This window comes from Alosa pseudoharengus, unplaced genomic scaffold, assembly GCF_046254945.1.
Source record: "Alosa pseudoharengus isolate Yale_2024_CS ecotype anadromous, Long Island Sound unplaced genomic scaffold, YU_APseudo_1.1 YU_APseudo_1.1_scf_25, whole genome shotgun sequence".
Lineage (NCBI taxonomy): Eukaryota > Metazoa > Chordata > Actinopteri > Clupeiformes > Clupeidae > Alosa > Alosa pseudoharengus.
Window position 1 is genome coordinate 282,461 of NW_027468696.1, and position 72,089 is coordinate 354,549.

General features: G+C 40.2%; 1 long non-coding RNA gene across 1 annotated transcript; it reads left to right on the forward strand.

Annotated features, from left to right (window-relative positions):
• The first annotated feature begins 19,108 nt into the window (after window positions 1-19,108).
• Window positions 19,109-56,143, forward strand: LOC143099155 (uncharacterized). Its single transcript, XR_012981411.1, has 6 exons — window positions 19,109-19,193; window positions 22,068-22,159; window positions 28,281-28,372; window positions 54,888-54,992; window positions 55,511-55,556; window positions 56,067-56,143. It is a non-coding gene; the product is annotated as an uncharacterized LOC143099155 (long non-coding RNA).
• Window positions 56,144-72,089: the final 15,946 nt, after the last annotated feature.

Sequence of the window (72,089 nt, forward strand, 5' to 3'; positions counted from 1 at the left end):
TATTATAGTGGTTGCTATGCTATAAAAGTGGTTGCTAGGTGGTTGCTAGGTTGTTGCTAGGGTACTTAAGGCGGTTGCTAGGTTGTTGCTAGGGTACTTAAGTGGTTGCTATGCTGTTGCTAGGGAAATTATAGTGTTTGCTATGCTATAAAAGTGGTTGCTAGGTTGTTGCTAGGGTATTTAAGGTGGTTGCTAGGCTGTTGCTAGGGTAATTATAGTGGTTGCTATTCTATAAATGTGGTTGCTAGGTTGTTGCTAGGGTACTTAAGGTGGTTGCTTGGTTGTTGCTAGGGTACTTAAGTGGTTGCTATGCTGTTGCTAGGATAATGATAATGGTTGCTATGCTATAAAAGTGGTTGCTAGGCTGTTGCTAGGGTAATTATAGTGGTTGCATTGCTATAAAAGTGGTTGTTAGGTTGTTGCTAGGGTATTTAAGGTGGTTGCTAGGCTGTTGCTAGGGTAATTATAGTGGTTGCTATGCTATAAAAGTGGTTGCTAAGCTGTTGCTAGGGTATTTAAGGTGGTTGCTAGGCTGTTGCTAGGATAATGATAGTGGTTGCTATGCTATAAAAGTGGTTGCTAAGCTGTTGCTAGGGTCATTATAGTGGTTACCATGCTATAAAATGTGTAAATAGTAAAAAAAAGTAAGAATAGTTAAAAGTTATTGAAATTGGGAGAAATAGATAGATATATGTAGATAGTTTAAAAGTTGTTGACAGACTGATAGTTTAATGCGTGTTGATAGACAAATAGTTTAAGGGCTCTATATAGGTAGATAGTTGACGATAACTGACATTTGGAATGGCTCTAATGTTTGCTAGCAGTTATGCTAACAAAGCTAATTATTTTGACCAAGTTACTTAGTTAACTTAGCTCATGTTTTCTAGCAGTTTTGGAAAAAATGCTAACAATGTTAACATGTTAACTATGCTAACCATGTGACTTAGCTAACTTAGCTAATCATTTTAGCAGTTATGAGGTAGATGAGGTTTTAAAAGGTTAAATTATTTGATAGATAGATGAGGTTTAATATAGTTGGAATGACTAAACAGTTAAATAGGTGGATGGTTTAAAAGGTTAAATTATTTACTAGGTAGATGAGGTTTAATGTAGTTGGAATGACTCAACTAGGTAGATGAGGTTTAATATAGTTGGAATGACTGAAAAGTTAAATAGGTGGATAGTTTAAAAGGTTAAATTATTTGCTAGGTAGATGAGGTTTAATATAGTTGGAATGACTGAACTAGGTAGACGAGGTTTAATATAGTTGGAATGACTGAACAGTTAAATAGGTGGATGGTTTAAAAGGTTAAATTATTTGCTAGGTAGATGATGTTTAATATTGTTGGAATGATTGAACGGTTAAATAGGTGGATAATTTAAATGGTTAAATTATTTAGGTAGATAATTGACGATAACTGACAGTTGGAATGGCTCTAATGTTTGCTAGCAGTTATGCTAACTATGTTATCAAAGATAATAATGTTAACCAAATTACTTAACTTAGCTAATGTTTAAATTTTTAGTAGATATGCTAACTATGCTAACTAACATGTTAACTATGCTAACCATGTGACTTAGCTAATCATTTTTAGCAGTTTTGTTAAAAATGCTAACTAGCATGTTAGCATGCTAACTATGCTAACCATGTTACTTAGCTAACTTAGCTAATCATTTTTAGAAGTTTTGCTAAAAATGCTAACTAGCATGCTAACATGCTAGCATGCTAACTATGCTAACCATGTGACTTAGCTAACTTAGCTAATCATTTTTAGCAGTTTTGCTAAAAATGCTAACTAGCATGTTAGCATGCTAACTATGCTAACCATGTGACTTAGCTAACTTAGCTAATCATTTTTAGCAGTTTTGCTAAAAATGCTAACTAGCATGCTAACTAGCATGCTAACATGCTAGCATGCTAACTATGCTAAACAAGTTACTTAGCTAACTTAGCTAACTAGCTACAGTGAGTAGGAGTCATAGTTGATGACAAGTAACAGTTACAATGGCTGAACAGTTAAAAAGTTCAGTAGTTTAAAGGGTTAAATTGTTTAACAGTGAAATATTGTAGTGAGGACTTTTATTTTGAAACAGTTTTTGGCAGAGGAAGCAGTTGAACAGGATGTGTAGTCTTAATAGGGCCAGTTTGTATGCTTAAAGCCTGAGAATGGCAGTTGGGCCAGCTGGCCTGAACACCTGCCATAAGATTCTAATTGCTGTGATGTCATAAAGGGCAATGTTAAGTCAATGGGAAAATTTTGATAGTTTTTAATTAATAGTTTAAAAAGTATAAAAGTTACAAAGTTGAAAAATACAAAGCTCACATGTCCTAATTAAGACCTACGCGTCAATGTTTGAATGAAGTTTCTACGTTAAACGGTTGAAGCTGCATTAACTGCGTTAGAAGACATGGAATAATAAGAACTAGAAAAGCATTTCCTGAAGGAAATACAGTGCATGAAAATGCAAAAATATGATGAGTTCATATGGTTAAATTATTTGCTTGGTAGATAAGGTTTAATATAGTTGGAATGACTGAACAGTTAAATAGGTTAATAATTGAAATGGTTAAATTATTTAGGCAGATAGTTGACGATAACTAACAGTTGGAATGGCTCCAATGTTTGCTAGTAGTTATGCTAACTATGTTAACAAAGATAATAATGTTAACCAAGTTACTATGCTAACTAGCATGCTAACAATGTTAAAATGTTAACTATGCTAACCATATGACTTAGCTAACCTAGCTAATCATTTGTATTAGTTATGATAACTATGCTAATGAGCATGCTAACATGCTAACTATGCTAACCATGTGACTTAGCTAACTTAGTTAATCATTTTTAGCAGTTTTACAAAAAATGCTAACTAGCATGCTAACATGTTAGCATGCTAACTATGCTAACCATGAGACTTAGCTAACTTAGCTAATCATTTTTAGCAGTTTTGCAAAAAATGCTAACTAGCATGCTAACATGTTAGCATGCTAACTATGCTAACCATGAGACTCAGCTAACTTAGCTAATCATTTTTAGCAATTTTGCTAAAAATGCTAACTAACATGCTAACATGCTAGTATGCTAACATGCTAGCATGCTAACCATGCTAACTAGCTACAGTGGGTAGGAGTCATAGTTGATGACAAGTAACAGTTACACTGGCTGAACAGTTAAAAAGTTCAGTAGTTTAAAGGGTTCAATTGTTTAACAGTGAAATATTGTAGTGAGGACTTTTATTTTGAAACAGTTTTTGGCAGAGGAAGCAGTTGAACAGGATGTATAGTCTTAATAGGGCCAGTTTGTATGCTTAAAGCCTGAGACTGGCAGTTGATGCAGCTGGCCCGAACACCTGCCATAGGATTCTAATTGCTTAACGGCAGTCTTAATAGAGCCATATTGTATGCTTAAAGCCTGAGACAGAGTATATAGTTTAAAAGTTAAATGTAGATAGTGTAATGGATGTTGATAGACAGAAAGTTGAATGGATGTTGATAGGCAGATTGTTTAATGGATGTTGATGGATAGTTTAATGGGTGGATGAGTGAATGGTTTGAAGAGGATGAATGGATAGAAAGTTGGATGAAATGTGTCTTATATCCTTGTAGAATGGAGAGACACAGAAAGAGTTGGTCTAGTTCAGTAGAAAGCAGTTGATACAGGTGCAATCAGTTGAACTGATTCTTTGATGGGGCCTAGATGAGCAGCTGGAAGATGATACCAGGTGCAAATCAAGTTAATTAGTCCATTGTGATGTCATCAGCCCATGTTAAGTCTATGGGGAAATTTTGAGCAGTTTTTAATTAATAGTTTAAAAAGTATAAAAGTTACAAAGATGAAAAATACAAAGCCCACATGTCATAAGTAAGACCTACGCAACGCAGTTTGAATGAAGTTTCTACATTAAACGGTTGAAGCTGCATTAACTGCGTTAGAAGAAGAAGAAGAACTAGAAAAGCATTTCCTGAAGGAAATACAGTGCATGAAAATGCAAAAATATGATGAGGTCATATGGTTAAATTATTTGCTTGGTAGATAAGGTTTACTATAGTTGGAATGACTGAACAGTTAAATAGGTTGATAATTGAAATGGTTAAATTATTTAGGCAGATAGTTGACGATAACTAACAATTGGAATGGCTCCAATGTTTGCTAGTAGTTATGCTAACTATGTTAAAGATAATAATGCTAACCAAGTAACTACGCTAACTAGCATGCTAACAATATTAAAATGTTAACTATGCTAACCATATGACTTAGCTAACCTAGCTAATAATTTGTATTAGTTATGATAACTATGCTAATTAGCATGCTAACATGCTAATTATGTTAACCATGTGACTTAGCTAACTTCGCTAATCATTTTTAATAGTAATGCTAACTAGCATGCTAGCATGATAACTATGCTAACCATATTACTTAGCTAACTTAGTAAGTAAGACCTACGTAACATAGTTTAAATGAAGTTTCTACGTTAAACGGTTGAAGCTGCATTAGCTGCGTTAGAAGAAGAATAATAACTAGAAAAGCATTTCCTGAAGGAAATACAGTGCATGAAAATGCAAAAATATTATGTAAAATATCATACAGAGTAAAAACAAACTATATTGGTTGCTAGGTAGATGAGGTTTAATATACTTGGAATGACTGAACAGTTAAATAGGTGGAAAGTTTAAATGGTTAAATTATTTGCAAGGTAGATGAGGTTTAATGTAGTTGGAATGACTGAACTAGGTAGATGAGGTTTAATATAGTTGGAATGACTGAACAGTTAAATAGGTGGATAGTTTAAAAGGTTAGATTATTTGCTAGGTAGATGAGGTTTAATATAGTTGGAATGACTGAACTAGGTGGATGAGGTTTAATATAGTTGGAATGACTGAACAGTTAAATAGGTGGATAATTTAAAAGGTTAAGTTGTTTGCTAGGTAGATAAGGTTTAGTATAGTTGGAATGACTGAACAGTTAAATAAGTGGATAGTTTAAAAGGTTAAATTATTTGCTAGGTAGATGAGGTTTAATATAGTTGGAATGAATGAACAGTTAAATAGGTTGATAGTTTAAATGGTTAAATTATTTAATAGGGAATTATTGTAGTGAGGACTTTTATTTTGAAACAGTTGTGGACAGAGGAAACAGTTTAACATGATGTGTAGTCTTATAGAATGAGACTGTATGCTTAAAGCCTGAGAAACTGACAGTTGGCCACCTGGCCTGGCCACCTGGCAGAAGATTCTAATTGCTATGATGTCATAAAGGGCAATGTTAAGTCAATGGGGATTTTTTAAAAGTTAATAATTAATAGTTTAAAAAGTATAAAAGTTAGAAAGATGAAAAATACAAAGCCCGGATGTCCTAAGTAAGGCCTACGTAATAACGTTTGAATGAAGTTTCTACATTAAATGAAAAGGCATGTTTCTTAATTACAGCGCCCCCTAGAGGTCAAAGGTCACCAGATTTCTTGAGCTTCCCCCTGATGGGGTCCTGAGTCCATATACTAAGTTTGGTTATGATAGATTAATGGGTTGCTGAAATATGAGCTCACTTCCTGTTTGGCGGCTTCGCCGCACACTTCGATTGGCTGTTACGCGCGAACGGTTTTAGTTCCGAAGACAAAAAGCAATGCATTAATGAGGCATGGTCTGTAAATGATATCTGTGAAGTTTGGTGTCGATCGGTCAAAATATGTGACCTGAGAGGACTTTTTAGTGTTTTTGATGAAATCCAATATGGCGGAAAATCCATCATGGCGGAAATTGACGTCATAGGGTGCGTTGAACTCGACGTTTTCCAAGGATTCCAACGATACCTCATTTTTGACAATCGGCCATACGGGTCAAAAGTTACGTGCGTGAACGCACATCCAACTTTGGCCTGTTGGTGGTGCTAGAGTGCTTGAGGTGCCATCATGAAACTTGGTGACATTAACCACGGGACAGTCCCTAATCAGTGTACCAAATTTCACAACTTTTCACCAGACGGTTCTATGGGCTGCCATTGACTTCAATGGCGGAATAATAATAATAACTAGAAAAGCATTTCCTGAAGGAAATACAGTGCATGAAAATGCAAAAAATATGATGTAAAATATCATACAGAGTAAAAACAAACTATATTGGTTGCTAGGTAGATGAGGTTTAATATAGTTGGAGTGACTGAACAGTTAAATAGGTGGATAGTTTATATGGTTAAATGATTTGCTTGGTAGATAAGGTTTAATATAGTTGGAATGATTGAACGGTTAAATAGGTGGATAATACTTAACTTAGTTAACTTAGCTAATGTTTTCATTTTTAGTAGTTATGCTAACTAGCATGTTAGCAATGCTAACATGCTAACTATGTTAACCATGTGACTTAGCTAACCTAGCTAATCATTTTTAGCAGTTTTGCTAAAAATGCTAACTAGCATGCTAACATGTTAGCATGCTAACTATGCCAACCATGTGACTTAGCTAACTTAGCTAATCATTTTTAGCAGTTTTGCTAAAAATGCTAATTAGCATGCTAACTAGCATGCTAACATGCTAGCATGCTAACTATGCTAACCATGTGACTTAGCTAACTTAGCTAATCATTTTTAGCAGTTTTGCTAAAAATGCTAACTAGCATGCTAACTATGCTAACCAAGTTACTTAGCTAACTTAGCTAACTAGCTACAGTGGGTAGGAGTCATAGTTGATGACAAGTAACAGTTACAATGGCTGAACAGTTAAAAAGTTCAGTAGTTTAAAGGGTTAAATTGTTTAACAGTGAACTATTATAGTGAGGACTTTTATTTTGAAACAGTTTTTGGCAGAGGAAGCAGTTGAACAGGATGTGTAGTCTTAATAGGGCCAGTTTGTATGCTTAAAGCCTGAGACTGGCAGTTGATGCAGCTGGCCCGAACACCTGCCATAGGATTCTAATTGCTTAACGGCTCTATTGTGATGTCATCAGCCCATGTTAAGTCTATGGGGAAATTTTTAACAGTTTTTAATTAATAGTTTAAAAAGTATAAAAGTTACAAAGCTGAAAAATACAAAGCACCCATGTCCTAAGTAAGACCTACGTAACATAGTTTGAATGAAGTTTCTACGTTAAACGGTTGAAGCTGCATTAAGTGCGTTAGAAGAAGAATAAGAACTAGAAAAGCATTTCCTGAAGGAAATACAGTGCATGAAAATGCAAAAATATGATGAGTTCATATGGTTAAATTATTTGCTTGGTAGATAAGGTTTACTATAGTTGGAATGACTGAACAGTTAAATAGGTTGATAATTGAAATGGTTAAATTATTTAGGCAGATAGTTGACGATAACTAACAGTTGGAATGGCTCCAATGTTTGCTAGTAGTTATGCTAACTATGTTAAAGATAATAATGCTAACCAAGTAACTATGCTAACTAGCATGCTAACAATGTTAAAATGTTAACTATGCTAACCATATGACTTAGCTAACCTAGCTAATCATTTTTATTAGTTATGATAACTATGCTAATTAGCATGCTAACATGCTAATTATGTTAACCATGTGACTTAGCTAACTTAGCTAATCATTTTTAGCAGTTTTGCAAAAAATGCTAACTAGCATGCTAACATGTTAGCATGCTAACTATGCTAACAATGTGACTTAGCTAACTTAGCTAATCATTTTTAGCAGTTTTGCAAAAAATGCTAACTAGCATGTTAACATGCTAGCATGCTAACTATGCTAACCATGTGACTTAGCTAACTTAGCTAATCATTTTTAGCAGTTTTGCAAAAAATGCTAACTAGCATGTTAACATGCTAGCATGCTAACTATGCTAACCATGTGACTTAGCTAACTTAGCTAATCATTTTTAGCAGTTTTGCAAAAAATGCTAACTAGCATGCTAACATGTTAGCATGCTAACCATGCTAACCATGTGACTTAGCTAACTTAGCTAATAATTTTTAGCAGTTTTGCAAAAAATGCTAACTAACATGCTAACATGCTAGCATGCTAACTATGCTAACCAAGTTACTTAGCTAACTTAGCTAACTAGCTACAGTGGGTAGGAGTCATAGTTGATGACAAGTAACAGTTACAATGGCTGAACAGTTAAAAAGTTCAGTAGTTTAAAGGGTTAAATTGTTTAACAGTGAAATATTGTAGTGAGGACTTTTATTTTGAAACAGTTTTTGGCAGAGGAAGCAGTTGAACAGGATGTGTAGTCTTAATAGGGCCAGTTTGTATGCTTAAAGCCTGAGACTGGCAGTTGATCCAGGTGGCCTGAACACCTGCAGTAGGATTCTAATTGCTTAACGGCCGTATTGTGATGTCATAATCTAATGTTAAGTCAATGGGGAAATTTTGATTCGTTTTTAATTAATAGTTTAAAAAGTATAAAAGTTACAAAGTTGAAAAATACAAAGCTCACATGTCCTAAGTAAGACCTACGTAACATAGTTTGAATGAAGTTTCTACGTTAAACGGTTGAAGCTCCATTAGCTGCGTTAGAAGAATAATAATAATAATAATAACTAGAAAAGCATTTCCTGAAGGAAATACAGTGCATGAAAATGCAAAAATATGATGAGTTCATATGGTTAAATTATTTGCTTGGTAGATAAGGTTTAATATAGTTGGAATGACTAAACAGTTAAATAGGTTGATAATTGAAATGGTTAAATTATTTAGGCAGATAGTTGATGATAACTAACAGTTGGATAGGCTCCAATTTTTTCTAGTAGTTATGCTAACTATGTTAACAAAGATAATAATGCTAACCAAGTTACTATGCTAACTAGCATACTACCAATGTTAAAATGTTAACTATGCTAATCATATGACTTAGCTAACCTAGCTAATCATTTTTATTAGTTATGATAACTATGCTAATTAGCATGCTAACATGTTAGCATGCTAACTATGCTAACCATGTGACTTAGCTAACTTAGCTAATCATTTTTAACAGTTTTGCAAAAAATGCTAACTAGCATGCTAACATGTTAGCATGCTAACTATGCTAACCATGTGACTTAGCTAACTTAGCTAATCATTTTTAGCAGTTTTGTAAAAAATGCTAACTAGCATGCTAACATGCTAGCATGCTAACTATGCTAACCATGTGACTTAGCTAACTTAGCTAATCATTTTTAGCAGTTTTGCTAAAAATGCTAACTAGCATGCTAACATGCTAGCATGCTAACATGCTAGTATGCTAACTATGCTAACCATGCTAACTAGCTACAGTGGGTAGGAGTCATAGTTGATGACAAGTAACAGTTACAATGGCTGAACAGTTAAAAAGTTCAGTAGTTTAAAGGGTTAAATTGTTTAACAGTGAAATATTGTAGTGATGACTTTTATTTTGAAACAGTTTTTGGCAGAGGAAGCAGTCACTACAGTCATAACAACAAACAGACACATGAAAAAAGGGGATAAACTAAACACAGTAACAGACACAAATACATGCAAATAATGTTATTTGCTATTCTATGTGTGTGTGTGTGTCTGTCTGTCTCTACCTGGTGAGTGAACTCTCTTGCGGGATTCAAACTTCTTTTGTATGGAAGTGGCACACATTTGGAATATTCCAGAATGCACTCAGTGTTCTCAGGGAAGCAGTCCTCACAACTCACTGCCTGCAAACAGGGAACAGAGGGAAATTAAGATTAATAAATTGCAAAATACACATAACATGAAAAGACCATCACTGAAGCACTACTGCCCTCACATGCATCTTAAATGAACACATGCCTTGGCACAAGTCAGGTACAACCAAATAAGGGCTATGGAATGAAGAACATTTTGCCTAATGCTACCCATACATCAGAATACTTTGACAAGATTTGGGAAAGATTGGCGTTTTTTAACTAATGCCCCCCATTCAAGCTTTACTCAAAAGACTACAATCTTTCAATAATCTTACCCAAATCTGGTCAAGTCTTCTGGTGTAAGGATGGCTAAATATAACACTATAGGTTACCCTTCACAAACTAAAGATCCCTTGACTTGTCGGCATCATATTGAGGTAGGTCAACAACCTGTTCACGTTAGCCTACGTTAACTTAGTGGCTGCTAATGACCATGCAGGCTAAGTTATAGCTAGGTTAGCTAACGTACTCGTGCCTGATAGCCTTGGCCATTTCATTCAAACTAAAACTTTACATCCATAACGAAATCTCAGACAGACTTATTGTTGGATATGATATTACTACCATTCCAGATATTTCACACAATGGTAAAGCTAGTTATTGGAAAAGTTAACGTTAGCGATGTTAGCTCGCTAGCTAGCAAACGTTAGCTAATTCTAACATGACGGTTAACAAACGGTTTTGGTTAACATTAATGCTACAATATAAAAACAGTATTTTCCTAATTAATTCCAGTTTTCAATTGGCATACAAAAGTACTGTAGTTCTTACCTTGGATATGATGACGGCAGAGTTTGTACAGCTTGCAGTCAGATGCATGACAGAAAAGTGACGGTTGAAGTCACCACCACAGGCTCTGGTTCACCCTCACGAAAAATTACTTCGAGGTGCGGTTAGGTGTCTGCGCATGCGCCATTTACGTGACGCAGCGTGAAACGGAGGTGAACTATGATAACAAGTGGATATGACAAGAAAAAATAAGTTGTACCAATTGTGTCATTGGTTTTCACCACTAAAACCCAAATATATAAGTTATCTGAACAACAGAGTTAAATGTAAGTCTACTTGGCTAAATATTACAAGTTAACATGACTAAAAGGGAAAATATTTTTTTACAGTGTACACAGAGCACCGACCTTGTGAGTCATACATTAAAAAAAAAGTATAAAAGAAAAATAAAGTAAATGCGAGGCTATTATAAGAATTCCCAAAAGATGATTTGTGAATACTGTATTTCAACAAAATTTGCAGGTGTATATTTGTATATTTGTGTATTTGGATTTCAACTTTTCTAATTGTGATACCGCCGGTGTCAGGGATAGATTACTGAATGGGTCAACCGGGTCGAAGAGCTCAGGGGGCCCTGAAACTTAAGGCTCTGCCTTAAGTTGCTAATGTGTTCTCCAGTAGAGCCCCATATCATGGGCTATGCTATTCATCCCTGCTATCTGGGGCCCCTTTAGTCAAATAACACAGGTTATGCCATGTGTGATAACCATGCTTTGTAATTGCCATCTTTTTACACAGCAAGTTGCCTGGAATCAGTTAATGATTATGTAGGCCTAATAGTTTCAATCACAATCTCAATCAAGTCACAATGTGTCAATTTTTTTCCATAAAACTCCATAAAATACCCCCGGACGCCCCCTAGCTCAACTGAGTTTCCATGGGTGCATTCCGATCGCCTCATAGTGGACTGCGAAGTAAACTGTGCAGGGTGCGAAGTAAACTGTGCAGCCATGTTAAGTGATATTTCGTTCCATAGGGAGCGACAGTGTTCAGTTCAAAGTGAACTGCACATTGTGAAGGGAGCTAGTGAACATAGCTACATCACTTCACCGGAAATTAGATGGCACCTGGAGTTCAGTAAATGGTCGGAAGCGGTCGTATTTGTGATATATTTGCTAAATATCGAGAAAGACCTGTACATTCTAAAAAAGCCATTATTGTAATCCCAAAATATGTCTGAAATGTTGTGAGCCAACTACAGTATCTAAAGAAAGCAAGCAAGAAAAGCTACCTGTCCACTGTTCTGAAAGGATAATGCGTTGGACGTGCCTCGTGAATCCAAACATCTCTTTGCCAACTATGGACTAGCAGGGAATTCCAAATAAAATGGTTTTAGCGATTGAGTTCCCTGTGAATTTTACACCCTGTGCCGTGGGTAGGGAGTAGGGAATTCAGCGTTGGGACCCTTTTGATCAGAACGCAGCTCAACTCTCTGAGGCAGGCAGATGGCCCTTTTCACATCTGTGCCCAGGGACCCAGTGGCTCATAATTCGTCCATGGTTGGTATAGTTGCATGATTATGGATTTGTGCATGTGGTAGGCTAGAGTATGTTAGCCTGTGTCTGCAAAGCCCATTCTCTGTTCTCTCCACTCAGAGAAAAGTGACGTGCTAAAGTAATGTCTGTGGTTTTCCTGTGGACCTGAAAGCTGTAAGCTACGTGACAATTGAGATGTAGCCTATGTGACAAATGAGAAATTAGATATAGCCTATGTGACCAGTGTTTCCCCTAGAATGTTTCCAGACTTGCTTATTTTTTATCTATGGATGGAAATATTTCTGCTATAGCCTAAACTATTTTGCTTAAGAATTGTAACCATAGTGTAGTTATAATGGGGTCATCCTTATGTTCCCCGGGTCCTATTTTCCCCTTTTCTGAAAAAGGGTTCTATGTTCCCCGCAATTCCTTAACGGGCCCTAACATTGTTATAGTGCTGACGAAAAATGGGATGAAGAGGCTGAGGTATCTTTAGAAAATTGGGACAGTTTTTAATCTCTCTACCGGCACTGTACAAACTAGTGCAGGCAGTAGGAGGTGTGATAGTTTAACAAAGAGAAAGACACCCCCCCCCTAATGTATGTTGTTCATACATTGTTCACATTACATAGCCATTTTTATTCTGCTCTTATAAGGTAACTGCTAATAATTTATATTACTCTAAACCTCTCTATCTTATATAAATCAACTGTATACTACTGTCTACACTGCACTATATTTATTCACCTGTCTATGCACCACCTGTCTATACTTTGTATATCACATTGCACTTTTCTCCTTTTTTGCACTTCTGGGTAGACGCAAACCACATTTCGCTGTCTTCGTACTTGTACTTGTACTCTGCAATGACAATAAAGTTGAATCTAATCTAATCTAATCTATTGTGGTGAGTGCCGAACATTACTTTAACGGAGTGTCTATTCGTACCCCTGGTACGAAGAATAGCCTTGGCCACACAACTGGGCTATTCACACCCTGTTACATAACAACAAAAACTAGGGCTGTCAAAATAACTGATTAATTTCGATTAATTAATTTGAGAAAAAATAACTGATTAAAAAAAATAACGCAGATTAATCGATTCTGTATGACCTTTGACCCCGAGCCGTTCTAGTTAGTAACCATTACTGTAAAATGAAGGAGAGAGAAGAAAATGTGCTGCCTAGATCATTGATTGGAACATTTACTTTTAAAAAAACGGCCTGATGGTGTTGATTAAAATAAAGTCCTCTGCAATGTCTGCAGCAAGGAATTTGCATATCACCGGAGTTTGTCAACTCTAAAGTCGCACATCAATGGAAAGAAATAGTGTTGACATTGAGGGGAGTGTTCATTTATTTTCATTGTGTCCCCTAGGTTATATCTGTGGACTGAAATGCCTTGTATGTGAAAAAAACTTCTTCCCGAAGCACTTTTGAATTTATTTCCTCAGCATATTAGGTCATATCATAGATTATTGTGGCCATTATTTGAACAGTGAAAATAATAATAAAAGAGTTTTTGAACTTTAATGTCACTAATGCTGATTATTCAATCATTCATTTGAATTTAAATATTTAAAATACTTTCTCAGCAAAAATTATATATGCGATTAATTTAGATTAATTAATCACAGAGTATGTAATTAATTAGATTAATTTTTTTAATCGATTGACAGCCCTAACAAAAACATGTTGCTCGCGTGCCAAAAAAACATGGCCGACATTCGTTTTTTCGTCAGCAGAAAGTGAAGAATTCTGAACGGTTTCAGCACTAATATCTGTTCAAATTAAAGTTTAGATGGAAAAGTTGTGTTTTATTTTCATAATCTTTGTTCAGTGAACACATACAACCGTCAGTTTGTTAGCTAACAGAAATTTCGTGAATATGACGTTCAGGCCTATAAACTATAAGTTTACCTGCAAACTTCAACTTCTTGTCGAAGCAGATAGTGCAGTGGTCACAGGCAAGGGCTGGCATGCGGGAGACCGGGGTTCGATTCCTAGGAAGCCTAGGAAGAACAGTACAGTGCATTTTCATGCACTGTAATAATAAATCATAGAAACACAATGGGTGCCTTTGCAGCTTCGCTGCTTGGCCCCCCAAAAAAATCTGATATAAAGAATATGCACAGTTTCTACTTTTTTGGCCACCCAATTTCTAGTCTTTTTTTACTGAACTGAAGCATCATGCATAAAAAATACAGTTTAATAACCATGTCATTTTCTTGGTTGTAATAAATAAATAACTAAATAAATACACAAATAATAAATAAATTAATACACAAATAAAATGTGCCTGGTGTTTGGTGTGAGGTTGTTGACTGAGCTCCATACTGTCAATGTCTGGACCTGTTTTGGCCCACTCCTCCCAAAGTGAGCCAGACTACAGCGGTGTCATCAGCGAATTGACATCCTGACCACAGTAGCAGCATAACGCTTACTTCGATATCGAAAGTGAAAGGTTGTAAAGTTATCGCCATTTCAGAGATCATGTATGACGGATGTAACAGACATCCTTTGTTGTAGACGGCTTGGAACATTGAAAGTTTAGAAGGACCTATTTTGTGGTGAGTAGCCTACATTGGTGTTTATTTTGTTTCGTAAAATTGTTAAGAGGGAGAGATTACTTGTACTACACTTTTTTTTTCGGTTACAGAGATGAAAGAAAAGGTGCACGGAATGAAAGGGAATTATATCATTAGCCTAATTTGTTTTTACTATTTTTAGCTATATCGTGTAGCCTTTTGACATTTTTCATAGTTGTTAAAAAACAACTTTACATGGTTCAGGGTGAGTAGGCTAATGGGTCACTTTTTTAGAGACCGTAGATTGTGTCCGTAAAAGTTCATATGGATTGTACAGTGAAGTGTGAAATGGCTACACGTGGTATTCTTGTGTGGCCGCTCCATTATGCCTACACAAAGTAAAGGAACAACATAGGTAGCTTATTGTAGCATGGGTTTTCTTTGAATTGCCAAATGATAACCCAATAAGGGTTGGACATTGGCTAAACATGCACGTACAGAGAGCACAGACCTTGTGAGTCATACATGAAAGAAGTAAAGCTAGGTAGAAGTGGATTGTACAGTGAAGTGTGAAATGGCATTGACAATGTACACATTGCATGCTTGTGTGGCCGCTTAATTACACTACGAAACAATGTTTACCTTAAATTACCCCTGAAAACATACAAAACCCCTTAATTTTGCCTTAAATGTCATTTTAAGGTGTGACCCCTTAATCTCAATTTAAGGTGTCAAGTCAGGGGTTCGCTTTATTTGTTGTGATTAAGGGGGTAATTAAGGATAATTTAAGTAGGCCTATATCTTAGTTTTATTTTAAGGTGTTAATTCAGGGATTCCTTGATTAAGGGGGGAAATCAACCCTTAATCTATGCACATTTCTACTTAAAAACAACTTAATTATAGAAGGGTTTTAAGGTCAAAAGTAAGGCATTCATAAGTGCTGAAATTAAGGGGTTTTGTTTCGTAGAGTTAGGACTACACAAAGTAAAGAAACAACGGGTGGCTTAATGTAGCATGGGCTTATTGCTCCTTCCCAAAAGATAACCCATGTAATAACGTTGGACATTGGCAGATAGGTGGCTATACACACAAATGTACACAGAGCACCGACCTTGTGAGTCATACATTAAAAAAAAAAGTATAAAAGAAAAATAAAGTAAATGCGAGGCTATTATAAGAATTCCCAAAAGATGATTTGTGAATACTGTATTTCAACAAAATTTGCAGGTGTATATTTGTATATTTGTGTATTTGGATTTCAACTTTTCTAATTGTGATACCGCCGGTGTCAGGGATAGATTACTGAATGGGTCAACCGGGTCGAAGAGCTCAGGGGGCCCTGAAACTTAAGGCTCTGCCTTAAGTTGCTAATGTGTTCTCCAGTAGAGCCCCATATCATGGGCTATGCTATTCATCCCTGCTATCTGGGGCCCCTTTAGTCAAATAACACAGGTTATGCCATGTGTGATAACCATGCTTTGTAATTGCCATCTTTTTACACAGCAAGTTGCCTGGAATCAGTTAATGATTATGTAGGCCTAATAGTTTCAATCACAATCTCAATCAAGTCACAATGTGTCAATTTTTTTCCATAAAACTCCATAAAATACCCCCGGACGCCCCCTAGCTCAACTGAGTTTCCATGGGTGCATTCCGATCGCCTCATAGTGGACTGCGAAGTAAACTGTGCAGGGTGCGAAGTAAACTGTGCAGCCATGTTAAGTGATATTTCGTTCCATAGGGAGCGACAGTGTTCAGTTCAAAGTGAACTGCACATTGTGAAGGGAGCTAGTGAACATAGCTACATCACTTCACCGGAAATTAGATGGCACCTGGAGTTCAGTAAATGGTCGGAAGCGGTCGTATTTGTGATATATTTGCTGAATATCGAGAAAGACCTGTACATTCTAAAAAAGCCATTATTGTAATCCCAAAACATGTCTGAAATGTTGTGAGCCAACTACAGTATCTAAAGAAAGCAAGCAAGAAAAGCTACCTGTCCACTGTTCTAAAAAGGATAATGCGTTGGACGTGCCTCGTGAATCCAAACATCTCTTTGCCAACTATGGACTAGCAGGGAATTCCAAATAAAATGGTTTTAGCGATTGAGTTCCCTGTGAATTTTACACCCTGTGCCGTGGGTAGGGAGTAGGGAATTCAGCGTTGGGACCCTTTTGATCAGAACGCAGCTCAACTCTCTGAGGCAGGCAGATGGCCCTTTTCACATCTGTGCCCAGGGACCCAGTGGCTCATAATTCGTCCATGGTTGGTATAGTTGCATGATTATGGATTTGTGCATGTGGTAGGCTAGAGTATGTTAGCCTGTGTCTGCAAAGCCCATTCTCTGTTCTCTCCACTCAGAGAAAAGTGACGTGCTAAAGTAATGTCTGTGGTTTTCCTGTGGACCTGAAAGCTGTAAGCTACGTGACAATTGAGATGTAGCCTATGTGACAAATGAGAAATGAGATATAGCCTATGTGACCAGTGTTTCCCCTAGAATGTTTCCAGACTTGCTTATTTTTTATCTATGGATGGAAATATTTCTGCTATAGCCTAAACTATTTTGCTTAAGAATTGTAACCATAGTGTAGTTATAATGGGGTCATCCTTATGTTCCCCGGGTCCTATTTTCCCCTTTTCTGAAAAAGGGTTCTATGTTCCCCGCAATTCCTTAACGGGCCCTAACATTGTTATAGTGCCGACGAAAAATGGGATGAAGAGGCTGAGGTATCTTTAGAAAATTGGGACAGTTTTTAATCTCTCTACCGGCACTGTACAAACTAGTGCAGGCAGTAGGAGGTGTGATAGTTTAACAAAGAGAAAGACACCCCCCCCCCAATGTATGTTGTTCATACATTGTTCACATTACATAGCCATTTTTATTCTGCTCTTATAAGGTAACTGCTAATAATTTATATTACTCTAAACCTCTCTACCTTATATAAATCAACTGTATACTACTGTCTACACTGCACTATATTTATTCACCTGTCTATGCACCACCTGTCTATACTTTGTATATCACATTGCACTTTTCTCCTTTTTTGCACTTCTGGGTAGACGCAAACCACATTTCGCTGTCTTCGTACTTGTACTCTGCAATGACAATAAAGTTGAATCTAATCTAATCTAATCTATTGTGGTGAGTGCCGAACATTACTTTAACGGAGTGTCTATTCGTACCCCTGGTACGAAGAATAGCCTTGGCCACACAACTGGGCTATTCACACCCTGTTACATAACAACAAAAACTAGGGCTGTCAAAATAACTGATTAATTTCGATTAATTAATTTGAGAAAAAATAACTGATTAAAAAAAATAACGCAGATTAATCGATTCTGTATGACCTTTGACCCCGAGCCGTTCTAGTTAGTAACCATTACTGTAAAATGAAGGAGAGAGAAGAAAATGTGCTGCCTAGATCATTGATTGGAACATTTACTTTTAAAAAAACGGCCTGATGGTGTTGATTAAAATAAAGTCCTCTGCAATGTCTGCAGCAAGGAATTTGCATATCACCGGAGTTTGTCAACTCTAAAGTCGCACATCAATGGAAAGAAATAGTGTTGACATTGAGGGGAGTGTTCATTTATTTTCATTGTGTCCCCTAGGTTATATCTGTGGACTGAAATGCCTTGTATGTGAAAAAAACTTCTTCCCGAAGCACTTTTGAATTTATTTCCTCAGCATATTAGGTCATATCATAGATTATTGTGGCCATTATTTGAACAGTGAAAATAATAATAAAAGAGTTTTTGAACTTTAATGTCACTAATGCTGATTATTCAATCATTCATTTGAATTTAAATATTTAAAATACTTTCTCAGCAAAAATTATATATGCGATTAATTTAGATTAATTAATCACAGAGTATGTAATTAATTAGATTAATTTTTTTAATCGATTGACAGCCCTAACAAAAACATGTTGCTCGCGTGCCAAAAAAACATGGCCGACATTCGTTTTTTCGTCAGCAGAAAGTGAAGAATTCTGAACGGTTTCAGCACTAATATCTGTTCAAATTAAAGTTTAGATGGAAAAGTTGTGTTTTATTTTCATAATCTTTGTTCAGTGAACACATACAACCGTCGGTTTGTTAGCTAACAGAAATTTCGTGAATATGACGTTCAGGCCTATAAACTATAAGTTTACCTGCAAACTTCAACTTCTTGTCGAAGCAGATAGTGCAGTGGTCACAGGCAAGGGCTGGCATGCGGGAGACCGGGGTTCGATTCCTAGGAAGCCTAGGAAGAACAGTACAGTGCATTTTCATGCACTGTAATAATAAATCATAGAAACACAATGGGTGCCTTTGCAGCTTCGCTGCTTGGCCCCCCAAAAAAATCTGATATAAAGAATATGCACAGTTTCTACTTTTTTGGCCACCCAATTTCTAGTCTTTTTTTACTGAACTGAAGCATCATGCATAAAAAATACAGTTTAATAACCATGTCATTTTCTTGGTTGTAATAAATAAATAACTAAATAAATACACAAATAATAAATAAATAAATACACAAATAAAATGTGCCTGGTGTTTGGTGTGAGGTTGTTGACTGAGCTCCATACTGTCAATGTCTGGACCTGTTTTGGCCCACTCCTCCCAAAGTGAGCCAGACTACAGCGGTGTCATCAGCGAATTGACATCCTGACCACAGTAGCAGCATAACGCTTACTTCGATATCGAAAGTGAAAGGTTGTAAAGTTATCGCCATTTCAGAGATCATGTATGACGGATGTAACAGACATCCTTTGTTGTAGACGGCTTGGAACATTGAAAGTTTAGAAGGACCTATTTTGTGGTGAGTAGCCTACATTGGTGTTTATTTTGTTTCGTAAAATTGTTAAGAGGGAGAGATTACTTGTACTACACTTTTTTTTTCGGTTACAGAGATGAAAGAAAAGGTGCACGGAATGAAAGGGAATTATATCATTAGCCTAATTTGTTTTTACTATTTTTAGCTATATCGTGTAGCCTTTTGACATTTTTCATAGTTGTTAAAAAACAACTTTACATGGTTCAGGGTGAGTAGGCTAATGGGTCACTTTTTTAGAGACCGTAGATTGTGTCCGTAAAAGTTCATATGGATTGTACAGTGAAGTGTGAAATGGCTACACGTGGTATTCTTGTGTGGCCGCTCCATTATGCCTACACAAAGTAAAGGAACAACATAGGTAGCTTATTGTAGCATGGGTTTTCTTTGAATTGCCAAATGATAACCCAATAAGGGTTGGACATTGGCTAAACATGCACGTACAGAGAGCACAGACCTTGTGAGTCATACATGAAAGAAGTAAAGCTAGGTAGAAGTGGATTGTACAGTGAAGTGTGAAATGGCATTGACAATGTACACATTGCATGCTTGTGTGGCCGCTTAATTACACTACGAAACAATGTTTACCTTAAATTACCCCTGAAAACATACAAAACCCCTTAATTTTGCCTTAAATGTCATTTTAAGGTGTGACCCCTTAATCTCAATTTAAGGTGTCAAGTCAGGGGTTCGCTTTATTTGTTGTGATTAAGGGGGTAATTAAGGATAATTTAAGTAGGCCTATATCTTAGTTTTATTTTAAGGTGTTAATTCAGGGATTCCTTGATTAAGGGGGGAAATCAACCCTTAATCTATGCACATTTCTACTTAAAAACAACTTAATTATAGAAGGGTTTTAAGGTCAAAAGTAAGGCATTCATAAGTGCTGAAATTAAGGGGTTTTGTTTCGTAGTGTTAGGACTACACAAAGTAAAGAAACAACGGGTGGCTTAATGTAGCATGGGCTTATTGCTCCTTCCCAAATGATAACCCATGTAATAAGGTTGGACATTGGCAGATAGGTGGCTATACACACAAATGTACACAGAGCACCGACCTTGTGAGTAGTCATACATTAAAAAAAAAGTATAAAAGAAAAATAAAGTAAATGCGAGGCTATTATAAGAATTCCCAAAAGATGATTTGTGAATACTGTATTTCAACAAAATTTGCAGGTGTATATTTGTATATTTGTGTATTTGGATTTCAACTTTTCTAATTGTGATACCGCCGGTGTCAGGGATAGATTACTGAATGGGTCAACCGGGTCGAAGAGCTCAGGGGGCCCTGAAACTTAAGGCTCTGCCTTAAGTTGCTAATGTGTTCTCCAGTAGAGCCCCATATCATGGGCTATGCTATTCATCCCTGCTATCTGGGGCCCCTTTAGTCAAATAACACAGGTTATGCCATGTGTGATAACCATGCTTTGTAATTGCCATCTTTTTACACAGCAAGTTGCCTGGAATCAGTTAATGATTATGTAGGCCTAATAGTTTCAATCACAATCTCAATCAAGTCACAATGTGTCAATTTTTTTCCATAAAACTCCATAAAATACCCCCGGACGCCCCCTAGCTCAACTGAGTTTCCATGGGTGCATTCCGATCGCCTCATAGTGGACTGCGAAGTAAACTGTGCAGGGTGCGAAGTAAACTGTGCAGCCATGTTAAGTGATATTTCGTTCCATAGGGAGCGACAGTGTTCAGTTCAAAGTGAACTGCACATTGTGAAGGGAGCTAGTGAACATAGCTACATCACTTCACCGGAAATTAGATGGCACCTGGAGTTCAGTAAATGGTCGGAAGCGGTCGTATTTGTGATATATTTGCTAAATATCGAGAAAGACCTGTACATTCTAAAAAAGCCATTATTGTAATCCCAAAACATGTCTGAAATGTTGTGAGCCAACTACAGTATCTAAAGAAAGCAAGCAAGAAAAGCTACCTGTCCACTGTTCTGAAAGGATAATGCGTTGGACGTGCCTCGTGAATCCAAACATCTCTTTGCCAACTATGGACTAGCAGGGAATTCCAAATAAAATGGTTTTAGCGATTGAGTTCCCTGTGAATTTTACACCCTGTGCCGTGGGTAGGGAGTAGGGAATTCAGCGTTGGGACCCTTTTGATCAGAACGCAGCTCAACTCTCTGAGGCAGGCAGATGGCCCTTTTCACATCTGTGCCCAGGGACCCAGTGGCTCATAATTCGTCCATGGTTGGTATAGTTGCATGATTATGGATTTGTGCATGTGGTAGGCTAGAGTATGTTAGCCTGTGTCTGCAAAGCCCATTCTCTGTTCTCTCCACTCAGAGAAAAGTGACGTGCTAAAGTAATGTCTGTGGTTTTCCTGTGGACCTGAAAGCTGTAAGCTACGTGACAATTGAGATGTAGCCTATGTGACAAATGAGAAATGAGATATAGCCTATGTGACCAGTGTTTCCCCTAGAATGTTTCCAGACTTGCTTATTTTTTATCTATGGATGGAAATATTTCTGCTATAGCCTAAACTATTTTGCTTAAGAATTGTAACCATGGTGTAGTTATAATGGGGTCATCCTTATGTTCCCCGGGTCCTATTTTCAAGGTAGTTTTGCAAACTATAGGGTCTGAAGAAGTGAAAAAACATAATTTGCAAAAATCTATATGAAATGCTCCAAACACCTTTTTTTGCTACATATCGCCCTGCACTACTACATTAGTGTCTGCAGCCATAACCATAATAGGCACAGACAGTACATTTTTAACATAGGTCCCAAATCAATGCATGATGTCACCAAACAGAAAAGACCCATTTACATTTTTGCTCATATCTCCAGAACCCTATGGAATTTGTGACAAATTATTCTTTCCATTTGTTCCTTCAGATCTCCTGCATCCAACAAACTCATCTATCTCCTCCTTGACCGTTGATCCCTACGAAAGTCGGTACACATCATCTTCAGACCAAGCTGAATAGGTTGGTATTTTTTGATTTTTGATTCGTCTCTCCGTCTCTCCGTCGTTGAAGTTACACATCAATCCAGTTTTGGGACATGGCCTATAATGATTCTATTACCTATATCGTATCTTGTAAAAGTCCAATCCTTTTCAAACGTGGTACACATAATAAATACTACATCCTCTGGATGCACACCAAATTTCAAACAATTCGGTTAATAGGGGCACTACAGCCCACACCTTCATTCTACTAAACCACACTTCTTGCCACTGCTTGGACCCTGACAATCACCGCTTGCGGTTATGTTTTGTTATTATTTCACTTAGATAAATGCCATAATTGCAGTTTGTAGCAGCCCTAGAACCGCATAGTAAACAGACTTCAAATGTAGTATAGGGACAGGGATTAGGCATTGATTAGGCATCCATTGTGTTTTTGCCTTACATAGTTCAACACCTTTAGTGTGGCCCAGCAGATTACTGCACAGGATATCATTGTCTTTCTACCTTTACAGTGGGCATTACTTTGAAATGGCCCCTTCAGTCGCGCATTACGTGACGTGAAGCTGCGTGAAACTTTAGTACCACTTTCAGCCACTGTACGTCGCTCGGTCAGTAGCCTGCCTGACGCCCCTTCTGAAAAAGCAGGAGGCTACCTTTAAACATAATTGTTGCCGAGAGGAATCCCAGCCTACGAATTCAATAACAAAATAAATCATGCATAATTAAAAATTACCTCGATTTAGGCTACCACACAGTGGTTAACGAAAATCGAAAATCGAAATCTGCTTTTGATAGCCTACCGGTACCGCTCCACAAAACGAAAAAATATCTTAATTTGCTGTCTACGTTATTGTCAGTGTTGGGGGTAACACGTTACAAAGTACAATTCAAATTTCAGTAATTTGTTACAGTTACTGAATAGCTGTAACGTCCATTCCTGCGTTACTCTTGATATCTCTAATATATTGACTTATTGTTTCCATAGGCATGCAGTGATTGCTTATTGAAAGTATAGATTAGCCTAGACACAAATTATTTCATTGTAGAGATATGCGCAGAATAGAGCACGCATTCTCTCCTTGCACCGCTCTCCCTCAAACAGGTTGGCTTCAGCCCGCACCTCCCCTACGCAAATCAAAAGAGTGTCTTCAAGAACTGTTCATGCAGACTACAACTGGCGCGGTGTAGCCTACACAACTTTGTTCAAAATTGATGCATTCAAGTTAACTTTGCAAAGTTAGAGTTATAGCCTACTTATCACAACGTTGTCAATCGCAAACGCTAATTTATTCTAACGTCTGTCTACGGAACTACCTGCTTAATTTGCGGAGGAAGAAGAGAAAGCACCTTTTTGATAATTGAGCCAGTAGAGAAATAACTGTTCAGAACTAATCTGTAGTCTAGGGTAGGCTTCTGCAGAAAACAATGTTGTTGGCGATTTAATACTATCTAGCGACGTTTTTAACAGGCTACGCAATAGAGGCTTAGACAACGTTTTGGTTTTGTAAATTAATTTGCCCTACTTCTTGACTGCAATGTAGTCAATTGACTGCTTGACAGGTTATTTTTATTTTTCTGTACAATAAACAAATACATCTGCTTTATGCCGCAGAATTACGCACTTGGCCAGCCTATAGAACAGGCACATTTTGGAGAGAATAGAGAATGTACGCACGCAAGAATCTGTAGGCTATTTGTGGCGGGTTACCAGCAAACAATGTTTAATGCATTAACTCAAGACCTCAAACGTTTTCTAAACAATAAAAACAGAAAGGATGCAGCAGGCAGCAAATGTATAAGAGTAATTTACAGTGGAAGAACAAAATGCTGAATGAAGCCCAAAGCTATGAAGGCATATCTGGCAAGTTATTATTTTATGAAGACTTAAATGGTTGCGCTATAGGCCTAGTCAAGTTTGCAAGAAGGAGACATAACTCGTGAGCATGCCACACTATCCAGGGACGCGCTCACACAGCTGTGGTAGCGGGGGCAGGAGGATTACTGTTAGCGTAGGCTTTATATAAAATTCTCCAACAGAAGCCTTATTAAATAAAGGCCTGCCTTGAATGCAGGCTTGCCCAAAATAAAGGCCTGTGGTTTTTTTCGCAGCCTACAGTAAGTAGGCTAAATAACAGACCCGCCACAATATGCGGTATGATGATTTTTTACGAGCAAGATGTTTTTGGTGCCCTACGCGCACTGCATGTTCTTAAATAAAAATGAAATATCATCAGTAATATTCAACCATTATTTTGTGTAAATGGGCTATGCATTGGGTTAGACACCAGGGGCCATATTCACAAAGCCTTTTATCTTACCACTAGGAGTACTCCTAAATAGCAATAAAAGATTTTAGCTAGGAGTTTCTCTTATTAAGTTATTCACAAAGCCTTATACTATACTTACTTTTCAGACCTACTAGAAAAACAAATGTACCTCCGCGCTACTGCGGGTCACATCTAGCGCATCGACGGGAGAGGACCGAATCCAGTGTGTGAGAGAGAGAGTTCACCGGAGCGACAAAGATGTTGAATTTTAGTAGTTTTTATTATTCAGGTGCCAACATAAGGACTAACGTTTCGACGTGTGCCATGTCTTCGTCAGAGTCAAGTATGGAAGGCATAGGTGGTGGTACCATATTAAGGTGATCAGGATCACCTGACAGGTGTATAGAGGGCGGTACCCCAACCTTACTATGGCTGCCATAGAAGTAGGCTACACTCAAAAACCAGCCCTGAAGGTATATACAAAACAAATGATCATACTAACAGTATTTATAAATACACAGACTATATATATAAATACACAATATTTATAAAAACACAGAGTAAGTAGACATGGGAAATCAGGTACATAGTAACATCACAATTTCAAACTGTATAGTATTAAGCAGTGTTGGGAAAGTTACTGAAAATTAGTAATTAGTTACAGTTACTAGTTACTTCTTTCAAAAGTAATTGAATTACCTTACCAATTACTGTATATCAAAAGTAATTAGTTACTAGAGAAAGTAACTTTTGAGTTACTTTTAAGTCTGCTTTTAAAATGTCAATATGAACAGTACTGAAGTCACACACACAATAAACCTAATTTTTAGACCTATTTATTGAAGTTTCAACGGGCCTTCAAATCAATAGCCTTGTGCATGAGTTCTCAAACTTTTTCCGACCACAAACATTATACAATGCATGAAGGCTTCCCTGACCTTGTTTTGTGCCACCCCCACCATCTAGGTGGTTTGATAGATATGTACAGCACACTGCCTACTGCTTGCCTTCTACTACTACTAGTATGCATGGTGGTGCACTGACACTGAATTCTGAAATCCTTCTGTAGGCTACATGGAATGAGTTCAATGGGATGTAATGTGAAACAATGTTAAATGGTTTATTTTCAAAGCAGTTATTGTCTGCTCACACACACATACAACCTTAGGTTATCCTCATCCTGCTTTGAACACAGTTGTATTATATAGCATTTTAAGCACCACCAGTTTGGGAAAAGCCTGCGCTTCACAAGTGCTGACCTACCGAAATAAGTTCTAATGCGCATCCGAGGGTTTGGGGTTGTCGCGCACTATGCAGAAGGTTACTCTTCGGCTGATAAGGTGTTCCAGAGAGAAGTTGCATGTTCTGTCGCAGACAAATGAATCCATAACACCACGGCAATTCCGATGTGAATGTAACAGGACAAGGTCCACGCCCCTTGTCTGACCCGGTGGTGCCATTGCGAGTGGCTCTTTGCTTTCGGAGGCGAGCCAATTAGCGTAGAGAAGTGGCTACATAAATTGTTTTAGTTTGAAACCTAAAATAGCCTAAACTATTTTGCTTAAGAATTGTAACCATGGTGTAGTTATAATGGGGTCATCCTTATGTTCCCCGGGTCCTATTTTCCCCTTTTCTGAAAAAGGGTTCTATGTTCCCCGCAATTCCTTAACGGGCCCTAATATTGTTATAGTGCCGACGAAAAATGGGATGAAGAGGCTGAGGTATCTTTAGAAAATTGGGACAGTTTTTAATCTCTCTACCGGCACTGTACAAACTAGTGCAGGCAGTAGGAGGTGTGATAGTTTAACAAAGAGGAAGACACCCCCCCCCCCCCCTAATGTATGTTGTTCATACATTGTTCACATTACATAGCCATTTTTATTCTGCTCTTATAAGGTAACTGCTAATAATTTATATTACTCTAAACCTCTCTACCTTATATAAATCAACTGTATACTACTGTCTACACTGCACTATATTTATTCACCTGTCTATGCACCACCTGTCTATACTTTGTATATCACATTGCACTTTTCTCCTTTTTTGCACTTCTGGGTAAACGCAAACCACATTTCGCTGTCTTCGTACTTGTACTCTGCAATGACAATAAAGTTGAATCTAATCTAATCTAATCTATTGTGGTGAGTGCCGAACATTACTTTAACGGAGTGTCTATTCGTACCCCTGGTACGAATAGCCTTAGCCACACAACTGGGCCATTCACACCCTGTTACATAACAACAAAAACATGTTGCTCGCGTGCCAAAAAAACATGGCCGACATTCGTTTTTTCGTCAGCAGAAAGTGAAGAATTCTGAACGGTTTCAGCACTAATATCTGTTCAAATTAAAGTTTAGATGGAAAAGTTGTGTTTTATTTCCATAATCTTTGTTCAGTGAACACATACAACCGTCAGTTTGTTAGCTAACAGAAATTACGTGAATATGACGTTCAGGCCTATAAACTATAAGTTTACCTGCAAACTTCAACTTCTTGTCGAAGCAGATAGTGCAGTGGTCAAAGGCAAGGGCTGGTAAGCGGGAGACCGGGGTTCGATTCCCGTGTGATGCGTTTTGGCGGAGTGAGTGTGTATGTGTACCAACGTCTCTGGAGAGAAGGCGCGCAATTTGAACAAGAAATCGGTTCCCAAACGGAAGTTTTGATTGCAACAATTAGCTAGTTCATGCACCAGGGTGTAAATAGCATGCAGTACTATAAACACCTGGGTACGAATAGCATCCACTTCTAACTGTACATTGATGCAAACAGCATACCTTATTCAGAGTGCCTATTACACAGCTGAGCTATTCACACTCTTATATGTAACAACAAAAAAAACATGTTGCTTGTTTATTAAAAAAAAATATTATTACATTGTGTGATCAATATGCCAGATTAAATGCACAGGGGTGCAAATAGCATACACTGCTATTTGTACCAGACAAGGTACTAATAGAACACTTTGCTGTGTGCACCGGGGTACGAATAGCATACACTGATATTTGTACCAGACGAGGTACTAATAGAACACATTGCTGTGTGCACCGGGGTACGAATAGCATACATTGATATTTGTACCAGACGGGGTACTAATAGGACACATTGCTGTGTGCACCCGGGTACGAATAGCATACATTGATATTTGTACCAGACAGGGTACTAATAGGACACATTGCTGTGTGCACCGGGGTACGAATAGAATTCACTTCTTATTGCACCAGGGTACGAATAGCATACACTGCTAATTGTACCAGGGGTGCAAATAGCCTTACCCTTACTTTAATTCAAATGATTATTAGGTTATGTGAAGGAAACTTTTAATCAGTCAATGTGTTTTTCCGGGTATGCCAATAAATAGCATAATGGTGGTTACACCCATCACTGGTTGATAATTATGACATCTCATGTCACCCATGGTCATATTTTTTACCTAAGTCATTCAATTTTATTAGAAAATGTATTTATATAATGATAATACCTAACATATATCCATTTAAAATGTTTAAAAAGGCAATTATTTGCTATTTTTGGTGATATAACCGCCATCTTGGATTTTGGACCTGTGCAGTCCGGGAAAAAATTGGAAACAGGTAGTTTTGCAAACTATAGGGTCTGAAGAAGTGAAAAAACATAATTTGCAAAAATCTATATGAAATGCTCCAAACACCTTTTTTTGCTACATATCGCCCTGCACTACTACATTAGTGTCTGCAGCCATAACCATAATAGGCACAGACAGTACATTTTTAACATAGGTCCCAAATCAATGCATGATGTCACCAAACAGAAAAGACCCATTTACATTTTTGCTCATATCTCCAGAACCCTATGGAATTTGTGACAAATTATTCTTTCCATTTGTTCCTTCAGATCTCCTGCATCCAACAAACTCATCTATCTCCTCCTTGACCGTTGATCCCTACGAAAGTCGGTACACATCATCTTCAGACCAAGCTGAATAGGTTGGTATTTTTTGATTTTTGATTCGTCTCTCCGTCTCTCCGTCGTTGAAGTTACACATCAATCCAGTTTTGGGACATGGCCTATAATGATTCTATTACCTATATCGTATCTTGTAAAAGTCCAATCCTTTTCAAACGTGGTACACATAATAAATACTACATCCTCTGGATGCACACCAAATTTCAAACAATTCGGTTAATAGGGGCACTACAGCCCACACCTTCATTCTACTAAACCACACTTCTTGCCACTGCTTGGACCCTGACAATCACCGCTTGCGGTTATGTTTTGTTATTATTTCACTTAGATAAATGCCATAATTGCAGTTTGTAGCAGCCCTAGAACCGCATAGTAAACAGACTTCAAATGTAGTATAGGGACAGGGATTAGGCATTGATTAGGCATCCATTGTGTTTTTGCCTTACATAGTTCAACACCTTTAGTGTGGCCCAGCAGATTACTGCACAGGATATCATTGTCTTTCTACCTTTACAGTGGGCATTACTTTGAAATGGCCCCTTCAGTCGCGCATTACGTGACGTGAAGCTGCGTGAAACTTTAGTACCACTTTCAGCCACTGTACGTCGCTCGGTCAGTAGCCTGCCTGACGCCCCTTCTGAAAAAGCAGGAGGCTACCTTTAAACATAATTGTTGCCGAGAGGAATCCCAGCCTACGAATTCAATAACAAAATAAATCATGCATAATTAAAAATTACCTCGATTTAGGCTACCACACAGTGGTTAACGAAAATCGAAAATCGAAATCTGCTTTTGATAGCCTACCGGTACCGCTCCACAAAACGAAAAAATATCTTAATTTGCTGTCTACGTTATTGTCAGTGTTGGGGAAGTACAATTCAAATTTCAGTAATTTGTTACAGTTACTGAATAGCTGTAACGTCCATTCCTGCGTTACTCTTGATATCTCTAATATATTGACTTATTGTTTCCATAGGCATGCAGTGATTGCTTATTGAAAGTATAGATTAGCCTAGACACAAATTATTTCATTGTAGAGATATGCGCAGAATAGAGCACGCATTCTCTCCTTGCACCGCTCTCCCTCAAACAGGTTGGCTTCAGCCCGCACCTCCCCTACGCAAATCAAAAGAGTGTCTTCAAGAACTGTTCATGCAGACTACAACTGGCGCGGTGTAGCCTACACAACTTTGTTCAAAATTGATGCATTCAAGTTAACTTTGCAAAGTTAGAGTTATAGCCTACTTATCACAACGTTGTCAATCGCAAACGCTAATTTATTCTAACGTCTGTCTACGGAACTACCTGCTTAATTTGCGGAGGAAGAAGAGAAAGCACCTTTTTGATAATTGAGCCAGTAGAGAAATAACTGTTCAGAACTAATCTGTAGTCTAGGGTAGGCTTCTGCAGAAAACAATGTTGTTGGCGATTTAATACTATCTAGCGACGTTTTTAACAGGCTACGCAATAGAGGCTTAGACAACGTTTTGGTTTTGTAAATTAATTTGCCCTACTTCTTGACTGCAATGTAGTCAATTGACTGCTTGACAGGTTATTTTTATTTTTCTGTACAATAAACAAATACATCTGCTTTATGCCGCAGAATTACGCACTTGGCCAGCCTATAGAACAGGCACATTTTGGAGAGAATAGAGAATGTACGCACGCAAGAATCTGTAGGCTATTTGTGGCGGGTTACCAGCAAACAATGTTTAATGCATTAACTCAAGACCTCAAACGTTTTCTAAACAATAAAAACAGAAAGGATGCAGCAGGCAGCAAATGTATAAGAGTAATTTACAGTGGAAGAACAAAATGCTGAATGAAGCCCAAAGCTATGAAGGCATATCTGGCAAGTTATTATTTTATGAAGACTTAAATGGTTGCGCTATAGGCCTAGTCAAGTTTGCAAGAAGGAGACATAACGCGTGAGCATGCCACACTATCCAGGGACGCGCTCACACAGCTGTGGTAGCGGGGGCAGGAGGATTACTGTTAGCGTAGGCTTTATATAAAATTCTCCAACAGAAGCCTTATTAAATAAAGGCCTGCCTCGAATGCAGGCTTGCCCAAAATAAAGGCCTGTGGTTTTTTTCGCAGCCTACAGTAAGTAGGCTAAATAACAGACCCGCCACAATATGCGGTATGATGATTTTTTACGAGCAAGATGTTTTTGGTGCCCTACGCGCACTGCATGTTCTTAAATAAAAATGAAATATCATCAGTAATATTCAACCATTATTTTGTGTAAATGGGCTATGCATTGGGTTAGACACCAGGGGCCATATTCACAAAGCCTTTTATCTTACCACTAGGAGTACTCCTAAATAGCAATAAAAGATTTTAGCTAGGAGTTTCTCTTATTAAGTTATTCACAAAGCCTTATACTATACTTACTTTTCAGACCTACTAGAAAAACAAATGTACCTCCGCGCTACTGCGGGTCACATCTAGCGCATCGACGGGAGAGGACCGAATCCAGTGTGTGAGAGAGAGAGTTCACCGGAGCGACAAAGATGTTGAATTTTAGTAGTTTTTATTATTCAGGTGCCAACATAAGGACTAACGTTTCGACGTGTGCCATGTCTTCGTCAGAGTCAAGTATGGAAGGCATAGGTGGTGGTACCATATTAAGGTGATCAGGATCACCTGACAGGTGTATAGAGGGCGGTACCCCAACCTTACTATGGCTGCCATAGAAGTAGGCTACACTCAAAAACCAGCCCTGAAGGTATATACAAAACAAATGATCATACTAACAGTATTTATAAATACACAGACTATATATATAAATACACAATATTTATAAAAACACAGAGTAAGTAGACATGGGAAATCAGGTACATAGTAACATCACAATTTCAAACTGTATAGTATTAAGCAGTGTTGGGAAAGTTACTGAAAATTAGTAATTAGTTACAGTTACTAGTTACTTCTTTCAAAAGTAATTGAATTACCTTACCAATTACTGTATATCAAAAGTAATTAGTTACTAGAGAAAGTAACTTTTGAGTTACTTTTAAGTCTGCTTTTAAAATGTCAATATGAACAGTACTGAAGTCACACACACAATAAACCTAATTTTTAGACCTATTTATTGAAGTTTCAACGGGCCTTCAAATCAATAGCCTTGTGCATGAGTTCTCAAACTTTTTCCGACCACAAACATTATACAATGCATGAAGGCTTCCCTGACCTTGTTTTGTGCCACCCCCACCATCTAGGTGGTTTGATAGATATGTACAGCACACTGCCTACTGCTTGCCTTCTACTACTACTAGTATGCATGGTGGTGCACTGACACTGAATTCTGAAATCCTTCTGTAGGCTACATGGAATGAGTTCAATGGGATGTAATGTGAAACAATGTTAAATGGTTTATTTTCAAAGCAGTTATTGTCTGCTCACACACACATACAACCTTAGGTTATCCTCATCCTGCTTTGAACACAGTTGTATTATATAGCATTTTAAGCACCACCAGTTTGGGAAAAGCCTGCGCTTCACAAGTGCTGACCTACCGAAATAAGTTCTAATGCGCATCCGAGGGTTTGGGGTTGTCGCGCACTATGCAGAAGGTTACTCTTCGGCTGATAAGGTGTTCCAGAGAGAAGTTGCATGTTCTGTCGCAGACAAATGAATCCATAACACCACGGCAATTCCGATGTGAATGTAACAGGACAAGGTCCACGCCCCTTGTCTGACCCGGTGGTGCCATTGCGAGTGGCTCTTTGCTTTCGGAGGCGAGCCAATTAGCGTAGAGAAGTGGCTACATAAATTGTTTTAGTTTGAAGGCCGACGTTATGGCTGCATGCTGTTGGTTGTCCACCTGACTCCTGCCTTCACCGCGGGATCCCTTGTGCTCTTTTGGCCTCCCGCTCACTGCATGCATCCAGTGACATTCCGGTAGGTTATCGTGGCATTGCGTGAGTAGTAACGTTTCCTATATGATGTAGGCTAGTATAGCTAACACAAACTTTGGGGGTTTTAGGATTGCTGTCGGCTGCTGAACATGGGCCTCATAGCCGACCTCAGCTGATTGGTATGTCATTTTAACTGTCTTCAAAATAATATGTAGCTTGCGTGGGTTTTTAATTGTATCTTTTTCGTGTAGCAGAGCTTGCGGTAACACAAGGAGCGGCAACATCAAGGCATCTTGTTTCGAGTTCCGAACGCTGCTGTTTTGTTTTGTTTCACCTAAGTTGTGATGGTCGATTTTACATGTTTTGTTTATTGTATGTTTGTATACATTTTAACTTACACACGGGAGAATAACTGTATACCGGACGCTCTCGTCCAGCATTAGGCCATATTGTATAAAATACGATGTTCACGACACCTTTGTGAGTGCATATACTGTGCAGTGTTTGTATTGGGAGTATTGGCTTTTCCTTTGATTTTCCTCTTTTGCTGGACCGGAGCTGCAGGCCAACTGGGGTGGCTGGTTATTTCGAGGGGGTGGCGTCCCTTCACCGTTATTGCTGTGGTGCGTTTGAGAATTTTACTATTGACATGTTCACGTGTGGTGTGTCTGTAGACCCTCCCTCTGATATACTCTCCAGCCCTGGGTAAGCTCCAGCCCTGTTCCTGGCTCCTCCCATCCCTCCTCAGCCAGTACTCTAATGATCACACTCTGGTGTGTGTGTGTGTGTGTCCAGGCCTTGTAGGCCACTTGTGTCAGCGCCTTAGTGGCAAAAAGTCTGACTGTCTGGAGAGAACTCCCTCCCTGTATGTTTTTAATATTTGTTAATAAAGACAGTTTATTTTTGGAACCACGCCTCTGGTTTTCTGTGACCACGAACCTGTGTTGCCTGGTTGGGCTTCATGTACCAAGTTATAGTCCATTTGATTTGAATATTCTGAGGGGCAGGGCCTCAGATGGCGTAGTCGACATTACTATTAGAGAGCTAACCTACCACTTGCCACATTAACATACTGTGCAAATAACTCAAGTCGCTGTAGCATGTACGGTAGGCTGGTAAGTGAAATCTGCATTTTCCTCTCGAGTTAAACGTGTGCTTGTGTGTGCCAAGGCTATATATAGGCTACTGTATGTAGGCCTATTGGTGTTGTGGCGTGGCTATGTTGTAAGAATGAGAAATTGATATAACGAAGCTTTTGCGCAATAGGTGAAAAAGAGCAGAGATAAAATAAACAACAATGCGCTTTTACTGTAGTGGAGCTTACGAGATGGAAACGAAAGGGAAAAGGCTTTTAAGATCCCCATTTAAATTGTAGCCTAATGCACTCGTGTGTGTTTTAGCATAAATACGAAATAAGGAGGAATGCGAGGAGGCTCCTATTAACTGTAAAGAATGCATCTGCAATCTAAAAATGAAACACAATCGCTGGAAACAGCTAATGTCGGGAGACGTTAGATCAGAAGCAGCAAATGTGCATCTGTCATCTTGTCTGCAGTTGTTCATTCAAGATCAACAGAGTAACGCAAATAACTAACTCTTTGAAATTTCAGTAATTGTAATTGCGTTACTTGATTTACAAAAATACTTCGTTACATGCTCGTTACCACTAAAAGTAGTGGAATTACAGTAACACATTACTCCCAACACTGGTATTAAGTCATTAAGAACAAGTGCAAAATGTTCATAAGTTATCAAACTAAGCACATAGACCTACAGAAAGCACAACAAATTTAGTTCCTCATTTAAGCCATGAGGTTCAAGTGTGTTAAGGGTAAATATCCAAAACGCCTCCCTACATAAGAGTTTTTTGATCATGTCTCCGCCTCTGGAGGGTGTATTGATTTTTTCTATCCCCCAAAATTTCAATGAAGCTGGAGATCCATGATTTGCCTGCATATACTGTCTTGCCATGGCATAAGTGGTATTTTTAGTGCACATTGCTGTTTTGTGCTCTGATATTCTAATTTTTAATTGACGTTTTGTCTGTCCAATGTATACCAGACCACATGGGCATTTTAATAAGTAAATTACATGTGTGATATTACAATTAATAAAAGAATCAATAGAATAAGATTTACCCGTCCGGGGATGTGAAAAATCTTTATAATTGGTAGAGTTAGAACACTGGGCACAATTACCGTATTTGTAGAATCCCAGCGGTGGATTGGAAAGCCAGGTCGTGGGAGGCGAAAATTTCATATCGGAATGGACCAACCGGTCTCGAATAGGGCGCCGTTTGAAGACAAATCTAGGTGGCTCCGCACAGATGTATTTTAAGGCCGGGTCACTCTGGAGGATATGCCAATGCTTTTTTACAATGTGTTTTATTCTCCCCGTCATTGGCGAATAGCGGGTAGAGAAGCAGATTTTAGGATTTGATTTACCGTAAAACTCCAAATAATAGCCCGGGCTTTTATTTTCCCAAATCGCCAAACTGCACCTGCTAGTATTAGAGACAGGCGTCTATATGAGACAGGCCTTTAATTCCCTTTACACAAAACTTTTTCTCTGCAAAGATGGAAAATATTATCGAATTAATTATTTCAAACACACTGAATGTCTACCTATATGACTAGGCTATCTGATGACAATTACGGATCATCATTCATTTAGTGTTGAGATGTTGTTCATTGAGTGAGATACAGTAAGATCCAAATAGCGGGGATAGCCAGAACAGATGAAACACATTTTAATTAAACGTAATCTACATAGAGATCGTATCACACTGAAAGCTCATATTTTGTCACTAGCAAATAGCCTATATCGGTCCTTTGTCAAATACAGTTGCATTATCAGCCCTGACCAAAACTGTTTAGGAATTATTTATGCAAAAGTGGAACATGCTTAATGTTTCATTCTCCCTCCTTTTCGGCACGAATGAAACAGCATGAGAGAGCATGAACCATATGCTATATAACCGTATTTGCCAAATTTGACAACAGTCTACATTCAAATCATAGCCTACTTCCAGGCGCGCGGAACATATTTTTGACCCCAGCATGATTCGAATTTAGACAGCTAAATACGCCATTTCACCGCCGTGTATGAGTAGGTCTAAGAGTGAGAAGTTTTAAAATGCCCTGGGCAGCCACATTCCACTGCAACTATGCGCAGCACTTGCCACTCCGACTCATCAATAAAAACTGTGCGCGCATAGAAGCGCACTTGACTTTACATCATTAACCTATTTCAGTAGGTTATATAGCCAGAGAATGTCCGTAGACGGGCTCTGATATAGCCTAGTCTAGGTAAATTCCTTTTCTGACTTCTTTCTCTTTATCGCCATGGCATTTAGAATAAAGAATAGGCTAACGTTCGCGAACCGTTCTGGTTTTGTTGCCAGCATAAAAACAAGCTTACCATCACAAGGCTGAAGTTAGCACCACTTTCATTTCCGCGGGGGAAGACCACTTTCAGATCGCGGGGGAGTTAAAGGAACACGCCACCCAATGTCAGTAGTAATATATGTTCTTACCTTAACTTTCACGAGTTGAGTCATACCTCTCCCGTGTTCGTACGTGCACTCAAACGCTCTGGTGCGCGGCTGGACTGTGTTAGCATGTTGCTATGCTAGCGGGCTTTGACGGCAACTAAGCGTAGAAGTAATCAAAAACATCCACGTTTTACCGACTTAAATACAGTTGCACGAGTAGTTGATAGAAATGCTACGGCCATGCAACATGAAACGTGGCGATTTTCTAAGCGAATAAACCGGAGAACTACAATGTGTGGCGCAATAGCACTTGGGAGTACTTCGACCTAGCGTAGTAGTATTGTTAACACCTAATTGTAGATCCTATCCACCACAGAGTTTAGAATCCATGCTGGATCGACCCTCAGCCTCTCCCTCCCCTCTGAGCGAGAGAGAGGCACACACACTAGAAATGCGCTGATGGGCTATTATTTCAACCATAACTGCATAGCAAAACTTATCATCCGTCAGCCATCTATCAGCACCAAAGTTTTTTGACCAATTTTCGAAACCACACCCGCCCACCATCCGCTGGTTGTTTTAATGTAGGCTATGGGTGATGCAGCGCTGCTGACGTGAGGCTAGAAAGCCCTTGCCTGTTCTAGAAAGACTGATCTAATGCAGCAAATATATGAAAAGGCTAAAGTCGTACATTGGCTATGTTGTAGCCTATCCCCAGAATATCAGCAGCAAACTCAGTCTCTGTCTCGCAAAACAGTCTCCAAATAAAACGCACATCGGCCTGTTGCCTATTCTGCCAGCTTGTGACAATATATCATCCAACATGCTTGATTGCATTGCATTCTCCACATTTTTAGCTAAATTTTCATGTACCACATCAGCATTTTTGTTCAGTGAATCTTTTGTAAATTGCTTTACAATTAGGCTACCGTCGGGCCTATAGGCGTATTGCCTGGCTTGCCTCAGCTTCAGTCACGTCCTTTTACAATTTTATCATTGTAATAAAAAACGCAATTTGCCACATAATTTCAACATGCTCCTGGCCTACTAATTAATGCCTATTGTACTTTATTTTTTGCAAAAAAAAAGAAATCCTTGATAAAATAACAAGTCATTATAGGCTACTTTACACACTGTTATGTCAGGGTGACTGACAAGCCTGTTCTGAAGACTCCCATTCATTTTGACTGCACGAGCGCGTCTTTTTCAGACAGACAGCATTTTATAGCAGGCCATCGGACAAATATGACGCCTCGATATTAAAGAAACTCCGACTCCATTCATTCTGAAAGTCCACCGCACAACGTGCATGTTCACATTTTTAGTAAAAACCGCAAAACTTGCTTGCTTGCCTACACATCTAAGTTTTCCGACTATTTTTCGTACCTTCTTTTTCCGCTGGATGTTATTGAGTTTGTAGAAGTTGTAGCTCTTACGTTCTGAACATCTCGCACTGCCATCGCCCGATGTCATTTCTGAGTCATATCAGCTGCTCTCTGTCTCTCTTTTAAATGCCTATTCCCTGAATGGTAGGCTACAATTATGTGTTTTATATATAGGCTAATATCGAAACAAAATAACCCAGGCAGTCTCATCTAGGATATAACACAGGTTGAAGTCAACGTCAAGTTGGTTCTATTTAGGGAGGTGAATGTGTGTAAACATCTGTAGATGACTCAGAAATGACATCGGAAGACAAGGAGTATAGTGGCAAGAGGCAAGCCGAAGGCTGCTGACAAGGGCCCGACGCTATTGTAAAGCAATTTACAAAAGATTCACTGAACAAAAATGCTGATGTGGTACATGAAAATTTAGCTAAAAATGTGGAGAATGCAATGCAAGCAAGCATTTTGGACGATATATTGTCACAAGCTGGCAGAATAGGCAACAGGCCGATGTGCGTTTTATTTGGAGACTGTTTTGCGAGACAGAGACTGAGTTTGCTGCTGATATTCTGGGGATAGGCTACAACATAGCCAATGTACGACTTTAGCCTTTTAATATATTTGCTGCATTAGATCAGTTTCTAGAACAGGCAAGTGCTTTCTAGCCTCACGTCAGCAGCGCTGCATCACCCATAGCCTACATTAAAACAACCAGCGGATGGTGGGCGGGTGTGGTTTCGAAAATTGGTCAAAAAACTTTGGTGCTGATAGATGGCTGACGGATGATAAGTTTTGCTATGCAGTTATGGTTGAAATAATAGCCCATCAGCGCATTTCTAGTGTGTGTGCCTCTCTCTCGCTCAGAGGGGAGGGAGAGGCTGAGGGTCGATCCAGCATGGATTCTAAACTCTGTGGTGGATAGGATCTACAATTAGGTGTTAACAATACTACTACGCTAGGTCGAAGTACTCCCAAGTGCTATTGCGCCACACATTGTAGTTCTCCGGTTTATTCGCTTGGAAAATCGCCACGTTTCATGTTGCATGGCCGTAGCATTTCTATCAACTACTCGTGCAACTGTATTTAAGTCGGTAAAACGTGGATGTTTTTTATTACTTCTACGCTTAGTTGCCGTCAAAGCCCGCTAGCATAGCAACATGCTAACACAGTCCAGCCGCGCACCAGAGCGTTTGAGTGCACATACGGACACGGGAGAGGTATGACTCAACTCGTGAAAGTTAAGGTAAGAACATATATTACTACTGACATTGGGTGGCGTGTTCCTTTAAGTTTCCGTTCCACCTTAAATAATGCAATTTTCTACCTCGTCCACAAGGGGCCAGCGTTGACCGCAAATCCGCGATAACACAGGCATGTGCCTGTTGCAGATGAACAGGCATTGTTCACAGACGTTCAAATGCCTGTATATCTTTTTTCTGTTGACTCCACTGCCGAATGTTTTGAGAAATGTTGCCTTTTGTGTTCTATTAAATAATTTGGTAATTTAGAGAGGGGGGGGGGGTTATGTAGAGGGTGGCAGATTATGTAGTTTTTTCTTTATTTTCTGTGCTGGATCTTTTGATACATGTTGTGTTATGTTTTTTTTCTATTAAACAAATTTGTTCATTGTACACTGGGGGGCGGGGGGGGGGGGGGTGGTGGTATGTAGTTGGTAGCAGATTTTGAAGTTTTTCTACAGTAAATGTATTCCCTACGGCCTACATGTCATTTTGCATCGGACTTTTCAACACATTCTGAAACTACACTCTCTCCTCTTTCCAATGACACCCCACTTGTGAAATTCTATGGTTGAAAATGCCCTTTTTTGCCCCTCTGAAAATATAATATGTATTTGTGAAATTGCAGAATCTCAACACTAGAACAGGGACAGATAGCCTATGAAGGATTTTGCAAGGGATGTTTCACCACATTCTGAAACTACACCTCCTCCCCTTTCCAATGACACCCCACTTGTATAATTCTATGGTGGAAAATTGGATATTTAGCCCCTCTAAAAACAGTATATATTTTGTGAAATTGCAGAATTTCAGCACTTGAACAGGGACAGATAGCCCATGAAGGATTTTGCAAGGGATATTTCACCACATTCTATATCTGCACTTACTCCCCTTTCCAATGACACCCCACTTGTGAAATTCTATGGTGAAAAATTGCATATTTAGCCCCTCTGAAAATACAGTATATATTTTGTGAAATTGCAGAATTTCAACACTTGAACAGGGACACATAGCCCATGAAGGATTTTGCAAGGGATCTTTCACCACATTCTGAAACTACACCTCCTCCCCTTTCCAATGACACCCCACTTGTATAATTCTATGGTGGAAAATTGGATATTTAGCCCCTCTAAAAACAGTATATATTTTGTGAAATTGCAGAATTTCAGCACTTGAACAGGGACAGATAGCCCATGAAGGATTTTGCAAGGGATATTTCACCACATTCTATATCTACACTTACTCCCCTTTCCAATGACACCCCACTTGTGAAATTCTATGGTGGAAAATTGGATATTTAGCCCCTCTGAAAATATAATATGTATTTGTGAAATTGCAGAATTTCAGCACTTGAACAGGGACAGATAGCCCATGAAGGATTTTGCAAGGGATATGTCACCACATTCTATATCTACACTTCCTCCTCTTTCCAATGACACCCCACTTGTGAAATTCTATGGTGAAAATTTGCATATTTAGTCCCTCTGAAAATACAGTATATATTTTGTGAAATTGCAGAATGTCAACACTTGAACAGGGACACATAGCCCATGAAGGATTTTGCAAGGGATCTTTCAACACATTCTGAAACTACACCTCCTCCCCTTTCCAATAACCCTAACCCCACTTGTGAAATTCTATGGTGGAAAATTGGATATTTAGCCCCTCTGAAAATATAATATGTATTTGTGAAATTGCAGAATTTCAGCACTTGAACAGGGACAGATAGCCCATGAAGGATTTTGCAAGGGATATTTCACCACATTCTGAATCTACACCTCCTCCCCTTTCCAATGACACCCCACTTGTATAATTCTATGGTGGAAAATTGGATATTTAGCCCCTCTAAAAACAGTATATATTTTGTGAAATTGCAGAATTTCAGCACTTGAACAGGGACAGATAGCCAAATGATAGATTTTGCAAGGGATGTTTCACCACATTCTGAAACTACACCTCCTCCCCTTTCCAATGACACCCCACTTGTGAAATTCTATGGTGAAAAATTGCATATTTAGCCCCTCTGAAAATACAGTATATATTTTGTGAAATTGCAGAATTTCAACACTTGAACAGGGACACATAGCCCATGAAGGATTTTGCAAGGGATCTTTCACCACATTCTGAATCTACACCTCCTCCCCTTTCCAATGACACCCCACTTGTATAATTCTATGGTGGAAAATTGGATATTTAGCCCCTCTAAAAACAGTATATATTTTGTGAAATTGCAGAATTTCAGCACTTGAACAGGGACAGATAGCCCATGAAGGATTTTGGAAGGGATATTTCACCACATTCTATATCTACACTTACTCCCCTTTCCAATGACACCCCACTTGTGAAATTCTATGGTGGAAAATTGGATATTTAGCCCCTCTGAAAATATAATATGTATTTGTGAAATTGCAGAATTTCAGCACTTGAACAGGGACAGATAGCCCATGAAGGATTTTGCAAGGGATATGTCACCACATTCTATATCTACACTTCCTCCTCTTTCCAATGACACCCCACTTGTGAAATTCTATGGTGAAAAATGGGATATTTAGCCCCTCTAAAAACAGTATATATTTTGTGAAATTGCAGAATTTCAGCACTTGAACAGGGACAGATAGCCCATGAAGGATTTTGCAAGGGATGTTTCACCACATTCTGAAACTACACCTCCTCCCCTTTCCAATGACACCCCACTTGTGAAATTCTATGGTGAAAATTTGCATATTTAGTCCCTCTGAAAATACAGTATATATTTTGTGAAATTGCAGAATTTCAACACTTGAACAGGGACACATAGCCCATGAAGGATTTTGCAAGGGATCTTTCACCACATTCTGAAACTACACCTCATCCCCTTTCCAATGACACCCTTACTTGTGAAATTCTATGGTGGAAAATTGGATATTTAGCCCCTCTAAAAACAGTATATATTTTGTGAAATTGCAGAATTTCAGCACTTGAACAGGGACAGATAGCCCATGAAGGATTTTGCAAGGGATCTGTCACCACATTCTATATCTACACTTCCTCCCCTTTCCAATGACACCCCACTTGTGAAATTCTATGGTGGAAAATTGGATATTTAGCCCCTCTGAAAATATAATATGTATTTGTGAAATTGCAGAATTTCAGCACTTGAACAGGGACAGATAGCCCATGAAGGATTTTGCAAGGGATATTTCACCACATTCTATATCTACACTTCCTCCTCTTTCCAATGACATCCCACTTGTGAAAGTCTATGGTGAAAAATGGGATATTTAGCCCCTCTAAAAACAGTATATATTTTGTGAAATTGCAGAATTTCAGCACTTGAACAGGGACAGATAGCCCATGAAGGATTTTGCAAGGGATGTTTCACCACATTCTGAAACTACACCTCCTCCCCTTTCCAATGACACCCCACTTGTATAATTCTATGGTGGAAAATTGGATATTTAGCTCCTCTAAAAACAGTATATATTTTGTGAAATTACAGAATTTCAGCACTTGAACAGGGACAGATAGCCCATGAAGGATTTTGCAAGGGATGTTTCACCACATTCTGAAACTACACCTCCTCCCCTTTCCAATGACACCCCACTTGTGAAATTCTATGGTGAAAATTTGCATATTTAGTCCCTCTGAAAATACAGTATATATTTTGTGAAATTGCAGAATGTCAACACTTGAACAGGGACAGATAGCTCATGAAGGATTTTGCAAGGGATATTTCACCACATTCTGAAACTACACTCTCTCCTCTTTCCAATGACACCCCACTTGTGAAATTCTATGGTGAAAAATGGGATATTTAGCCCCTCTAAAAACAGTATATATTTTGTGAAATTGCAGAATTTCAGCACTTGAACAGGGACAGATAGCCCATGAAGGATTTTGCAAGGGATATTTCACCACATTCTATATCTACACTTCCTCCCCTTTCCAATGACACCCCACTTGTGAAATTCTATGGTGGAAAATAGGATATTTAGCCCCTCTGAAAATATAATATGTATTTGTGAAATTGCAGAATTTCAGCACTTGAACAGGGACACATAGCCCATGAAGGATTTTGCAAGGGATCTTTCACCACATTCTGAAACTACACCTCCTCCCCTTTCCAATGACACCCCACTTGTGAAATTCTATTGTGTAAAATTGCATATTTAGCCCCTCTGAAAATACAGTATATATTTTGTGAAATTGCAGAATTTCAACACTTGAACAGGGACACATAGCCCATGAAGGATTTTGCAAGGGATCTTTCACCACATTCTGAAACTACACCTCCTCCCCTTTCCAATGACACCCCACTTGTATAATTCTATGGTGGAAAATTGGATATTTAGCCCCTCTAAAAACAGTATATATTTTTTGAAATTGCAGAATTTCAGCACTTGAACAGGGACAGATAGCCCATGAAGGATTTTGCAAGGGATATTTCACCACATTCTATATCTACACTTCCTCCTCTTTCCAATGACATCCCACTTGTGAAAGTCTATGGTGAAAAATGGGATATTTAGCCCCTCTAAAAACAGTATATATTTTGTGAAATTGCAGAATTTCAGCACTTGAACAGGGACAGATAGCCCATGAAGGAATTTGCAAGGGATATTTCACCACATTCTGAAACTACACTTCCTCCTCTTTCCAATGACACCCCACTTGTGAAATTCTATGGTTGAAAATGCCCTTTTTTGCCCCTCTGAAAATACAGTATATATTTGTGGAAATTGCAGAATTTCAGCACTAGAACAGCGACTGATGTCCCATGAAGGATTTTGCAAGGGATATTTCACCACATTCTGAAACTACACCTCCTCCCCTTTCCAATGACACCCCACTTGTGAAATTCTATGGTGGAAAATTGGATATTTAGCCCCTCTGAAAATATATGTATTTGTGAAATTGCAGAATTTCAGCACTTGAACAGGGACAGATAGCCAAATGATAGATTTTGCAAGGGATGTTTCACCACATTCTGAAACTACACCTCCTCCCCTTTCCAATGACACCCCACTTGTGAAATTCTATGGTGGAAAATTGGATATTTAGCCCCTCTAAAAACAGTATATATTTTGTGAAATTGCAGAATTTCAGCACTTGAACAGGGACAGATAGCCCATGAAGGATTTTGCAAGGGATATTTCACCACATTCTATATCTACACTTCCTCCCCTTTCCAATGACACCCCACTTGTGAAATTCTATGGTGGAAAATAGGATATTTAGCCCCTCTGAAAATATAATATGTATTTGTGAAATTGCAGAATTTCAGCACTTGAACAGGGACACATAGCCCATGAAGGATTTTGCAAGGGATCTTTCACCACATTCTGAAACTACACCTCCTCCCCTTTCCAATGACACCCCACTTGTGAAATTCTATGGTGTAAAATTGCATATTTAGCCCCTCTGAAAATACAGTATATATTTTGTGAAATTGCAGAATTTCAACACTTGAACAGGGACACATAGCCCATGAAGGATTTTGCAAGGGATCTTTCACCACATTCTGAAACTACACCTCCTCCCCTTTCCAATGACACCCCACTTGTGAAATTCTATGGTGGAAAATAGGATATTTAGCCCCTCTGAAAATATAATATGTATTTGTGAAATTGCAGAATTTCAGCACTTGAACAGGGACACATAGCCCATGAAGGATTTTGCAAGGGATCTTTCACCACATTCTGAAACTACACCTCCTCCCCTTTCCAATGACACCCCACTTGTGAAATTCTATGGTGTAAAATTGCATATTTAGCCCCTCTGAAAATACAGTATATATTTTGTGAAATTGCAGAATTTCAACACTTGAACAGGGACACATAGCCCATGAAGGATTTTGCAAGGGATCGATCTTTCACCACATTCTGAAACTACACCTCCTCCCCTTTCCAATGACACCCCACTTGTATAATTCTATGGTGGAAAATTGGATATTTAGCCCCTCTAAAAACAGTATATATTTTTTGAAATTGCAGAATTTCAGCACTTGAACAGGGACAGATAGCCCATGAAGGATTTTGCAAGGGATATTTCACCACATTCTGAAACTACACTTCCTCCTCTTTCCAATGACACCCCACTAGTGAAATTCTATGGTTGAAAATGCCCTTTTTTGCCCCTCTGAAAATACAGTATATATTTGTGGAAATTGCAGAATTTCAGCACTAGAACAGCGACTGATGTCCCATGAAGGATTTTGCAAGGGATATTTCACCACATTCTGAAACTACACCTCCTCCCCTTTCCAATGACACCCCACTTGTGAAATTCTATGGTGGAAAATTGGATATTTAGCCCCTCTGAAAATATAATATGTATTTGTGAAATTGCAGAATTTCAGCACTTGAACAGGGACAGATAGCCAAATGATAGATTTTGCAAGGGATGTTTCACCACATTCTGAAACTACACCTCCTCCCCTTTCCAATGACACCCCACTTGTGAAATTCTATGGTGGAAAATTGGATATTTAGCCCCTCTAAAAACAGTATATATTTTGTGAAATTGCAGAATTTCAGCACTTGAACAGGGACAGATAGCCCATGAAGGATTTTGCAAGGGATATTTCACCACATTCTATATCTACACTTCCTCCCCTTTCCAATGACACCCCACTTGTGAAATTCTATGGTGGAAAATAGGATATTTAGCCCCTCTGAAAATATAATATGTATTTGTGAAATTGCAGAATTTCAGCACTTGAACAGGGACACATAGCCCATGAAGGATTTTGCAAGGGATCTTTCACCACATTCTGAAACTACACCTCCTCCCCTTTCCAATGACACCCCACTTGTGAAATTCTATGGTGTAAAATTGCATATTTAGCCCCTCTGAAAATACAGTATATATTTTGTGAAATTGCAGAATTTCAACACTTGAACAGGGACACATAGCCCATGAAGGATTTTGCAAGGGATCTTTCACCACATTCTGAAACTACACCTCCTCCCCTTTCCAATGACACCCCACTTGTATAATTCTATGGTGGAAAATTGGATATTTAGCCCCTCTAAAAACAGTATATATTTTTTGAAATTGCAGAATTTCAGCACTTGAACAGGGACAGATAGCCCATGAAGGATTTTGCAAGGGATATTTCACCACATTCTGAAACTACACTTCCTCCTCTTTCCAATGACACCCCACTTGTGAAATTCTATGGTTGAAAATGCCCTTTTTTGCCCCTCTGAAAATACAGTATATATTTGTGGAAATTGCAGAATTTCAGCACTAGAACAGCGACTGATGTCCCATGAAGGATTTTGCAAGGGATATTTCACCACATTCTATAACTACACTTCCTCCCCTTTCTAATGACACCCCGCTTGTGAAATTCTATGGTTGAAAATGCCCTTTTTTGCCCCTCTGAAAATACAGTATATATTTGTGGAAATTGCAGAATTTCAACATTTGAACAGGGACAGATATCCCATGAAGGATTTTGCAAGGGATGTTTCACCACATTCTGAAACTACACCTCCTCCCCTTTCCAATGACACCCCACTTGTGAAATTCTATGGTGGAAAATTGTATATTTAGCCCCTCTAAAAACAGTATATATTTTGTGAAATTGCAGAATTTCAACACTAGAACAGCGACTGATGTCCCATGAAGGATTTTGCAAGGGATCTTTCACCACATTCTGAAACTACACTCTCTCCTCTTTCCAATGACACCTCACTTGTGAAATTCTATCCTGGAAATGTGACCTTTCCACCCCTTAGAACATATAATATGTATTTGTGAAATTGCAGAATTTCAGCACTTGAACAGCTACACACATCCCATAATGTCCTTTGCATCGGCTGTTTCAACACATTCCGAAACTACACTCGCTCTTCTTTCCAATGACAACCCCCCATGTGAAACCCCCATCGCATAAAATGGCTTTGTTTTCGATTAGAACTCCTATGGCCTATTTCTCTCATTGCAGTTTTTATACACTAAAATTTGTCCTTATTGGTCAAGACTGATTTGTTGCAAACAATTCCACCGTATATGAATAGTTGAGTGTGTCCTCTTCCAATGACTTCCTTCATGAGCAATTCCATCCAAGAAAATAGGCTTTTTTAATTTCAAAATCCTTCAAGCTATTATTCTGATTGTGGCTTTCAACACTACATTTTCTCCCTATCACTCAAGTCATTTGGCACATTTCGGTCATTTTGGGGGCCAAGCAGTGAAGCTGCGAAGCATCATTACTGTTTCTACCTTTTCTTTTTGGGGGCCAGTAGCAAAGCCCAATTGTATATTTACGCTTTCCTATTATTCGGGACCAAGCAGTGTAGGCACCCATTGTGTTTGTACATTTTCCTATTATTGGGGGCTAAGCATCGAAGCTGCAAGGCACCCACTGTGTTTATATGTTTTCCCATCCTAAGAACACACAATAAATGTGGACTCTTTTTACCACTGTGGGGGCGCTATAATCACAGGATGTAGGCTCATATATCAGCAATGCTTTCGCGTACCGAAACAAAACTTGGTATATGGACTTAGGACCCCATCCCGAGGACACACAATATATTTGGTGACCTTGGACCACTAGGAGGTACTAAAGTTACAGGAAATGAGCTCATATCTTGGCAATGCTTTCTCGTACCGAAACCAGACTTGGGTCATGGATTCGCCACACAATAATGTTGGTGATGTTTGGTCACTAGGGATAGATTAGATTAGATTGGACTCAACTTTATTGTCATTGTGCAGAGTACAAAGTCAACTAAATTCAGACACTGCTCTTGCTTGCTTGCCTGCCGGTTCACACTTCACCCCTCACTCTCAGTGCAACATGCACCTCCACCATCAAAGGCTGATGCACCCCTCCCCCACAACGTGATCATGAACAATGCGACTACACTAACGCTGTTCACAAGCCACCAGTCTACAGCCACCAAATACCCCTCATCCCCCCTCCTCTGGACAAGGGGAAGAGTGCTGTGAGTATCATGTTCCTTGACTTCTCCAGTGCTTTTAACACCATCCAACCCCTCAGACTGGGTGAAAAACTCCTGCAGATGATTGTGGATGCTCATCTGGTATCCTGGATTGCAGACTACCTCATAGAGCGGCCACAATTCGTCAGACTGAAGAACTGCCTCTCCGACACCGTGATCAACAGCACTGGAGCTCCACAGGGAGCAGTGCTCTCTTCAGTCCTTTTCAACCTGTACATGTCTGACTTCTGCTACAACACAGAGTCATGCCACATGCAGAAATTTTCAGACGATACTGCAATTGTGGGGTGTATCAGGGATGGGCAGGAGGAGGAATATAGGAGCCTGGTGAAGGACTTTGTGCAATGTCCGGAGGTCTAAGCCCGCTCTGCTCCCAGTTACCATTGAGGGGGTCAATGTGGAGGTGGTAAGCACTTACAAGTATCTGGGGATACATCTGTACAATACACTGGACTGGTCAGTCAACACTGAAGCACTCACAAAAAATATGAACACAATTCCCCCATCCTAGCATCTTTACACTGGCTACCTGTTAAAAGTCTCATTGACTTAAAAATATTACTTCTAACATACAAAGCCATAAATGGCTGGGCACCTATATTAAAGATCTTTTAGTACCATATTACCCACCTAGACTGCTACGATCACAGAATACTAGACTTCTTGTAATCCCAACAGTAGAGGCAGAGCTTTCTGCTACAGCGCACCCCTCCTCTGGAAATAACTCTCTCCATCAATTTTATTAGCAGACACCCTCCCTATTTCCAAGTCTAGACTTAAAACATACATCTTTAGTGCCTCCCATAGTTAGGTATGGTGTAGTGTGGAACTTCCGGGTTTTTATTGGAATGGACCACCTCTGCTGTGTCCTCATGTGACTGGCGCCCTAGTCATGCGTGTCATGGTGGCAACTGACTACCCTTCACCATGCCTTAGGTATGCTGCTGTAGCATAGCGCTGTCATGGACTTTTCATGTGTCACGCCGTACAACTCTGCTTCTTTCTCTCTCTCAACTCCCCCTCTTACCTCTTGTCTTTGTCTTGCCATTCAACTCCCTCTTCTCTCCTAGGCAAGTTCAACTCCCTCTTCTCTCCCTCTCTTGCCTTTTGTCTCTATAATATAACACTATATAATACCATTGATATACTTATTAATACTAACCATCATGACTTATAGTAATACCTACTATTTATCTCTCTTTCTTCCCTCTTACCTCACTTGTGAGATAAACTATTACCAGTCATCAGCCATCCTTCTGTTTGGCCCTCATCGCACCTGAAGTCCCATCCCTATGATGACTGCCCTATGTGATGACCCTGTGCCCCTTCAGGCCTTCTCCTGTCAGTGCACGGGCAGGGCTGGCCTTGGTTGGGCTAATACCCTCATTGATTACACCTATGGTTAGGGTGGGGCTATATTAGGGGTTCCCTATCTTTCTGATTAGGCATTTTTCTTACTTCTTGCAGGCACTCACTTTGATTCTCTCACACTTTGCTCTCTCCCCTCATTTTCAACTCTACATCTCTTTCTCTTTCTTTGTCTTTAGGCCTACTTCACTAGCTTCTTTGCATCCATACATCCATACACTCATACACGCACGCCACCACTCCCATTCATTTCCCCCTAGACATTTTGCTATTGGTAACCTTGTGCTTTACTTTAATAAATTAATATATTTGGTTTGAACCTTGTTGTCCGTGTCCCTCTTTATGTTTCGGTCTGGGAACGAGCTGGCCGTAACACTTACCATTGCCTATTGCAGTCCCCTTGTCTGGATTCCTGGCCCGTGCAGCCTAGCTACCCAGTACTTGACATATGATAATTCCTAATCCCTATGGACAATACATGCCCTACATTGGACTATTTGAATTTCCTGACACTAAATAGGATTCATGCATACATCATACTGGTTATGTAACCATTTTAACTCTTTGTAACATACCTCAGGTTGTTGTGTTCTATTCTGTACACCTAACTAACCTATTCATTTATTATGTATACAGTACAGACCTTACTGCCCTGTAACTGATCCTAGGCAGATGGGTCAGGCCCTTGAGTCTTGTATCCACTCAAGGTTTCTTCCTATATGTATCTCCAATTGTGGAGATACATATAGGTGTGAAAAGTGGCCTGAAGTGAATAAGTGGCCTGAGTAGAATAAGTGTGCAAAGTTTGAGCATTTTACTATGTACATTTGTATGTGCTGCCATGGACTCCCATGGCACTAGAAAGAAGCATAATAACAAATCCTACTAGCCCTATAGGGTCCCTATGCAGCTTCAATGCTTGCCCCCCAATAAGACAAGGTAGAAACACTAATGGCCCCAAAAATGACAGAAATGTGGCAAATGACTTTTGGACCAAATGTAGTGCTGAAAATGTATAATCAGAAAAATAGGCCAAAATAAATTTCTAGACCAAATCTAGTGCTGAAAATAATACATTTCTCAAATACATTTTATTTTCAAGGGCCATTTTTAACGATAGAATTTCATATAGGGGGTGTCATTGGAAAGAGGAGAGGGTGTAGCTTCAGAATGTGGAGAAACATCCCTTGCAAAATCCTTCCTGAGATGAGTATGGCTGTTCAAGTGCTGAAATTCATCAATTTCACAAAATATATACTATATTTTCAGAGGGGCAAAAGAGGCCATTTTCCACCATAGAATTTCACAAGTGGGGTGTCATTGGAAAGGGGAGGAAGTGTAGATATAGAATGTGGTGAAATATCCCTTGCAAAATCCTTCATAGGCTATCTGTCCCTGTTCAAGTGCTGAAATTCTGCAATTTCACAAAATATATACTGTTTTTAGAGGGGCTAAATATCCAATTTTCCACCATAGAATTTCACAAGTAGGGTGTCATTGGAAAGGGGAGGAGGTGTAGTTTCAGAATGTGGTGAAAGATCCCTTGCAAAATCCTTCATGGGCTATCTGTCCCTGTTCTAGTGTTGAGATTCTGCAATTTCACAAATACATATTATATTTTCAGAGGAGCAAAAAAGGGCATTTTCAACCATAGAATTTCACAAGTGGGGTGTCATTGGAAAGAGGAGAGAGTGTAGTTTCAGAATGTGTTGAAAAGTCCGATGCAAAATGACATGTAGGCCGTAGGGAATAAATTTACTGTAGAAAAACTTCAAAATCTGCTACCAACTACAGACCACCCCCCCCCCCCCCCCCAGTGTAAAATGAACAAAATTGTTTCATAGAAAAAAACATAACACAACATGTATCAAAAGATCCAGCACAGAAAATAAAGAAAAAACTACATAATCTGCCACCCTCTACATAACCCCCCCCCCCCCCCCCCTCTAAATTACCAAATTATTTAATAGAACACAAAAGGCAACATTTCTCAAAACATTCGGCAGTGGAGTCAACAGAAAAAAGATATACAGGCTTTTGAACGTCTGTGAACAATGCCTGTTAATCTGCAACAGGCACATGCCTGTGTTATCGCGGATTTGCGGTCAACACTGGCCCCTTGTGGACGAGGTAGAAAATTGCATTATTTAAGGTGGAACGGAAACTTAACTCCCCCGCGATCGATCTGAAAGTGGTCTTCCCCCGCGGAAATGAAAGTGGTGCTAACTTCAGCCTCGTCTTACCATCGGCATATCCGCAAATTTTAAACACAAGGGATGAATTGAACGATGACGAAGTCGGACATATAGGCATAGTACGTATTGAAAAAAAAGTTATACAATTTGGAACTCTAGCTTTTCCCCACCACAGTCTTTTAATGCCATCTAATCATAACGTGCGCAGTCTGCGCCATACTTAATAAGCCCAAATCACACCCAAGATTCGCAACGAGATGAGCAGCAACTTGATGCAACATTCTAAAACCTTGCAACTGTGACCAGACAATGCTTTGCGACGGCTTGTAACGACGTGCAACATGGCTAGTTCTACTAGGCTAATTCACACTGCTGTAACCTCCTTTCTGTAACGGTTTCGTGTCATTGAGAATCTTTAAACAGACAATCTGACGGGTTTTGGAAGATTAAATACAACCTGAAACTAAAAAACAGACCAGGCCTCTACTGGAGACCGGACTTTAACCCAAACCTGTAGCCACGCCAGGCGTTTAAAAGAGACAGGCGTCTCTTAGGGACTCGGCGATTATTTGAAGTTTTACGGGTACTCTTAATTTTCTTATTTAACAGGGAGGAACGGTCAACACTAAGCGCCTTCTCCCAAGTATTCTCAATGTTTTCTTTCGCATATCCCCGTTGCGAAAATCGCTGCGCCAGTTGAGACGCTTTGGACATGAAGTCTTCAGTAGAGCTACAATTCCTCCTCACTCTGAGGAAATGGCCCGTGGGGATATTACGAATCAAATGTGAAATAGAAACTCTACGAGTGTGCTGCGCGGCGGTCATAATTAGGTAAATAATGCAACCTTAATGAAAGCGAACTCTGGGATTTATTTGAACTTTTATTTTGAAGTGTTTCAGTTGATTTGATGTCAGATTTACATGATTCAAACGTCCCTACCAAGGCAGGCTACTTGCTGTAGGGTTTAATATTTGTTTTGCTTCCTAAGCCCAAGTAATGTATCCATAGCCTACCATTCAAATATGTGTTTCGAAAACCCAAACTGACTTTTTTTATATTATTTTTTAATCATTAGTAAAACAAAAGCAAACAGTTTATGTCTATGAACACAGTTTGTAATGATAAATTCTGAGCTGCTTGACATCTGCTGCAGCTCTAATTATGAAAAGCCAAGTGGATTGTATGTGACTTGTCTGTTCTGAAAACCTATAACCCTTATGAAAAACAATTCAAAGACCTGTTATTTTCATTTTTGGATTAGACTAGCCAGTCTCTATGCTGTTTTCATGGACAGCAAGACCCGCTTCATTCATTGTTTTAAATAACGTTGTTTGTTGCACACGCCATCTCCAGTGGTTCACTTTTACTTGCGCAGCAGATGCGCAGATTGGATGAGCGCTGACACCACTACCCCCTAATTGCATGTCTCTTTATTTGATAACACTAAATTAAGAAATATTTTCTAATCAGGAATATGTTTAGTTTATTTTTCTTTCGGCCCGCCTTTTCCATAGGCTACCATTCAATTGCAGCACATTATCCGCGGACTAACAATCTCCTCGTTGAGGAGGCCCTATAAGCCTGCAGATCATAGACAGAGAAAGCATGCTCTGGGAACAGAGCACAGTTGCCTGTCTAGTGTAACCATGGGTATGTTTACAAGGAAAATGTCTTAGTGTGTTTTGGGGGTGGCGGCACCCCCACTTCCAACGTCACTGGCTGCCTGATAGGTGAAGAGAACAAGAAATGGAGAAACATCAACGCAGTGCCTTGCTAGGCCTAATGTTATTAGGTTGGATTTTGTTGTTATGCTACTGCACATGTAACACCCTCGTTTCTATGAAACTGGAAACAACTGAACCAGGAGACTTTGTCACAAGACCAGGGACGGATTAAACAAATATGGGCCCCTGTGCACAATATCAAAAAAGGCCCCCCCTCCCCCTGACCGCGACACGCGCGGGCGTGCAAGTGACGTGCGCGTGCAGCCAGCGCTTCTCTCTTTGCTGTCGCTGTGCAGGCTGGTGCACAATTTCACACAATGAAAATGTAGTACATTGTGTCATATATTATAACTCAGGCCCACACAGAAATGAATTCCAGCAGCTGTTTCTATTATTAGGCTGTAATCTCCCTTTGCTGTCCAAACAGTAAGACAATTTGGTTAGACTAGGCTAGCTAACTTTACATTGACACAACGTAACAATGCTCTGAAGTCGCGGTCAACATGAAATCCAAAACTTTTTGATCACCAAGTTGAAATTTCCAGGTCAACCACAAATAATTCTGATTCTTTTTAATATCATCCAATAACTAATTCAATGTTGATCTGATTGAACTCTGCCTACTTAGCAACACCATTGAACACCACTTAAAAGTTCAACGAAGAGTTGCCATTGCTGCTGCTGTGCTGAAGAGATGTGGACGGCACGGCAGGGCACGCCCAATGAAAATAAATTAACGCAACGCAACACAGACCCCGCTTCTCTCGCGACAGTCACTGACAGCAGAATAAATGCATGAGGAAAAACACTTAGATGATAAGCGCAGCGCAGCAGCAGTTTGTGACATTGTTTATTAGTGTAACCTCATGTATAAAAAATAGTATTGCCAGGCAATACTAGCCTACTTTGAAAAGTAGTATTGCCGTGGCAATACGGGTGACGGCGGCCATGGCCTGAAGTAGCCTAAAGCATGTATAATGATTCCTAAAACATATACGACGTCCATTCTGTGGCTATTGAAATTTGGGTATATCGTGTTAACTGTAACCCACCCTCTGAAGCCTTTCGTGACACATAGAAAATACTTTTCTTAATACAAAGTGGTTTTGAGCCATTTTAAATCGCTTAGCTGCAGCATCGCGTGTTCGTAGACTGTGCACTCCTCCTCCGTCTACTGACAGCCAGGGCGTATACATTTCTTCTACGGCTGCAAACGAGATTCACTCGCAGTTAACCATTCTGTATTTTGGGACACCATGAAGGCCATTTCACTTATTCTCCAGTTGGCACTGTGTACACTGTGGGTAGCTTGTTTAGGGTTAATTCCATTGTTGTGAAGCCTGCTTCCAGGTTAAATTTTGTTTACTCTGGTTGTTATGTAGTTACCATTCAAAACAGCATTGATATGGAATGGTGATTCACTTTTTTACCACGTCATAGTCACCCTACCAGACAATCAGAAAAGATTATTTCTTCTGGGTGATAAATCATAACACTATAATGACATTTGCTATCAATATAATCACATTCTTATATAATTTACTTGCGACAAGTAATAACAATAACGAAAAAACACAAGGGGTGTCCATGTAGCTTTGCTTGGCTCCTTGTAAAGGTAATGAATAATAAGTAGAGGGGGGGGGGGGGGGTCCATGTTTTATGGTCATGAGATGGTTTACATGGTGACATTGTTGACACCTATACACTAACAACTGATAAAACAGATATAATATCACTAAATCAGTGATTTATTACATTGATAATGTTATAACTTTTTTAAAGCGATGGTTCGGAGTAATTTCACCCTAGGGTCCTTTGCACCATGACCCTGAGCCAAACACCCTCCCAGAACCTGTTTTCCCTTGGTTGAACCCTGGTCGAGTAGCGCTGTCAGAAACTAATGACTTTCTGCAGGCGCTTATGGAACCTATAGAGTATCTCGTAAATTACACCACTAATAATGCCCTGAATGGTACGAAACCTCTACAGTAGTACAACTATGTTCTTTACTCATAAAACGAGGCATTGAAAAGTTTGTAAGTACACCAGGAGTTTATTTTTGCCTGATGGATTCTACTCTCTGCTATATCTACTGCTGTGTCGACGTTCCTTCCGTGATTTGGGAAAAGCCCTGAATCAGTTAATTTGTATTGATTCCCAAGAGTCCAAGCTTTCAAGTGGTGTATACTATGACTATGCTACAAAACAATCTGATGCATAGAATGTTGGGGGGAGGTGGGGGAGGGGGTAACCGCCCCGCCGGCAGGACACTGAGGACCCAGTATTAATGCACATAACTTTTGACCCATAGGCCCGGTTTTCTAAAATAAGCTAGGCTACTACTGGAATCCTTGGATCAAGACAAGTTCAACGCATCATATTTCACTCTCTGCTCCTGTTGGTGAACTGCATCTGAGTAAGCACACTTTATAGTTCCTCGAAAATCAATTCTAGTTGAAGTTTTTTTTTTCTTCTAGCGACAACCCTGACCTTGGTAATTGAACAATCCTGGCTACGGCCTGGCTGGCAAATTTTGCACAGTAGTTGTTGGGTATAATAGCATCATTTTTTTTGTTGGCGGGGGGGCATGTACAGTTGCTGGTCATGCCTAATTGAGTCCTGCAGTTGTGTGTTCAAGGTTGACAATGTTAACAAGGCTATAGATCCAGAATGATTTCATACACATATCTTGAATAAACCTAGCAAATAACATTTTTTTAAACTGAATTTGTTTTAAAGTGCTATCACAATTATTATTAAGGAGACAAAAAACAGGATTAGGAATATGATATCATTATTGATAAAGTATCAAATCCAAGGTGGTCAGGTGGGAGGCATCTGTTGATTTCACATGGAATTACCCATAGAGATTCAGCAACCCACTGATGATCTATCATGAAGACTTTGTTTTAACTGTCTAAACTTTCCTCACAGATGGTGAATATGAAACGTATTATCTGGTTGATGCTGTTATGGACAAGTAAGAAAGATTTGTTAACCTATTTTGGCGTCTCTTTACCTACAGTTCTTCCATTTTACTTTCTCTATGATCTCATGTGTTAATTCTGAACCTCTTCGGTAGTAACATGAATAAAATTAAATATGTCATGATTTGTGGGTGTTTTACCTTTATTAAGATAGTTCAAGTGCAAGTTAAACTTCAAATGTATCTATAGTAGATTATTATACACGGCCCTTCAATGTACTTACTCACTGCACCAGAATTATGACTTTATAACTCCCAAATCAAAAGTCAACAAATGAATTAAAGGCAGTAGAACAAGTTGTAATTGATTTTTAAACAAGCTGGGGCCAACTTGATCTCCATTGGGAGACGGTCCCAGCAGTGTGCACCATAATGGCTAAATTTAGTTTTGACTCTGGGCACTACGAGCTGACCAATGTGTGTATGTGAGTGTATGCTGTCTGACACCCGGAGATTAGCACCAACCAGAATAAGTGTGTGTGTGTGTGTGTGTGTATTCAACAGCGGTAGTGGAATCTATGAACATCACTGCAAAAGAGGGAACAGATGTCAGAATTACATGTTCGCATCTACTGGCACGTGACAACTCCAAATATTTCTGCAGAGATCCATGTGAACATGAAGATGTCCTCATCAAATATGATACCTCATCAATTCAGATGTTTAAGTCTCAGCAAAGACTCTTCCTGTTTGATCATGGGACTGGGGAGTTCACTGTCACCATCTCTGAAGTGAGGTCTACAGATACCGGAACATACTACTGTGGAATTGACCGCCTCTTCATAGACACATACAACACAGTTACTTTAAAAGTGATTCCTGGTGAGTTAAAGTTGAGTGAGCAGTTAGAAGTACAGACACTAAAATAGTTTACATATTTTAGCATTTCATAGTGTAAAGTGTTAAAGACTTCTCATTCACAGTTGAAAGGGGTGATAGAATGGATGAACACAGGATTGTAACACCCACCAACGTAATAACTTCCCACCAATGTATTAAACCACTAACGTAATATAAATCTGCACATTTTAGATGTAATAATCCTGCCGTAATTAATTTCCCACCAAAAGTCTATTCAAATTTAGTAGGATGTCCAGTTCACATTGGGAGGGGTTTTGTTCTCAAAAGTGGAGCGCATGGCGTAACAAGGTGTTACTAGGTCTTTTAATCAGTCATATGGGTGTGTTTGGGGCGTAACATCATTTTAAACCAATGAGAATGACATCTGTCATTCCCTTTAATGGCGCAACGCGCGATATGTCAAATAAATGCATCGGTATTTTGGCATTCAACGGCGCATTTGAAGGAGGCTGCTTGCGAGACCGTATGGAATAGTCATTCTTAAACCATGCTTTACTAAAACCTAGCATAGCCTTCATGCATTTGCACTCGTCTATTATTTGAACTCATTGGCAAAGTGAAACTAACTTCACCAAGGAGTCAGTCAACGACAAGACAGTTATATGCAGTTCCTTTCACTATTGACTGACAATTGGTTACCATCGAAAACATAGGCTGGAAAAAGCAACACTTACCCTAATGTTGCTCAAATGACTGAATAAAACAACATTTATCCTGCAGAGGAGTTGCTTATATCTCGTGACAGTGCGTCTTCAGCTGCTTCACCAATTTGCAAATGATGGTGAATAACTACTCATCATGAGATGTACAGTATTTCGTAATATCTTTATTCTAATTATGTTTCCCATTGTAATTGTGCAATTTGTAATGTTTTGCATGGACGTGCGCTGGTGTGCCTTCATGAATGATAGAAGGATGGTGCATGCACCTGCCAATATGACTGTTGACATGCGCTCTTAAAATAGTATATGAACAACTCGCCATTGACTTCTGACCAGGTTTAGGTGGTGTATGATAGCGATTTTTAGACAACTCGCTAGGTCCCTCCCTAGGTTGTTAATTGCCACACTCCTGGGCGCAATGCTTAAAAAATAAACGTGCAAAATAACAAATTCAACTTTCCGCGGGTGAATAACGAGTATTACGCCATGCGCTGGTGGTCCAAAATACAGCCCCTAGTCATATATCTGTTTTATCAGTTGTAAGGGTATAGTTCTCAAACATTGTCACCATGGACTTATACATCTATTTATTATTCATCACCTTTATAAAGGAGCCAAGCAAAGCTACATCCTGGACACATAAATAAATTCCATAATTACAGTCTGTGGCAGACCTAGAGCCGTATAGTAAATCTCATTTTTAAATGTAGTATATTTATAGGGACAGGTCCCTGACACTTCATGCAAAGTTGCTTTGGCATCCATTGTGTTTGCCTTACACATAGTTCAACACCTTTAGTGGGGGCCAAGCAGATAACTGCATAGAACAAAAAAATGTTTTTCTACCTTTTGTTATTATCATCCCCTTTTTACTGGGGGCCACGCAGTTATGAATGCACCCATAGTGTTTCTACCTTCTCTTACTGTAGGCCAAGCAGTAAAGCTGCGTTGTGTTTCTATCCTTCTAATTTATGTTTTGTTAATTAATCGAGTTTTGGGTATTATGCCATATTTTATCACTACTTAATGTAACTTTCAGGTTGATATATTTCTTACATACTTTACTTAAGTGTTAAACTTCTCCAAGACCCAATGATAAGATGATCGATCCTTGTGGGTCTGGTCTGTTCCCAAGAGCTCTGACTATTTCAAAAAGGTTTCCACATTAGAGCTAAAACAATGTAACATTTGTATTATTTATATATGAATCTGGCATGTGCTTGTGTAACAGGGTGATATATAGGAAGGGCCAAGGGGCCAATCACAGTAGCCTGACTACGCCACCCTGAGGCCTACTGCATCAGGGAATCTTTAAGAGATCGTACCTCTAAACAGAGACAGCGCTCACAGGTTCCAAAATTACATGGTGGAGACATGAATTCCAGCAAAGCAAGATTTATTAATACACAGAGTTTGGGAAGTGGAGATCTGAGGGTGGCAGTTATGGAGTCCACACAAATATCATGCAAACATCATAGAAGGTTCACCTGTTATACAGCAAAGGCACACAGCAAAGCTATAAGCAACACACCAGAAACACCACACGTGTGCTTAGACTAGACCTCCCTCAGAGCCACCTCCCTACTAAATAAACATAAAAGTTACACAAACAAAAGGACAAGACAAGCAAAACAAAAACTAAACATAACAAATAACCAAAGCAAAACCAAGACAAGACAAGACAGCAGCACGACTCATGTTCCCCATCAGCATGACTGTGCTGCCTAAAACAACATAACACAGAAGCTTAAACAATAAAAACACCACAATATACAGTGGGCATCGCTTTCAAATGGCCACTTCAGTCGCGCATTACGCAGCGTGAAGCTGCGTGAAGCTTTAGTACCACTTTCAGCCACTGTGCGTCACTCTGCCACTGTACATCGCTCTGTCAGTGGTAATTGTTACCGAGAGGAATCCCAGCCTACGAATTCAATAACAAAATAAATCGTAATTAAACATTACCTCGATTAAGGCTACTTGGGTATGGCTTAAGGCTTGACTACACGGTGGTAGCGAAAATCGAAATCTGCTTTTGATAGCCTACCGGTGCCGCTCCACAAAACAAAAAAATATCTTAATTTGCTGTCTATGTTATTGTCAGTGTTTGGGGTAACGCAACTACGCAAATCAAAACAGTGTCTTAATTTGCCCTACTTCTTGACCTCAATGTAGTCAATTAACTGCTTGACATGTCATTTTTATTTTTCTGTACAATAAACAAATAGCCTACATCTGCTTTATGCCGCAGAATTACATTCATATTTGGCTGACTGCAGACGCGCCACTTCCCTCCCCATATTCCAAGATTAAGATAGTATGAAGTGCTTTTTGTGTAGGCTACTATCATAAAAAATCGTTAAAACAAATAGCTATTTGCAATTTGACAAAACACTGGTCCTCATTTTGCGAATGCGAGGACGATATGAGCCTGTTGCATTTAGTTAGATGTCCGAGTCACGCATAATGTTTGCGTGACTCAACTTTGGCCTGTTGGTGGCGCTAGAGTGCTCTAGGTGCCATCATGAAACTTGGTGACATTAATCATGGGACTGTCCCTAATCAGTGTGCCAAATTTCACAACTTTTCACCAGACGGTTCTATGGGCTGCCATTGACTTCAATGGCGGAATAATAATAATAATAAATATAGCTGCAAGCAGCAATGAGGGGGCCAAGCAGAATAGGCTGGAGTAGCCATGGCGACAAGATAGAACTCAGCAGACATCCGCGATCAACACTTTCAACTAGTGTCACATCAAAACATAACTGATATTGTAGGGCTGAAACAGGGCTGAGAATTGCGACTGCCTCCGCCAGCCAGCCCCTCACCTAATCACCCCTGCCCGTCCCACCTTGTCCTGCCCCTCCCCGCCCTTGCACGCACGCATTAGAATGAACTGGATGGAACATGTTGTCATCAGTTTCACATCAAAAAATAAAGGATCGATGAAACACATCAGCAACTACAGATCAAAATGAAATATTGCAAATTGCAGCAACCTCTACAGGTCAAAGGTCACCAAATGTTTTGTGCGTCCTCCTAATGGGGTCATGAATCTATGTAGTAAGTTTGGTTATGATACATGGCAGGGTTGCTGAGATATGAGCTCACTTCCTGTTTGGCGGCTTCGCCATCATTTTTGATTGGCTGTTACGGAAGAATGCTTTTGTCAATTGTTCCAGAAAGCAATATATTGATAGGTTATGGTCTGAAGATGGTCTGTGCCAATTTTGGTGAAGATCAGATGAAATTTGTGACCTGTGAAAACTTTTTGATGTTTTTGATTAAATCCAACATGGCGGCCGAATCAATTATGATGACATCACAAGTTGGCCTGGGTTGCCCTAAGGACGTCCAACAGTATTACCTGAAACCACTAGTGCATTTTAATTCTAAGCACAACAGCAGCTACAGGCCAAAAGGCATGTTTCTTAATTACAGCGCCCCCTAGAGGTCAAAGGTCACCAGATTTCTTGAGTGTTCCCCTGATTGGGTCTTGAGTTCAAGCACATAGTTTGGCTTTGATACATGCAAGGGTTGCTGAGATATGAGCTCACTTCCTGTTTGGCGGCTTCGCCACAAATTTCGATTGGCTGTTACAGCCGAATGCTTCTGTCAATTGTTCCCGAAAGCAACGCACTGATAAGGCATGGTCTGAAGATGGTCTCTGCCAATTTTGCTGAGGATCCGCTGAAATTTGTGACCTCCTAAAACTTGTACGTGTTTTTGATTAAATCCAATATGGCGGCCAAATCAATTATGATGACATCACAAGTTGGCTTTGGTTGGCCTAAGGACCTTCAACAATAGTACCAGACACCACTAGTGCGTTTTAATTCTAAGCACAACTGCTGCTACAGGCCAAAAGGCATGTTTCTTAATTACAGCGCCCCCTAGAGGTCAAAGGTCACCAGATTTCTTGAGCGTCCCCCTGATTGGGTCCTGAGTCCATGGACTAAGTTTGGTTATGATAGATGAATGGGTTGCTGAGATATGAGCTCACTTCCTGTTTGGCGGCTTCGCCGCAAATTTCCATTGGATATTACGGGTGAACAGTTATAGTTCCGAAGACAAAACACCACAACTTTTGTGCGGCTTGGTCTGAAGATCATGTGTGTCAAGTTTGGTGACGATCGGACAAAATTTGTGACCTGTGAAGTTTTAGTTTCACTTTCACTAAAATCCAATATGGCGGAAATTCCATCATGGCGGAAAATGACGTCATAGGGTGCGTTGAACTCGGCTTGGCCTAAGGCTTTCAACGATACCTCATTTTTGACAATCGGCCATACAGGTCAGAAGTTACGTGCGTGAACGCAAGTCCAACTTTGGCCTGTTGGTGGCGCTAGAGCGCTGGAGGTGCCGACATGAAACTTGGTGAAATTAATCATGAGATTCAGCCTAATTAGTGTGCCAAATTTCACAACTTTTCACCAGACGGTTCTATGGGCTGCCATAGACTTCAATGGCGGAAGAAAGATGTGTAATAATAATAGGAAAAGCTAGAAACACAATGGGTGCCTTCGCAGCTTCGCTGCTTGGCCCCCAATAATAATAATAATAATAATAAATATAGCTGCAAGCAGCAATGTGGGGGCCAAGCAGGCAGTTCAGCAGGCCAGATTTGCCATGTAAGTCAATGCCGTTGCATCAGACATATAGCCTTAAGCAGTCACAGCAAGTTCCATGCCATACAACCCAAGATTGGCTGAGTTACAAGGTCAAGTTTCACATCAAAACAAAACTGATTTTGTGGAGCTGAACCAGGGCTGAGTGTCGCCACCCCCTCCCCCAGCCAGCCCACCGCCGCAACCGCCCCTGCCCATCCCACCCCGCCCCACCCTTGCACGCACGCTTTAGAATGAACTGGATGGAACTTGCTGTCATCAGTTTCACATCAAAAATAAAAGATTGACTGAGATATGATCACACTTGCTGTGATTTAAACAGAGAGGTCAAAAATTGACGTCATAGGGTGTGTTGAACTCGGCTTGGCCCAAGGATTCCAATGATACCTCATTTTGCCATTCGGGTCAACAGGTCAAAAGTTACGTCCGTGAACACAAATCCAACTTTGGCCGGTTGGTGGCGCTAGAGCGCATAAGGTGCCGTCATGAAACTTGGTGAAATGAATTATTGGACTGTCCCCAATTAGTGTGCAAAATTGTATAACTTTTTACCAGACGGTTCTATGGGCTGCCATTGACTTCTATTGCAAAATAATGCGCATCAGCAACTACTGGCCAAAATGCATTTTTGTCAATTATGGAGCCCCCTAGAGATCAAATGTCACCAAATTTCTTGAGCGTCCTCCCGATGGGGTCCGAGGTACATGTACTAAGTTTGGTTTTGATACCTGAAAGCGTTGCTGAGATATGAAATCACATCCTGTTTGGCGGCTTCGCCGCAAATTTCTATTGGCTGGTACAGGCCAATACTTCTTTGAATTGTTCCAGAAATCAATGCACTCATCAGGCATGGTCTGAAGATGGTCTCTGCCAATTTTGGTCAGGATCCGCTTAAATTTGTGACCTGCGAAAAATTGTACGTGTTTTTGATTAAATCCAATATGGCGGCCGAATCAATTACGATGACATCACAAGTTGGCTTGGGTCGGCCTAAGGAACTCCAACAGTATTACCAGACATCACTAGTGCGTTTTAATTCTAAGTACAACAGCAGCTACAGGCTAAAAGGCATGTTCCTAAATTACAGCGCCCCCTAGAGGTCAAAGGTCACCAGATTTTTTGATTGTCCCCTTGATTGGGTCCTGAGTCTAAGTACTTAGTTTGGTTATGATAGATGAATGGGTTGCTGAGATATGAGCTCACTTCCTGTTTGGCGGCTTCGCCACAAATTTCGATTGGATATTACGGGTGAACGGTTATAGTTCCGAAGACAAAACACCACAACTTTTGTGAGGCTTGGTCTGAAGATCATGTGAGTCAAGTTTGGTGACGATCGGACAAAATTTGTGACCTGTGAAGTTTTAGTTTCACTTTCACTAAAATCCAATATGGCGGAAAATCCATCATGGCGGAAAATGACGTCATAGGGTGCGTTGAACTCGGCTTGGTCCAAGGATTCCAACGATACCTCATTTGTGACAATCGGACATACGGGTCAAAAGTTACGTGCGTGAACGCACGTCCAACTTTGGCCTGTTGGTGGCGCTAGAGCGGTCAAGGTGCCAACATGAAACTTGGTGAAATTAATCATGGCACTGTCCCCAATCAGTGTGCCAAATTTCACAACTTTTTACCAGACGGTTCTATAGGCTGCCATAGACTACTCCAATGGCAGAGGAAAGATGTTAAATAATAATAATAAATATAGCTGCAAGCAGCAATGAGGGGGCCAAGCAGTATAGGCCGGAGTAGCCACGGTGACAAGATAGAACTCAGCAGACACCCGGGATCAACAGGGCTGAAACAGGGCTGAGTATTGCCACCGCACCGCCAGCCAGCCCCCCCCACCTAATCACCCCAGCCCGTCCCACCCCGTCCTGCCCTGCCCTGCTCTTGCACGCACGCATTAGAATTAACTGGATGGAACATGTTGTCATCAGTGTCACATCAAAAAATAAAAGATTGATAAAACACATCAGTAACTACACATCAAAATGCAATATTGCTAATTGCAGCACCCCCTACAAGTCAAAGGTCATCAACTTTTTTGAGCGTCCTCCTAATGGGGTCATGAATATATGTAGTAAGTTTGGTTATGATACATGGCAGGGTTGCTGAGATATGAGCTCACTTCCTGTTTGGCGGCTTCGCCACCAATTTCGATTGGCTGTTATGGGCGAATGCTTTTGTCAATTGTTCCAGAGAGCAATATATTAATAGGTTATGGTCTGAAGATGGTCTGTGCCAATGTTGGTGAAGATCAGATGAAATTTGCGACCTGTGAAAACTTTTGGATGTTTTTGATTAAATCTAACATGGCGGCCGAATCAATTACGATGACATCACAAGTTGGCCTGGGTCGGCCTAAGGACCTCCAACAGTATTACCAGACACCACTAGTACATTTTAATTCCAAACACAACAGCAGTTACAGGGCAAAAGGCATGTTTCTTAATTACAGCGCCCCCTAGAGGTCAAAGGTCACCAGATTTCTTGAGCGTCCCCCTGATTGGGTCCCGAGTCCATGCACCAAGTTTGGCTTTGATACATGCAAGGGTTGCTGAGATATGAGCTCACTTCCTGTTTGGCGGCTTCGCCGCAAGTTTCGATTGGCTGTTACAGCCGAATGCTACTGTCAATTGTTCCAAAAAGCAAAGCACTGATAAGGCATGGTCTGAAGATGGTCTCTGCCAATTTTGGTGAGGATCCGCTGAAATTTCTGACCTGCGAAAATTTGTACGTGTTTTTGATAAAATCCAATATGGCGGCCGAATCAATTACGATGACATCACAAGTTGACTTGGGTCGGCCTAAGGACCTCCAACAGTATTACCAGACACCACTAGTGCGTTTTAATTCTAAGCACAACTGCAGCTACAGTCCAAAAGGCATGTTTCTTAATTACAGCGCCCCCTACAGGTCAAAGGTCACCAGATTTCTTGAGCGTCCCCCTGATTGGGTCCTGAGTCCATGCACTAAGTTTGGTTATGACAGATGAATGGGTTGCTGAGATATGAGCTCACTTCCTGTTTGGCGGCTTCGCCGCATATTTCGATTGGCTGTTACGGGCAAACGGTTTGAGTTCCGAAGACGAAAAGGAATAACTTTTGTGCGGCTTCATCTGAAGATCAAGTGTGTCAGGTTTGGTGTCTATCAGACAAAATTTGTGACCTGTGAAGACTTTTAAGTGTTTTTGATGAAATCCAAAATGGCGGAAAATCCATCATGGCGGAAAATGACGTCATAGGGTGCGTTGAACTCGGCTTGGTCCAAGGATTCCAATGATACCTAATTTTAGCAAATCGGCCATACGGGTCAAAAGTTACGTGCGTGAACGCAAGTCCAACTTTGGCCTGTTGGTGGCGCTATAGTGCTTGAGGTGCCATCATGAAACTTGGTGACATTAATCATGGGACTGTCCCTAATCAGTGTGCCAAATTTCACAACTTTTCACCAGACGGTTCTATGGGCTGCCATTGACTTTAATGGCGGAATAATAATAATAATAATAATAATAATAATAATAATAAGAACAAATAGAAAAACAATGGGTGCCTTCGCAGCTTCGCTGCTTGGCCCCCAAATATAGCTGCAAGCAGCAATGAGGGGGCCAAGCAGAATAGGCCGGAGTAGCTACGGCGACAAGATAGAACTCAGCAGGCATCCGCGATTAACACTTTCAACAACTTTCACATCAAAACATAACTGACTTTGTAGGGCTGAAACAGGGCTGAGTTTTGCCACCGCCTCCGCCAGCCAGCCCCCCCCCACCAAATCACCCCAGCCCGTCCCACCCCGTCCTGCCCTGCCCTGCTCTTGCACGCACGCATTAGAATTAACTGGATGGAACATGTTGTCATCAGTTTCACATCAAAAAATAAAAGATTGATAAAGCACAACTACACATCAAAATGCAATATTGCTAATTGCAGCACCCCCTACAGGTCAAAGGTCACCAATTTTTTTGAGCGTCCTCCTATTGGGGTCATGAATATATGTAGTAAGTTTGGTTATGATACATGAAAGGGTTGCTGAGATATGAGCTCACTTCCTGTTTGGCGGCTTCGCCACCAATTTCGATTGGCTGTTACGGGTGAATGCTTTTGTCAATTGTTACAAAAAGCAAGGCACTGATAAGGCATGGTCTGAAGATGGTCTCCGCCAATTTTGGTGAGGATCCGCTGAAATGTGTGACCTGCGAAAACTTTTTGATGTTTTTGATTAAATCCAATATGGCGGCCGAATAAATTACGATGACATCACAAGTTGGCTTGTGTCGGCCTCAGGAACTCCAACAGTATTATCAGACACCACTAGTGCGTTTTAATTCTAAGCACAACAGCATCTACAGGCCAAAAGGCATGTTTCTTAATTAAAGCGCCCCCTAGAGGTCAAAGGTCACCAAAATTCTTGAGCTTCCCCCTGATGGAGTCCTGAGTCCATGGACTAAGTTTGGTTATGATGGATGAATGGGTTGCTGAGATATGAGCTCACTTCCTTTTTGGCGGCTTCGCCGCAAATTTCGATTGGATATTACGGGTGAACGGTTATAGTTCCGAAGACAAAACACCACAACTTTTGTTAGGCTTGGTCTGAAGATCATGTATGTCAAGTTTGGTGACGATCGGACTAAATTTGTGACCTGTGAAGTTTTAGTTTCACTTTCACTAAAATCCAATATGGCGGAAAATCCATCATGGCGGAAAATGACGTCATAGGGTGCGTTGAACTCGGCTTGGTCCAAGGATTCCAACGATACCTCATTTTTGACAATTGGGTCAACGGGTCAGAAGTTACGTGCGTGAACGCAACTCCAACTTTGGCCTGATGGTGGCGCTAGAGCGCGGGAGGTGCCGACATGAAACTTGGTGACATGAATCATTGGACTGTCCCCAATTAGTGTGCAAAATTGTATAACTTTTTACCAGACGGTTCTATGGGCTGCCATTGACTTCCATTGCAAAATAATGCGCATCATCAACTACTGGCCAAAATGCATTTTTGTCAATTACGGTGCCCCCTAGAGGTCAAATGTCACCAAATTTCTTGAGCGTCCTCCCGATGGGGTCTGAGGTACATGTACTAAATTTGGTTTAGATACATGAAAGCGTTGCTGAGATATGAGCTCACTTCCTGTTTGGCGGCTTCGCCGCAAATTTCGATTGGCTGTTACAGCCGAATGCTTCTGTCAATTGCTCCAGAAAGCAATGCACTGATAAGGCATGGTCTCAAGATGGTCTCTGCCAGTTTTGGTGAGCATCCGTTGAAATTTGTGACCTGCGAAAACTTGTACGTGTTTTTGATTAAATCCAATATGGCGGCCGAATCAATTACGATGACATCACAAGTTGGCTTGGGTCGGCCTAAGGGCCTCCAACAGCATTACCAGATACCACTAGTGCGTTTTAATTCTAAGCACAACTGCAGCTACAGGCCAAAAGGCATGTTTTTTAATTACAGCGCCCCCTAGAGGTCAATGGTCACCAGATTTCTTGAGCGTCCCCCTGATTGGGTCCTGAGTCCTTGTACTAAGTTTGGTTATGATAGATTTATGGGTTGCTGAGATATGAGCTCACTTCCTGTTTGGCGGCGTCGCCGCAATTTTCGATTGGCTGTTACGCGCGAACGGTTTTAGTTCCGAAGACAAAAAGCAATGCATTAATGGGGCATGGCCTGAAGATCATGTGTGTCAAGTTTGGTGACGATCGGACAAAATTTGTGACCTGTGAAAGATTAGTTTCACTTTCACTAAAATCCAATATGGCGGAAAATCCATCATGGCGGAAAATGACGTCATAGGGTGCGTTGAACTCGGCTTGGTCCAAGGATTCCAAGGATAGGTCATTTTTCAAAATCGAGGCAACGGGTCAGAAGTTACGTGCGTGAAAGCATGTCCAACTTTGGCCTGTTGGTGGCGCTAGAGCGCTCGGGGTGCGGACTTGAAACTTGGTGAAATTAATCATGGAGTACTGCCTAATTAGTGTGCCAAATTTCACAACTTTTCACCAGACGGTTCTATGGGCTGCCATAGACTTCAATGGCAGAGGATTTATAATAAATATAGCTGCAAGCAGCAATGTGGGGGCCAAGCAGTGTGCTATAGCAGGAATGGCATTGCCAGGGCATGAGCAAGCAATCACAGCAAGTTTGATTGCAATTGGATAAAGAACGGCTGAGAAATAAGCTCATTTACTTTGTTACAGCGCCCCTAGATGCCAAATTACACCAATGTCCTTGTGTGTTCTCACAATCAGTTACGATGTCCCTCTACCAAGTTTGGACTTCATACACCAAAGTGTTGCTGAGATGTGAGCTCACGTTCTTTATTACAGCACCCCTAGAGGTCAAATGAGACCACTTTCCTTGCATGTCCTCACAATCAGCTAATATGTCCATGTATCAAGTTTGGACTTCATGCATCAAAGCGTTGCTAAGATAGGAGCTCACTTCCTGTATTGCAGCGCCCCCTATAGAGGCCAAATGATTCCAATTTCCTAGTGTGTCATCATAATCAGGTAACAGGTCCTTATACCAAGTTTGGACTTTTTACACCGAAGCGTTGCTGAGATACAAGCTCACTTCCTGTATTACAGCGCCCCCTATAGAGGCCACATGATGCCAATTTCGTAGTGCGTCCTCACAATCAGATACCAAGTCCCTGTACCAAGTTTGGACTTCATACATTAAAGCATAGCCGAGATGTCAGCCCACTTCCTGTTAGGCGGCATCGTCGCCATGTGTGATTGGCTGTCACGGGCAAATAAACTTGAAATTAAAAAATCTGACAAGTATCGTTTGTGCGGCTCGGTCTGAAGATCATCTCCGCTAAGTTCTGTGAAAATCGGATGAAATTTGTAACCGCTGAAACTTCTCGTAGTGTTTGGACCAAATCCAATATGGCGGAGGTCCAATATGGCGGAAAGTGACGGGATAGGGGTCGATGAACTCGAGATTGTTCAAGGATTCAGACGCTATCTTAATTGTGAAAATCAGACAAAAGAGTCAAGGATCACGCGCATGAACGCATGTCCAGCTTTGAACTGGTGGTGGCGCTAGAGTGTTCAATGTATATGCATAAAAATTGCTGTGAGTGATTGGGACAGTGTCCTGACTAATGGTATCAAGTTTTGTTATGTTAACTCAAAGTACCACGGAGATGTTAGTCCACTTCCTGTTTGGCGGCTTCATCACCATATTTGATTGGCTGTCACGGGCAAACAAAAATGAAATTAAAAAATCTGACCAGTATCGTTTGTGCGGCTCGGTCTGAAGATCATCTCCTCCAAGTTCTGTGAAAATCGGATGAAATTTGTAACCGCTGAAACTTTTCGTAGAGTTTGGACTAAATCCAATATGGCGGAGGTCCAATATGGCGGAAAGTGATGGGATAGGGGTCATTGAACTTAGGTCGGTCCAGGGATTCCAACGGTGCCTGATATGTGAAAATCGGACGCACCATTCAATGGTCACATGCATGAATGCAATCCAGGTTCGACCCATTGGTGGCGCTAGAGTGTTGGGCATAGAGTTCTGGAAATTGGTGAGAGTGATCATGGGACAGTGCTGAATCAGTGTGCCTAATTTCATAACTTTAGACCCAGCGGTTCAATTTTCGGCCAGATTTTGACCTGTTGGTGGCGCTAGATGGCTGGGTTTAGAGGTCCGTAAATGAGTGTGAATGGTCAGTGGAGTGTCCCGAAACTTTCTGCCAAAAAATCTGAACTTTTTAGCCAGGCGTTCTATGGGCTGCCATAGACTCCAATGGCAGAAGTTTTATAATAATAATAATAATAGGAAAAGCTAGTAACTCAATGGGTGCCTTCGCAGCTTCGCTGCTTGGCCCCCAATAAGAAAACTAAGAAACACAATGGGTGCCTTCGCAGCTTCGCTGCTTGGCCCCCAATAAGAAATCATAGAAACACAATGGGGCTTCGCAGCTTCGCTGCTTGGCCCCCAATAAGAACAAATAGAAACACAATGGGTGCCTTCGCAGCTTCGCTGCTTGGCCCCCAAATATAGCTGCAAGCAGCAATGCGGGGGCCTAGCAGAGCGCTATAGCAGGAATGCCATTGCCACGGCATGAGCAAGCACTCACAGCAAGAGGCCAAATTACACCAATGTCCTTGTGCATTCTCACAATCAGCTACCATGTCCCTCTACCAAGTTTGGACTTCATACACCAAAGTGTTGCTGAGATGTGAGCTCACTTTCTTTATTGCAACACCCCTAGAGGCCAAATGAGACCACTTTTCTTGCATGTCCTCACAATCAGCTAATATGTCCATGTATCAAGTTTGGACTTCATACAACGAAGCGTTGCTGAGATATGAGCCCACTTCCTGTATTACAGCGCCCCCTATAGAGGCCAAATGATGCCAATTTCCTACTGTGTCCTCACAATCAGATACCAAGTCCCTGTACCAAGTTTGGACTTCATACATGAAAGCGTCTCCGAGATGTTAGCCCACTTCCTGTTTTGCAGCTTCATCGCCATATTTGATTGACTGTCAAGGGCCAATAAAGTGGAATTTGAAAAATCTGACAAGTATCGTTTGTGCGGCTCGGTCTGACGATCATCTCCGCCAAGTTTCCTGAAAATCAAATGAAATTTGTGACCGCTGAAACTTTTCGTAGAGTTTAGACCAATTCCAATATGGCGGAGGTCCAATATGGCAGAAAGTGACGGGATAGGAGTCGATGAACTTGGGATGGTCCAAGGATTCAGACGCTACCTCAATTGTGAAAATCAGACAAAAGAGTCAAGGATCACGCGCATGAACGCATGTCCAGCTTTGAACTGGTGGTGGCGCTAGAGTGTTCAATGTATATGCATAAAAATTGCTGTGAGTGATTGGGACAGTGTCCTGACTAATGGTATCAAGTTTTGTTATGTTAACTCAAAGTACCACGGAGATGTTAGTCCACTTCCTGTTTGGCGGCTTCATCACCATATTTGATTGGCTGTCACGGGCAAACAAAAATGAAATTGAAAAATCTGACAAGTATCGTTTGTGCGGCTCGGGCAGAAGATCATCTCCGCCAAGTTCCATGAAAATCAGATGAAATTTGTGAACGCTGAAACTTTTCGTAGAGTTTGGACTAAATCCAATATGGCGGTGATCCAATATGGCGGAAAGTGACGTAATAGGAGTCATTGAACTCAGGTCGGTCCAGGGATTACAACAGTTCCTGATTTGTGAAAATCGGACCCACCGTTCAATGGTCACATGCGTGAAAGCAATCCAGGTTCGACCCATTGGTGGCGCTAGAGTGTTGGGCATAGAGTTCTATAAATTGGTGAGAGTGATCATGGGACGGTTCTGAATCAGTGTGCCGAATTTCATAACTTTAGACCCAGCGGTTCTATTTTCGGCCAAATTTTGACCCGTTGGTGGCGCTAGACGGCTGGGTTTAGAGATCCGTAAATGAGCGTGAGTGGTCAGTGGAGTGTCCCGAAACTTTCTGCCAAAAAATCTACACTTTTTAGCCAGGCGTTCTATGGGCTGCCATAGACTCCAATGGCAGATGTGTAATAATAATAATAATAGGAAAAGCTAGTAACTCAATGGGTGCCTTCGCAGCTTCGCTGCTTGGCCCCCAAATATAGCTGCAAGCAGCAATGTGGGGGCCAAGCAGGCAGTTCAGCAGTCCAGATTTGGAATGAAACTCAATGCCGTGGCATCAGGCATATAGCATCAAGCAGTCACAGCAAGTTCCATGTCAAACAACCCAAGAATGGCTGAGTTACAAGGTCAAGTTTCACATCAAAACATAACTGATTTTGTGGGGCTGAACCAGGGCTGAGTGTCGCCGCCCCCTCACCCAGCCAACCCACCGCCACTGCCCGTCCCACCCCGCCCCACCCTTGCATGCACGCATTAGAATTAACTGGATGGAACTCGCTGTCAACAGTTTCACATCAAAAATAAAAGATCGATTGAGATATGATCATGCTTGCTGTGATTTCAATGCCCCAATAGAGGTCAAAGGTCACCAAATTATTTGTGCATCATCAGGATGAACCAGACGGTTCTATGGGCTGCCATTGACCTCCATTGCAGAATAATGCAGCAACTACAGGCCAAAATACATTTTTGCCAATTACAGAGCCACCTAGAGGTCAAAGTTCACCAAATTTCTTGAGCGTCCTCCTGGTGGGTCCAGAGGACCATGTACTAAGTTTGGTTTTGATTCATGAAAGCGTTGCTGAGATATGAGCTCACATCCTGTTTGGCGGCTTCACCGCAAATTTCAATTGGCTGTTACAGGCGAACGCTTCTGTCAATTGTTCTAGAAAAAAATACACTGATAAGGCATGGTCTGAAGATGGTCTCTGCCAATTTTGGCGAGGATCAGCTGAAATTTGTGACTTG